The 72089-nt window shown below is 38.1% G+C and overlaps 2 protein-coding genes across 4 annotated transcripts; both read left to right on the top strand.

Moving 5' to 3' along the window:
* Positions 1-18487: 18487 nt before the first annotated feature.
* etf1a (eukaryotic translation termination factor 1a) lies at positions 18488-39969 on the top strand. The gene is made up of 11 exons (XM_067456963.1): positions 18488-18611; positions 18954-19047; positions 27005-27180; positions 27983-28122; positions 28202-28340; positions 29146-29336; positions 29608-29737; positions 33791-33964; positions 35035-35099; positions 39141-39288; positions 39386-39969. The coding sequence occupies exons 2-11, from the start codon at positions 18962-18964 to the stop codon at positions 39466-39468; spliced, it is 1332 nt and encodes a 443-aa protein (XP_067313064.1). The 5' UTR covers positions 18488-18611; positions 18954-18961; the 3' UTR covers positions 39469-39969.
* Positions 39970-42088: 2119 nt separating this feature from the next.
* fbxw11a (F-box and WD repeat domain containing 11a) lies at positions 42089-65379 on the top strand. Of its 3 annotated transcripts, XM_067456959.1 has the most exons (14): positions 42099-42234; positions 47458-47562; positions 48904-48972; positions 52046-52259; positions 52920-53106; positions 55963-56053; positions 56180-56317; positions 57794-57912; positions 60575-60824; positions 61509-61627; positions 61911-62021; positions 62138-62216; positions 63331-63495; positions 64445-65379. In XM_067456959.1, the coding sequence occupies exons 1-13, from the start codon at positions 42196-42198 to the stop codon at positions 63490-63492; spliced, it is 1683 nt and encodes a 560-aa protein (XP_067313060.1). In that variant the 5' UTR covers positions 42099-42195; the 3' UTR covers positions 63493-63495; positions 64445-65379. The 3 variants fall into 3 exon arrangements, with proteins under 3 accessions (XP_067313061.1, XP_067313060.1, XP_067313063.1); XM_067456960.1 differs by lacking the exon at positions 47458-47562 and having other exon boundaries at positions 42089-42234; XM_067456962.1 differs by lacking the exon at positions 47458-47562 and having other exon boundaries at positions 42207-42268.
* Positions 65380-72089: the final 6710 nt, after the last annotated feature.

Raw genomic sequence — 72089 nt, 5'->3', positions numbered from 1 at the left:
CAGACAAAAAGCATTTACTTACCCTTATGTTGTTCCAAACCTGTATTATGTGTTTTGTCTTCTGTAAAAAAGCAAAAGGAGCTTTTTAAAGCAGTTTTTTTTTTCATTGCAATGAAAGCAGACAGAACAATTGCGTTAAAGCATCTTAAAAATTGAATCTTTTCATTCCACAAAAGACTTCATAGTGGAAAACGGTTCTAGAGAGTGTTCTTTAAACTAACTGGAGCGGCACGGCGAAAAGTAAAAGCAAATAAATCCCATTATAATCAGTGATGCTGTCTACACTGGAGTGACATGACAGATTCCTGACAGTAAACTGATGCCCCGTTCTATTTCTGACATATTTCAAGCACTCATGCGTCTTCTGACATGAAGAACAAATGGATTTACAACGGTTGCTTTGTCAAATCCTGGGTAGGTTAGACAACCTCAAGCTGTCCAGTGTAGAAACGGTGCAAGAAAAATGAATGAAAGGTTTTTCGCCCCATTGCATTTCAATGGCGTTGCTGTGAAAACTCTCTTTAGGAACTTTATTTTGAAGTTTAACAGCAGTCCATGTGACTCGTGCACTAGATTGCATGTGCTCTTAAGATGCTTTATGTGAGGAACAGACCCACATTTAAGAAAGGGAGCTCTCAAGTCTAATTACAATTTATTGAATATATTAAATAAATGAAATAACATTAAATATGACACCAAACACCACAGGTTTTCATGTGATTTGAGACATGTGAGCACTGCGAGAAGACATGCATGTGTGGAACAACATGATGGTTTTTCATGAGCTGCATGATTTGGGGGAAAAAAATCGAATTGCTAGATAAAAACTGTGATTTAAAATCCAGGTTTGCTGTGCTTGTTTGTAGGGCTGTACAATAATTAGACCAAAATTGTCATTTTATATTGATATGTCTATAAATAATATTAATAATAACATTATTTATTATTATTAAAAGCTTAAAGCCCCTAAAACTTCTCTTTTGTGAACAACATCCTGTTTATAAGCGCTTCTCATTACAATTTTTAGAAGATGTCCGGCACGTGTTGCATTTTCAAATAAATGCATGTTATAAGTGACCTAAAGTCATATATTTATTTAATTAAATTACAGCCTTTGTGATTTAATAATCGTACTAACCCATACCACTATTGCAGTTTTATTTCAATCAGTCGTGCAGCCCTATCCTAAAATATGAGAACCAGGCTACAATAAGTCCATCTTTCTTCCATTCTGTATCTGTCTCTCTCGCTGTCTATCAATCACATTCTCATGATGAACTGAGAGCATCACACACACACACACACGCACGCACACGCACCGTATCTGATCTCTGCAGAACTGCATCATGGACTTCTGATGATAACAGTGACCTTTGACCCTTTGAGGTGACCTCTCCCCTCCTCTAGTGCTGCTGTGTGTCTGATGCCTGGCCTGCAACTGTAAACTTCCCCCAGTCCGTCCCGCCCACTTCCTGTCCCGCCTCTGCCTGCTTCGCTCCTGTACAAAGGTGCAATAAAAGCTTTGTTTTCACTTATTTTACCACACACACACACACACCCACACAGACACACACATTGATGACCCGAGCGCTCAAACCTGCAGCTACAGATGAAGCAGTTGATGGCCATATTTGCAAGAGTTTCCTTTGTTAATTCTCTATATTTTTTACTCTGTAAAGACAATAATTAATGTGTAAAAAAAGAAAGAAAAATGCTGAATGTTCAACTGGAAATGTAATTAATGACGTCATGTGGCTTCGTCCATTTGCCTTGCCTGAGTCTGGATGTGTAAAATCCCTCCTGTGGTCCTGAGTTCAGTGTACAGACCCTCCTCTCGCTATCTGTCCGTCTCTATCCGTCTGTCTGGCTTTCCACAGAAACAGTGCCGGTGTTCCCACCAAATCAAATTTTAACAGTCAAAATTGATAGGTGGCTGATCAAATGTAATGACAGTCACACACAATTACTGAAATGAATGCCTACACTATTAAAAATAAAGTTCTTAAAAACATCCATGTAATCTTTTCACTCCACAAAATGTTCTTTATAGCAGGGCCGTAACCGTCATCTGCACTGAAGGGGACAAGTCCAGCCCAATAATTGAAAATGGCCAATCAGATCAAAGAAGGCGGGGCTTAATGTTCGCTGAAGATGAGTGTGAATTCCAATGTGCTGCTTTTAGTTTTTACTGTCAATGTGGTGACATGGTGTGGTGCGTGGTAAGATATAAGTAGCTAAACGTTTAATATTTGACTGTTTGACGATGGAAACGTTTAATGACCCACAGTACCATACAGTGAAGCAAACTACTCGACTTTTTTATGTAATTCCACCATTTTCAAATGAAAATATGCAATGATTTAAATGATGTCACCCGTAACCGAATGTGACTAGACAAGAACGTTTTTTTGTTTAGTTTTTGACATATTAAATAGACTAACAAGAGTAAATGTGTGCATGTGTTTAAATATAACATTATTTACAAAGAGTATAAATGGATTGCTTCACAACTATAGTGGCTATGATTAGATCTAGAACGTCTTTTACCGTTCTCTTTTCTTCTTTACTCTTTAAAATCAATTTTAATCCTTTAAATATGACATTTCTTTAAATAAAAACACCTCCCAATCCTATAATTGTCATTTCTATAAAAATAAACAAAAATTTGATTTTGATGCTGATGTTGAAGACATGGTTAAGGCCTTGCTTTATAGTGGGACGCTGTTCTTTAGATTTTTAAATGTTTATTTAAGAAAAAAAAAATGGTGTAAGAGCTGTTCACTAAAAGGTTCTTTGGGGAACCAACGTTTTTTTTCTAATGCTTCGCTGCAAAAACCCAGTTTTGGAAACTTAGTATTTTACTAAATCATTTAAATTAATTTTCAAAACAGCACAGTTTCCAAAGAGTTTACAGCCCGAGTAGACATTGTTATTGGTCCGTGATCTCAAACGCCCACATCTCAGCTCATTAGTTATTCACTAGTTGTGGATCAGAACTAAAAATGTGCTGCTTCCTCTTCAACCTGCTGCTTTTGCGTGAGTAACATCAGATGTTCTGCAGATTCTCAAGCTGAACACCGGCACCGCTTCAGTGCTTTCTCTCTGTTTTCGTGTTTTCCCGTCATTTTCCCCTCCTGACCGAGAGTCCCAGTGGAATGTTGTTTTTCTGGGCTGATTTGTTTGCTCTGTTTGGTTTCGTTTGTTTGACTTTCTTTCTTTCTCTCTCTCTCTCTCTCTCTCTCTCTCTCTCTCTCTCTCTCTCTCTCTCTCTCTCTCTCTCTCTCTCTCTCTTTTATTTTTATTTTTAACTGTAAAATGGTTCCTTGAGAAAATGTTTGTCTGAATAAAACTGGAGTTTGTCCTCGTCCAGGTCTTCTCCATATGTAAGAGTCTTTTCTTGTGACTTGTGTTGGAAGCAGGTGCTGTGAATCCACTTATGGTTTGAGAACTGGTTCTTATTTAAAAAATAATAGAATTGAACAGTAGGCCTATGTTTCATCAGCTGCTCTAGAACATCTTTAAATCCATCAGCATGAAAGTTATACGGAAGCAGCGTCACATCATTTCTTCCATATTTTCACACACATCAAAGTGTAATGGATTATTGATAAAAAGAAGGGGGAAATATAAGGCGGGACTTGGTTCTGTACATCTGTTTATGCGAACTAAATGATTGGAGAATGTCGTTTTAAACAAAAGTCCAATATTTTTTAGATAAAATATCACATTCATGGCTCATAATTAGATCTTTAAAGGTCCCATTCTTCGCGTGTTTTCGAAGCTTTGATTATGTTTACAGTATTTTTCACACAATTTACTTATCTGTACAGCGCTGTTTCCTCTGTCCTAAAAACAGCCTGATGATTTCCTTGTTCTATGAAGTCCCTCCTTCAGAAATACGTAAAGAGTTCTGATTAGGCCAGCACTTCCCGCGCTGTGATTGGACAGCAGCTTAGTGCACGTTGCACGGAAAGGTCCCGCCTCTTAGGGTAGATACGCGCGCTCAATGTTATTGCAAAAATGTCTATTTTGCCTTATCAACTTGAGCCGGAGAATATCGAAGAGGATCGATTACAACCTGCTCAGGAAAGACTGCGTCATCTTTTAAGAATAATCTTTCTGCGAATCCGGCATTAAACTGATTGAGATTGAGGAAGCAGTCCTCAGCAAAATGTGCTGCACATAGTTTTAAATTGTGATTATAATTTTCCGGAACCGAGTTAACCATAAACTGTAGCCATTGATCTCGTACATCGTCCGTGGGAAGGCCAAACAAAGGTGATTTGACTCCGGGATGAAAATAACAGCGTTTCAATGGCATGGCGACAAACACACTCTACAAAAACAACGCTTCCTATTCTCGACCTGCGAGAGCAAGGACACCACCCCCGAATTTGCGTGTTCTTGTGGGCGGAGGGTTCGTCCACAAACGGTTTTAGTTGCGTCATTAAAGCAGGAAGTGCAGAGGTGTAGTCCAAACCGGCCGTTTCGCTGTAGGCTTTGAAAGGGAACTTCTGTTAAAGGGGGGGTGAAATGCTGTTTCATGCATACTGAGCTTTTTACACTGTTAAAGACTTGGATTCCCATCCTAAACATAGGCAAAGTTTCAAAAAATAATGTTGGACGTTTGATGGAGTATTTCTGTGTCAAAAATACTCCTTTTTTCGAGTATGGGTCTACTTGATGTTAATAGAGCGGAAGGTCCTTGTATGGGCCGTACGGGCTCTTCTCCCGGTAGGGTGCGCGTGCGTGTGACTAGAGCGAGAGAGGAAATGCACGCTGTAAACAGTAAACTGCTCTCAGCTGCAGATCCAGTCGTCCGTGAACACTAATGTCGGTTATAGTCCGCGCCACGCTCCACTTCATTCCTCCACTTTGACATTAAGGCGACTTCAACGCTTCAGCACAGCATTCCGGGAAGGCAGCGCTGCATTTGAACCGATTTGAACGCAGAAATGCTTCAGTCGCATCGCAAAGTGGATCTCCAAACTCCAAGAAGTGTGTTTTTGACGGAGCCGTCCCAGCGATAAAGGTTCGGTCCTGCTTTGGAAGCAGCCGGTGAGTAAAACTGCTTCAAATGTCTGTGCTGTTGGCTATCGTCGCGTGAGTAAACATCAGTAAACGACACGATCGCGTGCTTCATCATTCAAATGCACTAACGGACTTCATTGCTGTTCTCTGTAACTTATAACGTTACACTACTCTGACATGCAAAACCGTTTTGCTTGCTACTAAGGTTTGGTCGCATACAATAGTCCATAAACCGAATCATGTCATGTTGACAGGCCTCTAAATACAGTACTTACCACAGAGACGGACGTCCTGCTGTTGCTGTTTCTATTTCAGCCTCCGAATTAGATTCTGGATCATATCTATTAGCTGAGATAGCTGAGATGGGTTTCTCCACGCATGAGGACGTCACCGCTTTGCGCATATGTCATTCTTTAGCTCCGCCCACACGATACGCCTCCAGGCTCTCGGTTTTTTCCGGAAAGACTCGGTACAGCCCATATTTCTTTTACAAATATAATAAAACGAAAGACTTTTCGGAGATATGAAGGATGCAATACTACTCTAGGTACTCAAGATTGACATGAGATTGACTGAAACTGAGTGTTTCACCCCCCCTTTAAATAAAATATCTCGCTTGGCATTGAACTTTGAGCTTTATAATTTTACAGGTATTATTTATGCTCTAACAGCAACATTACACACTAACTAAAGTTTGAAAGATGGAATCGCAAAGAATGGGACCTTTAACATAGAACGGTTGAATTTTAATTTCCTGCCGAATTCTACTGTAGGCCTGGGTGTTTTCTCCAATGCGGACACTTTTTGACATTTTCTGCAGAGCAGATTGAAATATGACTTTCATTTAGGAAAATATAATCCGTCCACCGCAACGGCGCAACCTTAATATCATCAATGATCTCCATGTAGTGATGTATCGATTGTTGTCTGAGACACTATTTCCCATGGATACGCCCTCGGAACGGCACGCTCACGAGCCACACACATCCGTCAAAGCTAATGATCTCCAGCCGACACGGCCGACTTTGTTCCTTTGTCTTCATTTGATAAGCTTTATTCACCCATTGATTTCATAAGACCCGATTTATACGCTTTAATTCATTAGGCCGGCAGGAAAATCCATTATTTTGTCAGTCACTCTTCCTTTGCGTCTCTGTGTCGCCCACTCGTTCTCTTTTCTCTCTCTCTCGCTCGCTCGTCTCACTCCATTTAGGACGTGCTAACTGATATGGTTTCAGTGGGATTCTAGAAGATTCCTCTTCTTCCAGAAATCTTTATTGAAGTGGGATCTCCTCACTCTCGGCTCCTCACCTCTGATAAAAGCAATTTCGAGCTGACAGCGGCCATGGAGTTTATTTACTGATGGTACCGCGGGAATTAGCACCATCTGGACTCTTAAAATACCTGTATTCAACATGTCAATTTGTCCTCTTTCAGACTCCGTCAGAAAACAAGAGAGATGTCTCAGAGGTCTCCAGAGGGATTGTGGGTAGTCACAGCATATGCCAGAGCGTGTGTTCCCTCCAGTGAGACAGCGATCAGCATTATTTCCCCGCATTATGGGTCAGTATGACAGACAGGGATTCAGATTGGCTGAATTGAATTAAAAAGTAAAATTAGATTGATATGTCTCGTGTGTAGGAATCCCATATCTGCCACATGAAGAAAAAAAAATGCTAAATCATATTTTTAATATAAAGTCATATCTATGACAAAAAAAAAAAACTAAACAAAAAACATTTAGTCTATATAAATCAAATAGTTTTAATATTCTGATTTAGTATTTCATATTTTCAACTTTTTATCAGAATTGTAATTTAATAGGCCTATTTCGGATTTTTAAGTTATCATAATTTTGTCATAATTATGACTTGGTATTTCATAATTTCAACATTTAATTTCATGAATTTTATAAAGACTTTTTATATCATTTTTTTTCCTCATCATTTAAATTTTTATGTAAATTTAGGACTTTTTATTTTATATTTTGTTTATAATTTTAATGTTTCATGTTATAATTATGACTTTTTTCAGTTTAAACTTTTTATCTCAGTTTTCCTTTAGTATTTCATCCTTTCAACTTTTATAATAATTTTTGCTTTAGCATTTCATAATTTCAAGTTCTCATTATTTCAATTCAAATTTCATGACTTTTGTATATCTTTTATGTCATAATTCTAAATTGTATCCCATCATTTCTCATGCATTTTTTATCTAAATATTAATTTAGTACTTTATATTTTATTTGAAATTTGTTTTATTAAACATAAATGTATGTTTTATTAATGTTTTATCTAATTAAACATTTTCTAATCTCTTTTCACAATATATTTTTCACAATTTTGACGTATTTATCTTATAATTATGAATTTGCATGTCATCATTTGCACTTTTTATATGTAATTCTCATATTTTGCGTCAAAGATATGATTTACCAAAGCATGCTTTTCTGCTTCCCTGCATATGAGAGGAGCCCTGAACTCCAGAGTCTCCATGATCACCTGGTCTCTAGATATAGCAGGACGACACACACACACACACACACACACACACACACACACACACACACACACACACTGAACTTGAATACTCATTGTTTGTCTGAGTTTATAAGAATCCCTAGTCATAAACATGTGCTAATGTTTGCCTTGGCGAATATCACTAACTAGCACAAGCTCATTTATATTGAACGGTGGATTGTGAGGAGATAAAGCTCACTGGTCGCAGAGGTGTTTCAGCACTAATGATGAAGTCGGCAGGTCTGCTCGTTTAGATCGGATTCACTAGCCACTAGAGGACGTGCTGCTCTTCCGTCCTACCACATTAAAGCAGAATAACAGCCTCATTCAGGTCAGTCAAGCCAAAAAAGGCACTGAACTCCTGCTTTCCCTTGCGTTTGACCTTCGCTACTTGATAACACACACACACACACACACACACACACACACACACACGGCTGGATTAGCAGCGTGCTCCGCCTGCAGCAGTGTCAGGGAAAATCCAGCCTGCATGTACTGGCCTGGATCTCAACTGTCTGTAAAACTCCTATTTATATTTATGGCACTGGCGCTCTTAAATTCTTCATTAATCCACTTAATATTTTAGCGCTGAAGCATAAAGCAGCTCTCGTCAGATGTGACAGGAATGATCTCATGGAGATTATAAAAAGAAAGGACTGGGAAAAAACTCATGTAAGATCAATGACAAGGATGTCTGAGACTCTAAACGTTAAAAATGTACATCCGTCCCTTTTTTCATGTTGGTTTCGTTTGGTTTTGGAATGATTTTATACTACTTTCAAAATGCTACATTTCATTTAATGACTCAAATTACTTTAATTTAATGTAACACTTTAGAATAAGGGTCCATTTGTTAAGATTAGTTGTAACTAATAATTAAAACATGACTTTAATGTGATCCTCTTAATGTTAGCTATAGCATGCAAATTCAGATTTTATATAGACAAACTTTTTATATATTATTAAATATGCATTATAATAAATATTTTTTAAAGAAGTGCTTTATTGCTCATCTTTATGATAAAAAATAATAATAATAAAATATTTACAATCTCAGAGATAAGTATTAAAATAATTGAAATAATAAATTGGGCTTATATCATTGACTAACTAGTTTTAAAGGTGCAGTAAGTGATTTCTGAGAAACACTGTTGATATTTGAAATCCACCCAAACAAACACCCCCCTTACTTCATTGCTCCGCCCCCAAACACAAACACACCCCTTCCTTCATTGCTCCGCCCCCAAACACAAACACGCCCCTTCCTCGATTGCTCCACCCCCAAACACAAACATGCCCCTTCCTTCATTGCTCCGCCCCCAAACACAAACACGCCCCTTCCTTCATTGCTCCGCCCCCAAACACAAACACGCCCCTTCCTTCATTGCTCCGCCCCCAAACACAAACACGCCCCTTCCTTCATTGCTCCACGCCCAAACACAAACACGCCCCTTCCTTCATTGCTCCGCCCCCAAACACAAACACGCCCCTTCCTTCATTGCTCCGCCCCCAAACACAAACACGCCCCTTCCTTCATTGCTCCACGCCCAAACACAAACACGCCCCTTCCTTCATTGCTCCGCCCCCAAACACAAACACGCCCCTTCCTTCATTGCTCCGCCCCCAAACACAAACACGCTCCTTCCTTCATTGCTCCACGCCCAAACACAAACACGCCCCTTCCTTCATTGCTCCGCCCCCAAACACAAACACGCCCCTTCCTTCATTGCTCCGCCCCCAAACACAAACACGCCCCTTCCTTCATTGCTCCGCCCCCAAACACAAACACGCCCTTCCTTCATTGCTCTGCCCCCAAACACAAACACGCCCCTTCCTTCATTGCTCCGCCCCCAAACACAAACACGCAATGCAAGAGTGACGTATCTTTATCGTAGCAGAGCAAAATATTAGCCTGGCTCCTATGGGGTTACTATTCTGCCACAATTCTGCGTGCGCAAGATCATATTTTGAACGTGCAAAAGGGCAAAAGTCGCAAATAAGAAAGTATTTCGAGCGAACGAAAATCAATTTTGGATTTAAAATAAGCTTATTTGGATGTTCGCCGACGTTATATATCAAATCGTATCAAGTAGATAATAGTTCTTACTGATCTTCAAGTTATTTTTAAGTTATTTAGGGTCTCTAATGTTACACATTTTCAGAAATAAAAATGGACAGACTTTTCGCCTATATTAATTATAGGTGTGTAACAGTGTATTTTTTCTGCACAACAATAATTAAATCTTTGATGACTGAATAAGTGCAGTTCACCTTTATTCCACAATGTGGCAATGTCTGACACAATGATGAAGTGACGTTTCACTCATAGCCCAGCTAACAATTTTAGGTTATAAGAACGTTTCCCTAACGTTCCCATTAAGTTCTAAAAACGTTTTTGAATGTTCTAGGAACGTTGAAATGTCCAGTTTGTGGAACGTTGTATTAACGTTCTCATTAGGTTCTAAGAACGTTAAATAACGTTCTTATAAGGGTGTGGAGTATGATCAAATAAAATATTCCTGTTTTCTCCTTTAATGTACTTGCTTTTGTTTATTGACATCCTATTCTTTCTTAAAAAAAGCTAACTCCACTTTTATAATTGACTTTTATATTTATATTACATTTATATTTAATACATAATTAGTTTACTAGATTTTTCTTCTGATTGTAAAAAAAATAAATATAAACGAAAATAGCATTTAAGTGTCATTAAGTTGTCTCTGGATATACAAATGATGTATCTGAAGTTTGAGAAAAAAGCTGTATGACTAATTTGTAATGACTGATACTTTTTTAATGTAGTAACGTTTTTAAAACGTTCCACTAACAATGTAAGAATAACGTTTTATAGCTAACGTTTTTAGAACGTTTCTCAATAGCAAATAACGTTGGCACAACGTTCTAATAACGTTACTGCAAGAACGTTTTTTGATAACTTTGAGAGAACGTTCCCTGTTAGCTGGGAGGGTGCTTTCACACTTGCACTTTTGGTGCGCACCCGTGTTCGATTGACGTCAGAGTTCGGTTCGTTTGGATGATGTTAACGCGGTCTTCCGAACTCGGGTGTGCACCCGCGAACCGTACCCGAGCCCACTTAAAGAGGTGGCCTGGGGTTCGTTTCATGTGAACTCCGGTAGGGTTTGCTGCTGATGTGAACGCAATCGCAATAAATCACGGAAGTGAACCGCTATTAATGACATGTGAGTTGATAAAAATGTGTCTTTTGTGTGTGTTACACTCATTTACCTGACGAGCGTCACTGACATACTGGAAGCAGAGAGCTGTAGATCTCATTTCTGCTCGTCTTTGGCATTCTTTAGAGCATCTGCAGCGCATTCGCGGCCGATATACGCAAGTGCCATAATGTACTGAAGCTTTGGTAACAAAACCAACGATTAAAAAATAAAAATATAAAAGTGACGGGAGGAACGCTATGCATTTCGCCGCCTTCGCGCGCACTGTCGTTACTAAGCAACCGGGTTAACATCTGCTGCTTTGAGGACGCAAACGAACCCCGGTTCGGACCCAAAAAATATAATATGAACACAGTCCAAGGGGGCGGGGGAGGGGGGAGCAATCAAACTCGGGTTCGGTCCAGGCAATCGAACCAAGTGTGAAAGGACCCATAATCACCGCAGGCAGAAAACAGAAGAATAAGAAGAATCATCAGCAAAACTTGAAATGGCTCAGAGATTTACTGCAGATCAAGAACTGAACACAATCAAATATTACTGTCACTGTCACTCGATGGTGGATCAGCTGTCAGCGTTCAAAATATTGATTTTGAAAATGATAGTTTTGAGAACATTTTTGAGATGGTAAATATGAGTCAGATGCTGAATGTACTGGGAAATGAGCTCTGAGGAGGACAATGATGATGGGATAAAACATCTCAAACTGAACCCATCCAAGCTCCAAAAGGCCACAAAATATGCTTTATTTGATTATTCTGTAATTGTTATCAAAGATTTTATATTACTGCGACAGGTAGAGATCCCTCTGTGATAGAAATCCGGGTCGCTAAAGATAATATAATATGTAATAATGATTGACAAACATTTATTTAATGGTTAGATTAAGCTCCATGTATTAAAGTGTTTTTACATTTCTCAACACAATTGCCTTGGAATTTGCTCAAAAGTTACCTCAATGAGCCATATATTTTTATGCTCCTGAATTTAAGCATTACATCGTTGACCCTTAAACACAATCAGTGTGTCCGTGTCATATGATATCGGGCTGCTTGCTGCGCCTCTGATTCAGGTCTGATTGCAAACACGCTTCAATCCGGATCCTGTCTGAAGTTAATGCACCGCAAACAAGTGTTAAATGACAGACATATTCAGCAGCTCTTCCTGTGGAGGCCTAACCTTTCATACCGGTCTGCTGGTGTGTCTGAGTTAAGGAAGAGTTTTCATCAAGTTTCCTCTGAGAAGTAATTCACTGAGTGTAAGAAACGTGTTGGAGTCCCCGGAGGGATTATATCATTCTGAAGGCATCGTGAACTCAAGCCTGAAAGCCGAGTGGATGTCGTCTCTCACCCCTGAAATAACCCAGACACACATCCGCATCCACCTGAGCGACAGATAACATCCTCTGAGCGCAAATCAACCGCTACAGATTGTGTGGAAATGCTCAGCCTGTCTGTCACTCACAATTAATGACGCTTGATCAGTAAAGAAAAGAGTTAAACATTTAACCCAATGGAGAAATGCAGCAGCTGAAACGCTTTGCTGTTGTACACTTATTGTTATAAATACTATTTATGAAAACACTAGGCAGTATACTAATATTTATTGCCTACATTTAAGATTTATTTATTTGAGTTGCATATGAAAGTTCTTCCATTTGGATTAGAAACACTTGTTCATAATTAATCATAATTATGACACAAAAAATCATAAAATCGAATCCATGACTTATCAAATCATAATTTGGTAGTTTTTTTCATTATTAATGTGATATAAAGTCAAAATTATAACAACAACGTCATAAATGTGGCATACTAAGTCATAATTATGTGGTTAAAAAAAACGAAATGTACACACTAAGGCATAATTTTGACTTAATGTAATTAATTATGACGTTGAAATTTAGATAAAAGATTAAATTATGACTTGGTATGCAGTTAATTTGACTTTAATGTCACGATTATGTCTTAATGCATAACTTTGACTCATCATAATTTTGACTTTGTAATGTCATAATTTAGAAGAGCATACATTTTTTTAATGTGGCAGAAATTGGCTTCCAGATTTTTAACATAAACTAATGATGCATATTTGTCATACGCAACTGTAAATACTTGTAATTGTTTTTTCAATCAACAGATCTATGCTGAATCCAAGACATTTGAGTAAATGCATTTTAAAAATATGGTAATTTATATAAACATTATTTGCAATATATCAAATATATGTGAATAATAAACTGTGCCATGAGAAGAGTGCTGAAATCTTGACTGTTTGTTTATGTGATTGGTAAATATGCATCACAAGTTTCTTTTATATTTTTTTTAATGTTAAAAGTGTATAATCCAAATTAATTAAAATACATAAATCTTACATTTTGGCCTACATAATTTTTTAGTGTGTGCTATAATAGCAGATGGCTGCAGATGGGGACTAGAGCAGTCTGGATCAGTGACAGCCGTGTGTGTGTGTGTGTGTGTGTGTGTGTGTGTGTGTGTGTGTGTGTGTGTGTGTGTGTGTGTGTGAGAGCCTGTTTATGTGGTTTATGAGGACACAAATTTGTATAACTACATGGGTATTACACTGGTATTACACTATAAATGTGGTTTATGAGGACATATCAAATGTCCCCATAATTCAAATGGCCTTAAAAACATACTTAATGATGTTTTTTTGAGAAAGTAAAAATGCAGAATGTTTCCTGTGATGGGTAGGTTTAGGGGCAGGGGCAGTGTAAGGGGATAGAAAATACGGTTTGTACAGTATAAAACCATTACGCCTATGGAGAGTCCCTGTAAACCACATAGACCAAAGTGTGTGTGTGTGTGTGTGTGTGTGTGTGTGTGTGTGTGTGTGTGTGTGTGTGTGTGTGTGTGTGTGTGTGTGTGTGTGTGTGTGTGTGTGTGTGTGTGTGTGTGTGTGTGTGTACACGCATACGCGCGCCTGGTAAACCCTAAATTTTGAGGACAAGATATCCCCACAAAGATGGCCATATCTGAAATCCTTCTCCATGTTTGGACATTTTGTTGCTTCCTTTTAAGAAGGAAAACTTATAAATAAAGCTAATGAATCAAAATTTCTTTGAAACAATCAGTATTGTATAAAGCGCTACAGGAATAAAGGTGATTCGACTTGACCTTTGACCTTAACCCTGAACCACTGAGTAGGCGTGGGCCAAAATTTGGAGCGTTTTCCTCCAGGAATGATGGGAAATCACGTCTGATCAATTAGTCCCGGAGTAGAGACGCGTCTCTGTTGACACATTACCGCATCAGTTCCTCTGCAGACAGCAGCTATTAGTCTCCATTTGATCTCGTCCTGTTGCCGTTCAGACTGATGTCTTCTGAGGGACTGAAGCAGCGTTAGCACCAGCGGATGCTGCTATAGAGGCCAGATGTCAATCAAAGACCGACATGTCACCCACACTGCTGCATCATGGGATTTTTTTTGCATACTAACATGAGTATAGGAGGTCATGTGTGTTTAGGACACATTTGCATACTTGAATTCTGCCCATTACCCAGCGTCCTCTCTGCCAGGAGATCCTGGCAGGGCCTGAAAGCATTCCCATCTCCCCCACAACGATCTATCATTGCTCTCAGAGTCATCTGGTACCAAGCTTTTCCATTTGGAACAAATCTGTTGGCCGGAGTTTCTGCCTTGGCCGAGTGTTGGCCCAAAAGGCCTCTAAAACCACCCCATAGCATCTAATGAAATGATGGAGGAAGAGCAGACCAGATTAGACCTGCTCCTGCTTGAATAATTTGGGGAGAGATATGGAATAATTGCATTGATGATTGTGCTGGTCTCATATACTTCCTGACTACAAGTCATCGATTTTTTATTTTATTTATTTTTTAAGACTGTTCAGTTACATAAAAACATAGATTGGTCTAATTTCATTATGCAAGGCAAGTTTATTTATATAGCACATTTTATACCCATTGGCAATTTAAAGTGCTTTACATAGAAATGAATTTAAATAGTGATAACATGCATGAGAAATAAGGATTATTAAAGGATAATTAAAACAGTTGTAAAGAGAATTAAACATTTTTTTTTAAATAAAATGGTGATAAAAAGATCCTTATCTGCCTGATTCTCTGAATTCGGGGTACCCCTATCTGAGATGGAGCAGGTTCGCAATGTCTTCTGGACCTTACAAGTCAGTCCAAGTATCCCCTAACTAATTGCTAGTTGGTCATACTAGGTCTTAAGACACAATCTTAATATAATGGCTGGGTAATGGGCAGACTCTAGAGCAGTGGGGACTTGTTCTCTGGATTGACCAATTATGCTTTTCTGTCTGGCTATCCGATGGACGAGTCTGGGTTTGGCATTTGCCAGGAGAACGGTACTTTCCTGACTGCATTGTGCCAAGTGTAAAGTTTGGTGGGGGAGGGAGAGGGAGATTATGATGTGATGTTGTTTTAATTTCATGCTCCCATCATTGTGGGAACAGTTTGGGGATGGCCCCTTCTTGCTCCAACATGACTGTGCACCAGTGCACAAAGCAAGGTCCATAAAGACATAGATGAGCGAGTTTGGTGTGGAGGAACTTGACTGGCCTGCACAGAGTCCTGACCTCAACCCGACTGAACACTTTTGGGATGAATTAGAGCGGAGACTGCAAGCAAGGCTTATTTGTCCAACATCAGTGCCTTACCTCACAAATGCACTTCAAGAAAAATGGTCAAAAATTCACGTAAATCAGCCTTTTCTGTAGGCTATTAAAAATAAGATGGATACTTTCATTTATAGATATGACTAGAAATTGCACAATCAGCAAAACACAGGCGCCCCTGTGACCCCTTGTCCTTCTGTTTGCTAATCAGTTTCAGTCTCTTTGCAGAATAAAAGCATTGACATTTAGTTCGTCATGACATTAAAACATGATTCAGGTTTTTATAGTCTAGTAATTCTTGTGCTGATGTCCCAGTCTCGCAGACACACACACATGCGAGAGCTGCAGCGGTAATGACCATCTGCCTCCTCTGATAACTGCAGCAGTCTCTGCGCTCGTAAATGCTGACCTGACTATCACCGGGCGGGAGCAAACGTCCTCACACCCTCCAACTTTCCCAAAATAACCCCGAGCATCAGCGGGTGCCTCGGTCTCAGTGTGTGATGAGTATCTCTGAGATTATCGTCCTTAAATCACTATCATCACTGTTTTGGCTGGGGAAACAGGTCTAGACACCTGAGAGTGTGTGTGAACCAACACAAACACTATATATAAATATGCAAAACGTTCAAAGTATTTTACATTGGAATGTGGATTGTTGTTACTGTACATAATGCTTTGCAGTTTGGTGTAGGCCTATGTGGTTTACTACCAGTTGAAAAAACATTCTGTTTTTTTGGGAGGCAAGCACAATATGCAATATAGTGGATGACAATCAAAAGGGCAAACCAATAAACACTACTTTAATCCAAGACATTTACAATACATGACTATCAATCCATTTGAGCTTGCCTTGTTTTTCCAGTAACAGCCAAGACTAAACCTATTTCACAATAGAAAACACAGAAATATACAAACAATAAAGTAATTTAATTGGCTAGGTTATATAAAAACATCTTTAAAAAATTGAACAGTCGAGATGCAGCACGTGAGAGACAATGTCGCCTTCTGGTGGTCACACTTAAACTTACGGCCTTCACGTGTCCAGTGAGACACATTACAATACATGATTACAACAAACATAATCAGAGGAGGGACATTATTATACCCACTTCAACCTCCAACGAGTAGAATAAGCAAACTGAAAAAATTTTGTATATTATATGCGCTTATTTCACTACCCTTCTCAGTATGTTGCTTTTTATATAAATCTATAACTAAAATGACTAGAAAGAAAAAAAAAACTGCTACTACTTTTACATTTTAATTTTAAAGTACCATATTGGCACGATTATGTTAACATGGAATATTGCCAAACACAAAACAAACGATAAAAAAAAAAAAAAATTGAGTAGGGATCTAATAATTATATTATTATAATATATGATTATCGTTATTATTATTATTATCATATATTATGTTTTAAGTAAGATCAAATAAAACATATCGTGATGTACATAGTAAAATAACATATCGTATCATGCTATGTAATCCTATATTTTATAGCATAAATAGCATAAAAAATAACCAACTTCATTTCCCAGTAACACCTTCGCTGTTCAAATCTGTGCATTTCCGGTTTCCGGCACAACTCTTAGCCAATCAAAACGAAGTGCTGACGCTGTTTCCACCGTAGAAATAGAATAAGCGGCTAGAATGGAATGGATTGAAAGTGGGCGGAGTTTAAAGCGCCCCGGATATTATCTCTACCTTCTTCCTCGTGTAAGAATTGTTTTTATTTCAGTTTAAACAAACATAAGATACAATAACGCAGGGGTTTCAAACTTTATGATGCCAAGGACCCCCAAATATGACCCCCTTCCTAAAATCCATCTATATAGTTTTATGTATGAATAATTTTTTTATTTAAACTGATAGATAAATAGCAAGTGTGACATTATAAAACCTGAAGTAGAACATCTTTAATGAAAACGTATTTTTATTAGCAACTTTCACAATAAATGTAAGCAGTTTACGTAAGAGTGAGATAAAGAGGACTACAGTGAGAAAAACACAAAGACACAAAGGCTACAATTAAATGGAAAGTATGTGTAGGCTACAATATGAAAGGAGAGAAACATTTGGAAATGAAAGAGTTACACTCTAAAAAATTATGGGTTAATAACAACAAAAGTTGGGTTGAAAATGGACAAATCCAGCAGTTGGGTTGTTTTAACCCAGCGGTTTGGTTAAATGTTTGCATAAAATAACCCATTTGCCATGTTTATCCCTTTCAACCCAACTTGGATTGTTTTAACCCAGCATTTTTTTAGAGAGTATTTTTGTTTGACTGTGTCCATTTTTGCTTTGTCTTCTCTGGGGACCCCTTATAGACCTTCTGGAGGACCCTTAGGGGTCCCTGGACACCAGTTTGAAAACCCCTGCAATAACACACCACCAATCTTTCAGATAGTAATCAACAAATTATGGCTCATAGTCAATAAGGAAAATTATATAAAGAAGTCTAATCTGAAAAGAAAAAAATAAGATAAAATGGGGGAGGGCCCAACAATGGGCCTAAATAAAGCATATTAAAAGAGCATTAAACATAGTACAAATTCTTGATGTTTTTATAACGTTCATATTTACAGACATTGAACTTGTATTTAAGTACAAATTCAAATCATCTTGTTTAACAATGTTGAGTGGGGTTTACTTTTTGTATATTTACATTTATGAGTAGGATATATAGCCTAGGCTAAAACTATCCAATTAATAAAAAGAGATTTATACTAAATTGTGCATTGATTTAATTATTATCATTAATATATAGCCTACACACACACACACACACGTGTCTATAAGATAAAGAAAAATCACAGTATACATTTTGGACTATTGGTGCATTGCCACTAGCCTACTCCAAAAGACAGAGCAAAAGGACACTCCCAAAACAAACGGCCTACAGTTTCATTAGAACTTCACCAAAAGAAGTTGCTTTTGCTGTTGCTTTTAAATATCTTCAAAAAATGATTGATCAAAATGCATGTTCACACAAAACAATCCTGAGATTTGAACGTGTCCGAGTGGAGGACTGGCTCTCTCTGGGCCACCGAGCGCCCCCTGGAGGAGCACAGCTGCATGTCTCATAGATCCATTTGGCGCCCAATGGTTTCTATGCAGGTAACTAGGAAATGAAACGAAGAAGCTCCTCCTCCCACGTGTATCCGCAGGAACCGGCGGCGGCGTGACGCGTGTGGAACAGACAGACAGACAGACCGATCGAAACCGGAGGGAGAGAGTCAGGTATTTTTAACGAGCATATATGTATCATAGATGTGTATATGGGGTTTTAAAGATGATATGAAGTACTTTTGATGCTGTACTTCGACATTTGTCATGTTTACATGGTACTCCAGTGTACTTCAAACAATTGAATAACCGCTCCGGCCGGGGCACGCGTTCGAAAATCAGGGTAATACCACGGTACTTTGTTGTAGTTTTTTTGTTGGTGCGTCCTTGGAGGGTGGCGAAATCACCGATCATCGGGCACTAGTGTGGACACGCTCATCCGGGCAGGACACACGCATGCGCGCGCACACACGGGTCAGTCCCGATTTTAACGGCAGTTTCTTTCCGCTGTTGTAGGACTGAAGATGGCAGATGATCCGAACACGGCGGACAGAAATGTTGAGATCTGGAAGATCAAGAAACTCATCAAGAGTCTGGAGGCGGCGAGAGGGTGAGAGAGTTTGTGTAGAAGTGTGTGTTTGACCGTATTTTTGGAGATAAACAAGACGAATAATTGTCTTGGAAGTTTTTTGAACGTGTGTTAGTTCAGTGGTTTACACCTGGACGGGTAACTGAAAGGTTGTAGTTTCAACCCACCACAAGGGCTCATTCATTACTGCCACCGAATTATAGTGCTGTCAAATCGATGTAACGTTATTGTACACAAAACTTTGTGTTTACAATACCTGTGTGTATTGTGTAATATGTTTGTACACACACACACACACACACACACACACACACACACACACACACACACACACACACACGGAGATAGTTCGATTGTGTTTTCTTCCCAATCCCTAACATAAGCAATAGTAATGGTGGTTCCTGCCTTAAAAAACACTAATGCCTGATGACTCCAGATGCAGGTCCCGTCAGCTCTCATAACACTGTTTGATACTTCAGTCTGGATGTTGTCTTTAAGTTTTGAATCTCAATAAGTTTTAAACAGGTGTGTTTAGTGCCTCCTAATAACAATAATTACTTATCAAACAGTGCCACTCATTATAAATTCCAAGACTTGTTCAAGGGCCCAATTGTTCACTGGATTTGATCCTACAAGCTACCTTTAGGCTGCTGCCACAGTTGGAGAGGAGAGGAAGGAAATTCTTGTTTTCTTCACTTCACTCACCTGTCATATTAGGATGGAGGTTGTATATCTGTGGGCTTTATATCTAGGGTAAAGCTTGTGTACATTGGCCTGTTTGAAGAACCACAGCATGTGTTATGAAGCGTGTAAATGCGTCGACGGCATGACCGTTTGGCACTCATGCTTTCATTGTGACGGGTACTTGTGTTGAGCTTCACAACAACAGACCTTCATTCAAGGGTAAATTCTGTGTGTGTGTGCAAGATGGCAATAATTCATACTCATGCACAAATGAAATATGCCGAATCCCACATCAGAAACGGAAACTCTTTGTTTTCAATGCGTGAGTGCCACTGACCTTCATGCCACGTGTGTGTGTGTGTGTGTGTGTGTGTGTGTGTAAATAAACTGCTCTGCCTTCTGCTCTGTGTTTTGACCCTGATTCCACCTCAGATCTTAGTGTGGATTGTGTAAACCCAATGTTTGAAGTCAGTCTCTGTTTAAGCAGCAGTTTATGTGTGTGTTTGTGTAAGAGAACTCTAGAAATGCCACTTTTGTCTGCTTGCAATATTGAGGCCTTTGACCTCTTTGTGTCTCTTTGACACTCTTTCCTCCGGTTTCCCAGACAAGGCTTAAGCTAGTCCCAGACTAAAATGCATGTTTGAGCTGGTTTAACTGAAAACAACTTGCACTGGCAGATCTTAAATTACGTCAGTGCCATTGTTTAGTCCCAAGATAAACACCAGAAATGGTATGTTTAAAAAAGCTACTTAAATGTTCAAATTGAACGAAGGTGTAATCCTGGCTTAATCTAAGACCTGTCTGTGAAACAGGGCCTGACATTATCTTCATGAGAACAGAGTGAATAATAAACTTGACAAAAAAACTACACTGCCCGGTTTGTATTTAAATAGGCAAATGCCTAAAGGGATAGTTCAGCCAAAATGAAAGTTTCTGTCGTCATTTACACACCCTCAGTCAATCATGTTGTTCCAAACCTGTAAGAGTTTCTTCTGTTGAACAAAAAAGATATTTTGAAGAATGTATCTAACAGGACAGACGGCACCCATTGATTTACATAGTATTTTTTTTTTTTAAATCTCCATATTATGGAAGTCAACGGGTGCCGTCAACTGTCACGTACTGACATTCTTCAAAATATCTTATTTTGTCTTCTACAGAAGAACTTCCTACAGGTTTGGAACAACATGAGGGCGAGTAAGTAATAGAGCTGCACGATTAATTGTTAAAAATCGTGATCTCGATTCATTTCAAACAAACGCGATCTTATACCTAAATGACAACGGTTTTGCTATGTATTATGTCTGTTTCACATCGCCTAAATCAGTGGAGTGTGTGAACCGCTCGTATTTTGTGGCTGCCAGTGTCAATGGCCCTCATTTATCAAAAGTGCGTACACCAAGTTTCCAGCGTACACCTTGCGTGCACCCAAACCCACGGTGACTTAGAGATTTATCAATATGGACGTTGGCGTACGGCACGCTCAAATCCTATGCCAGCTCAGGAAGTGGTGTACGCAGGGCCGCGTTATCCTAATGGGCAACATGGGCTGCAGCCCATGGCCCCGAACACCAGGGGGGCCCCGAGACAATTCTCCTTTGCGTTATCCTTTTTTTTTTTTTTTTGGATCGAGGTAATTATGCGTACGTTGAGCATCGTTGTCACACACCCAAATCAAGTCACAGCGGGCACCCAGTACATCGTCACCTCAACATGTCGAACGACAATGTAAGAAAATATGACAGTGGCAGGGGCAGATCTACTGGGGTTTCAACTGCTACCCCAAAATAAAGACCATTGCCACCCCAGCAGGCAACTAGTGTATCCCAAATTCCCAATGCATAAAATATAAATTGTTCCTCTACCGATTTACATTAGCGGCGCTTCAAATGTGATGAGAAAATAGCAATAAAACACGTCTTTCTATTATTGTGTAGTAGTCCAACAAATGACTCCTATGAACTGCTTAGATTTGCAACGCAAATAGTTTGATCACGAATAGATCCGCTGTTATTCGTCCCAATGTTAACGGATTACAGCTTTCTCACTGCACACGGATGCGGTCCGGCAGTGCTTTCCAGGAGCGGTGCATCTGCAGCAGCGCATCGATCGTTTCTGCACCGAGTCTATTTTGTACTGGGCACGCTGAATTAAAGTGATAGAACATTGCTCTCATTAAAATAAACACGCATTGAAGTGAAAAACTGGTTATTTCACCGCAGATTCGTGTAATTTAAAGTCTAATCTGCATGGGCCCGGCAAAAGCTTAACACGACCCTGGGTGTACGCACGTTTGGAGTTAGTGCCAAAATGCGCAGAAAAACAATTCCTAACACCACAAAACGCACCGACAAAGTTATGCTATATTGAGACCAAGTGTAAAAATACAGCAACAACAATAGAGTAACTATAAACTTCAGTGTATATTTTTGTGCAACACAGACTTTAATGTTTAATTTGTGTGACTTTACCAAAGCATTTGTTTTCTAGGCATATGTATTCCTGCAGTTGTGAGCCTGTGCGCTTTACCTGACGTTTCAGGGTTAGGCCCGGCAGCTGCGCACGGACTGGGACTGAAAATAATTCAGACTGACAAAATAATAAAAATGACATTCTTCTTCTTTTAAATAATAAAAAATAATAACGACATTCTTCTTCTAAATAACAATAATTTGTTATTTATTAATAAAAATCATAATAATAATAAAAATAATCTTACAAATTGTCATGCAATTATTAATGTGAATGAATGGTAGGCTACGCCACATCACATCATCATATCGTACACCCCAATACATGTGCCATGATACGAAATTAAATGCTAATTGTTTCAAAACGTGCTGTAAAATAATGCATCGTGATAGGTAATTTATGATCCAAACATCTTTATACTGCTGGAGTGCGCTTCTCAACCCCCACACTATTAACACTACTCGTAATTTGGGTCATTATATATATATATAATTTTTTTTTTTTTTTGGGGGGGTGCCTTTAATCCCACTCTTTAAACTCCCAAATAAAACAATTTAGTTTTTTTCCACTTCCCTGGTGATGGTCTCGATGGGCCTCAATCATTAGTCTACTAGTCAGGGCACTGATCAGGGAGTCAGCCCATTGACTTATGTCCTAATCAGTGCCCTGACTAGTGGACTAGTAAGATGTTTAAGGCGCGCCCGATCTTCACGTCGGAGAAGTTTTGCTTCTTTGCCGTCTTCCGTGTGTCCATGGCGTAAAATGAGGGCGTGGGGGAGGCGGAGACTTGAATATATAGGGGCGTGTTATTCTAATGACGATCGCTTTCAGCCGCGGCATTTATCACGGGCAGGTATTGTGTACACCTGGATTGCAGAGGTGCGCACAGTTTAGAGATTTATTTTTATAACTTGTCCGTTTTAATTATATTAAGCCTTAATGTTCTGCATAATTAAGGGCATGGCCACTTGAGTGACAGGTGGGTTGCCAGTATGGTTGAGCTAGGTGGGTGTGTTTTCAGTAAATTGGCCCCTCAGCTCCACCCACATCCTGCCACTTTGCCCATTTTCAGTTATCTGGGAGTGACGCGCTGCCAAGATGGCAACAGCCGGCTCTGCCCACTTTAGTCTTCAAAAATGCTCTTCAGAATCCTTCGGGTGACGTCACGGACACTACGTCTGTATTATTTTTTATACATTCCACGAACTAGTGTTGTTATTGCAATAATGATCCAATCATAGACTCTTCAAGGGATAGTTCAACCAAAAATGTTGTCATTACTTACTAGAGCTACACGATTCTGGATAAATTGAGAATCAAAATTTGTGTCCATGAACTGGGAAAAAAATATGTAGACGTAGTGTCAGTACCGTACAGTAATATTTCAGTACTGAATTGGTATCACAGTCAGTACTTTTGACGACACTACTATGGACAAAGGGCACAAAGCTCCTGCTCTGCTGACGCTTGCGATGTGAAACCGTTTAAACCAAAGACTTTAGTGACTTTGGTTAACCTTTGAAAGTACGATCATCACACTGAAAGTTCTGTAACATTCAAATCTTTGTTCGCCCTGCCACTGATCCAGAGAGAGCAGCTGCCATGTAAATGTACAGTATGAAGCAGCCTCACAAAGTCATTTCAACCCCACTTTATCATTATTATTTATGCGGTACTAACATCATAACAAAGAGGTAATCATCTTTTGGAAGTACTTGTATTGCTTATCGTTACACCAGGAGTTTGTGACAAGTCGTCTTTGTGAATAATACAATCATTCCAATCAAATAGCTTTTTTAATTATATCGTTCAACTTAAAGCTACACTGTGTAAATTTTTTTAGTCTATTCTTAGCTAAAAACTAGGGATGCACCGAATCCAGGGTTCGGATTCGGCCGAATATTGGGCTTTTTGACTGGGTTCGGTTTCTGCCGAACCGTAGAATTTTTTCCCATCATTTCACATGTTAATTGGCACCTCTAAGTCCAGACCATAAATTCATTGAAAGTCTTTGGGGTGTGCTGGAGGAGACTTTATAAAGTGCTGGACTCTTGCATTGTCAATACAAGATCTTGATCAAAAATTGCTGCACCTCTTAATGTTAACACCATCACAACATTTATTTCCATCGAGAGGTGCATACATTTTTTGGGTCAAGATCACTGCAATAATGATCCTATCATAGACTTTTAAGCTTTTGCCTATTTAGATCCAAACGGTGACTTTTTTTTGCCGTGCAGTGTATATTAGACTTTTAAGATTAATTGAAGATACAATTCTTCCTGTTGGGCTTTAGGGATGCACCGATATGAAAATTTTGGCCAATACTGATCATTTGTTTATATTTGAAAGCCGATAACAAAAAATTGACAGATAAATCCAAATCCACATTTTTATATAATTTGTGAGAGCCTGATTACAAAATCAAAAGTCTCATCATTAAAAGCCATGTCCCAAGTACACCATTGAGATGTTCTCATTAAATTCTAATGAGAACATCTCCATTGTGTACTTGGGACATGGCTTTTAATGATGAGACTTTTGATTTTGTATTCAGGCTCTCACAAAAATGTGGATTGTGAAGCCTTTATGACTGCATGTTGCTCTCAACTGTATTTTCCTGTTGTAAAGGGATTTCAATTATATTTCAAGCAATTCAAACTAGGGATGCACGATATTATCGGCACGACATCGGAATCGGCCGATAAACACTTAAAATATAAAAATCGGCATCGGTCGATATGAAAACATTATGCCGATATGCCTTGCCGATATGATAACGTGTTGATATGCGCCTGCAATAACTCACGTGTGCAAGGAGTGCTACAGATGAGACCATGTCAGCACTGCAGTCATTCTTCAAGTGAAAACAAGAAAATGCATTGCATGTACAGTGATTTATATTGACTGTTTTTAAATGCTGCCTTGAATTTCTGAATGCACGTACAGAAGGACGTGACCGTCAGCAGCAGATTTGCCAGTTTTCACAACAAAACGAACCCAAAACAAGCCCAATCGCGTCTCCCCACTCTCTAGCGCGTGCGGCAGCCTCCACAGCAGCAGAAGCTCCTCCAGGTCCTAGTGCCCTCCAGCTAGACCGCTATATATTTATACATGTAGTGGGTGCGCTGTTGTTACACTAATACAATGAAAAGTAGAATACACAAATAAATTGAAGTTACTTCTTGTTCAGAATAAACAAATCAGTAATGATGTCATAAATCACAAGCATGACACTTGTAAATTAAATACTTTTATATACAGTGTATTAATCTGTAATAAAATTTTATGAAATGGATGATGAAAAATAATCCAAGGAGCTCTACAATAATTATAGAATTAAAAGACAGCATCAATGGATGTCATGCCACCCCCACTTCATGTGCACAAACGTTAAATCCAAAAATACAATATTTAGGTTACAGCTGCATCTGGGGTGAAAAATTACTGACTTTATTATTGTTATTTTCAGAGCTTTTAATATACTCTTATCATAAAAAGAACTTTATTAAAATTTATTTATCTTCAACAAGAATCCTTTTCCAGTGTAATCCAGTAAAATATTTTAGACGAGGAAGGCATTATGGCAGTTCTCCGCCTTAACGGCACCCAGGACATGATTTTTTCTCAGTGTAGTCATTGATATAGTTGTGGTGTGCACTATATTCTTTTACATTTAAAATGTTTTGCTTCTTACAATTCGATCTTTATCATTGGCCTGAATGGGTGTTTGTACTAGGATTTATTTCATATAACATATTTATGTAACATTCATCCAATTAAATCTCTCTCTTATAATTAATATAAGAGTTTATTACTGGTCTCAGGTCAGAGTGTGGAAATATTCAAGATGAGAGCCTCATTTGCGAAGTATTGCTCACTATGATCCAAATCAGACACTAATGAGGTTCATTTTCAGTTTGGATGCTACCATAGCCTGTTAACTGTGTCCTGCTTGCAGGCTTATGCATTGCCTTTTTACCCTATAACACATTTTAGAAATCATAAAAAATTGTCATCATTTAAAAGCTTAAACACTAAAATTCTAGCTAAATTGGACATTGCGTTACCATTGAAACTGTGCTTTAAACCACTTAGCTTTTAAGTTTTACTTCTGCAATAATCTGCTGAGTGTCTTTTGTTGAAGGGGTGGTTGCATGCAATTTCACTTTTTTACTTTAGTTAGTGTGTAATGTTGCTGCTTGAGCATAAACAGTATCTGCAAAGTTACAGCGCTGAAACTTCAATGCAAACGGAGATATAGTCTTTTAAAGTTATGGCAGTTTATTGCCTAAAACGGCCGGTTTGGACTACAACGAGCTTCTTCCCGGGTAGGTGACATTATAAACCCTCTCTAGTCACCGCAGATGGGACTTCTGCCTGTAACGGTAAGGGGCTTAGCACTTCAGCCAATAAAGATACCGGAAACTACATTTGGCCATCTAACCAGCGGTGTGGAATAAAGGTAAAATATAAGAAAAATATGCCGTAAAAAAGAAAAAAAAATTATTAAGACATGTTATACTGTGCCCCATAAACACAACCAAGCTTAGAAAAAAAACACGGAACCACCCCTTTAAAAGAGGTCCGTATTTTAAGTCTGTACTTTAGGTCTGTATTTTGAAGCATTGATGAACCTCAACTATATAGGCTCGAAAAGGGGCATTAGATGGGTTAAAAGGCTGCTTCACCTTAAGACTACTCGCTAGATTTTGGAGTTAAGACATTGTTCTCTTTATAAATGATTTAAATGACAGTGATTTGTCAGTTTGATATTTTGTAGAGCTGAATAACATGGCCGTTTGCTTTTTTTCTCTGTCAGTAATGGGACCAGCATGATCTCGCTCATCATTCCTCCTAAAGATCAGATCTCCAGGGTGTCTAAGATGTTGGCGGATGAGTTCGGTACGGCGTCAAACATCAAGAGTCGAGTGAACCGACTGTCGGTGTTGGGAGCCATTACCTCAGTCCAGCAGAGACTCAAACTCTATAACAAAGGTGTGTGTGTGTGTGTGTGTGTGTGTGTGTGTGTGTGTGTGTGTGTGTGTGTGTGTGTGTGTGTGTGTCCTTTTTAATCACAGTCAAACACACCTGCATTTCTAAAGAGGACATGTGAGACAAAAGCCTGTTATTCTTATCACTCATATCTCTGTGATTTTATTGAGTTGGTCGTTTGAGAACAGGTTTGAACAAGTTGTGTATGAACCCCGAACATTGTGCTTTCTGAAGAAAATAGTGCTAAGTGCTTACTTGACATATTTATGGTGGAAAACTGGGTGAGTTTTGTTAGAGGCTTTGCTAGCTGGAAGTTGGTTAAATGGTTAAAAGGATTGTTTTAATCATAAGATGGGATATAAAGTCAACATGACCCTACAAATTGACAGTTTTTGACAACTTGCTGAATGCAAATACATGATCTTATTGTGCACAGTTCATCTGCACATGCTATTCCAAAGCAACAATATTTATAATATAGCTTGTTTTATGGCACATAGATGGGAAAATGACTTTAATCGATAGGCCATTATCTAGTATTTGGTCTTTATTTTCTGTTACCATAAAAGTAGCCTTTATGAAATCTTGCCATATAGTGATGCACTGAAATTTTGGCGACCAAAAAAGTTTGGCCGGAAAAATCTCTGTTTTGTCCAAAACAGGCTGAAACACTAACTTGAGAGTGGAGCATTTTGCTTAATATATGCGTTATAATGCATAATAATGTCCAACAGTTAATGCATCAAAGTCTATGACAGCAATGACAAGCAATGATAGATTAGAGAAAATCTCTTGTCTCCTACAGTGCCCCATAATGGTCTGGTGGTTTACTGCGGCACCATAGTGACAGACGAAGGCAAAGAGAAGAAAGTGAACATCGACTTTGAGCCGTTCAAACCCATCAACACCTCCCTGTACCTCTGTGACAACAAGTTCCATACGGAGGTAAAATCCCAATCCAAATGAAGTGTTTCATAAAGCTCATTGTATTTGAGATGCTGTATAACCTTCTGTCTTTCTCAAGGCCCTGACGGCATTATTGTCAGATGACAGTAAGTTTGGATTCATAGTCATTGATGGTAGTGGAGCGCTGTTTGGGACTCTGCAGGGAAACACCCGAGACGTGCTGCACAAATTTACTGTGGACCTTCCTAAAAAACACGGTAATCATGCCTAGACATTTTACCTTGATGCTTTCTCGGACACACATCATACATTCACAATATATGTAATAATCAAGCGGATTTAAATGCACTTTGTATTTCGCCATTAAGTTTCCTAAAGATTGTCATAAAATGTAAACGACTAGGATATACATGATCAGTTCTCACATGTGAGTAACTGAAGGAAATGTTTCACTAGTTTGTTAAACTTACATTTTTGGGTGAACTTTGCCTTTTAAATTCTCTTCATTTACTCCCTCTCATGTCATTTTCAAAGACTTTCGTTTAAATTCAAAACACAAATGAAGATATTTTAATTAAATCTGAGAGTCTTTGAAAGTCTATTTACCCAAAAGACACTTCAGACATCCATCGAGTTTTGTAAAATAAATGAATATCAGTTGATCGATTCATATAAAGAACAAATTAAATATAGTCTTTTATTCACATATAAACATTTATCAGTGAATAAAAACAGACGCTGAACTGCTCCACATGAGAATGAACCTCATTGGTTCTTGTGGAAGCTCAAAGGTGATGCGTAACATGAGAATGAACCTCATTGGTTCTTGTGGAAGCTCAAAGGTGATGCGTAACATGAGAATGAACCTCATTGGTTCTTCTGGAAGCTCAAATGTGATGCGTAACATGAGAATGAATGTGTTCTCAATATATGAAAAAAGTCCTACAGAGCTGGAATAACATGAGGGTGAATAAATAATGACAGAATTTTCATTTTTGAGTGGACTATCCCTTTAAATGTTACGTATATAAATGTGTCTATATACGTCATGTTATCTCTCAGGAAGAGGAGGTCAGTCTGCGCTGCGTTTTGCTCGGTTAAGAATGGAGAAGAGACACAATTACGTGAGGAAGGTGGCAGAGACGGCTGTGCAGCTCTTCGTGTCCAACGATAAAGTCAATGTTGCCGGACTGGTGCTGGCTGGGTCTGCAGATTTTAAAACAGAGCTCAGCCAATCAGACATGTTCGACCCGGTAAGAAGAAAGTCTATTTGGTTACCCGTTGTTCACTGTGATTAGTTGAATTAAATGCACTATGAAATGCCCCATGTGTAGTGCATACGTAAAACATAGTATGTGAATCGAAATGACATTAAATTGCAGAAAAAGTAAGTAGTATGCTATGTATATGAGTAGTATGCTTTTCTGAACATAGTTTATCATTTTATGTGAACAAATTGTAGGTTCTTTGTGATAGGCTGAAGTCTGTCTCTAACATCAGTTCATTGTCTATGATTTTTTGCAGAGGTTACAAGCGAAAGTGTTGAAGCTGGTTGACATCTCTTACGGAGGAGAAAACGGCTTCAATCAGGCCATTGAGCTCTCCGCTGAAGTCCTGTCCAACGTCAAATTCATACAGGAGAAAAAGTTGATAGGTAAATATTGATTCTCACAAAAATGCAGTCTCGTATCAGATGCATACAATCTGATTGAAGACCACAGTCTAGTTCTGCTTTCAGATACACTAGTTTTGCAATGTTCAAACACCCACAGGTTTTAAACAATTATTACATTTAGTTTTGTACAATTTAAGGCCATCAAAAGTCATAAATGTTAAAATATGAAAAAAATTTTTTTTTAATTATAATAAAAAAAAAATCTTTAAGGTGCACTATGCAACTTTCCGTCCACTGGAGGGCGCCTATTCAACACAAAGGTGTAGTTTGATGACACCAAGTGTCAGCGCTGTATCTTGGGACATGTGGTCTTCACCTCACAGCCGGTGGAAAATAGGACTCTGGCAGAAATCATGTTCATGGATGCGGTTATTAACGTTACTGTAGTGTGAAGCAGAGCAGGACCGAGTGTTGTGGAGCTGAGCACGGCCGCTGGACTGATTGTTATACAAACACACGACTCGCGAGTACCGGGACTTTTATTATGACGGGACACAGTCGCCAAGCGCGCGCACTTCCGCGTTTCTGGTAATGATTATAAGGTAAACGCAGCTCTGTTTATCATATTAGATACATTTAAGTGTGTTTAAAATTGTTATAACGTTACTCTGTGTGTTCGCTTAGCGCTGCTGTGACATGTTCACACTGCTAAGAGAAAAGCGCTTCTGCTGAATAAAACCGAGGGTTACGCAGAAATGACGCGATTGACAGGCGACTCACTCAAACGCTATGCTGAAACGTCCCGGCTCCTTGGTTAAAATAGCAGTTCTCTCACAATTTACAAATAGTTGGAAACATTTGTGATATTGGAAGTACTCAACTGAACAAAATATATAACACCGGCCTAGTGGTTTTTGGATATTTTACTGCAAAAATACTACATAGCGCACCTTTAAATGTAGGTCAGAAAATCAATGTGTATATTAAACTTCAAAAGGCTTCAATTAAATTAATTAAATGTAAGCGCTGAATATTTCAAAGTCAAAATGAGACATTTAAAAAATGTCAAACAGTCCCGAGGAATTTCAGGCTTGTTTATAATTAAAAGATTTGCATTATGCAGTTTTTTTTTTCTTTCTGGTTCTTATTCGTACGTTTTAGTACAATAAACTGTAATTGGCAATTCATTTAATTTAAACTAGTTTGTTTCTGAGCTGCCCATCACAGGAAGGAAAGACTAAGAAGATTATTTAACACATTCAGTATACAGATTTTACTAGTATCAACGCAATAATCTTTAAACACATTATCATATTATCATATTGCGGGCGGCAGTGGCTCAGTGGTTCATGTAGGTTGTCTACAAACCAGAAGGTTGGTGGTTCAATCCCCGGTTCCACCTGACCAAGTGTCGAAGTGTCCATGAGCAAGACACCTAACCCCAACTGCTCCCGACGAGCTGGATGGCGCCTTACATTTACAAAAATGTAAAGCGCTTTGGATAAAAGCGCTATATAAATGCAGTCCATTTACCATTTACCATATTATCAAAACCTAATATTGACCAATATTCCTAATTTGTGTGTATTGATATATTAGTACATAAGCCATTTCCAAAAAATACATCTTCAATACATCTTCATTATTTTAAACCTGCGGTTGAATGTGTGCCGGATTAATTAAAATATGAATGGCTGTGGTACGGTTCAGTACAGAACGATTTGGGACAGTAAACTCCACCACCAACAGTACCCTTACTTGATAGGTGTGGTGGTGTCATACTCCATTTTCCGATCAACTTCATTTTTGCACTAAGAAGAAAGCGACACAGGACATGCAGCAGATCTTGTTCTTTCTTCTCGACATGTGGCTGTTTGTCACAAGAAGACAAGCGCAGACATTAGTTGTTACTCAATGCCATGTCTGACTCAGGAGAATGCACTCCCGAGGACACGAGTCCAGCAATTCTGCAAATGTACAGCCACGTTTTCAATAGCGTCCCTCTGCTCATTCTGCTACTCTGGTTATGTCTGTAGCTAACGACCCGAGGTATGCATTTAAGGGTTAATAGCTACACAAGTGTGGTTAAGGCAACTCGTATTGATTATCTTCACTGCATGTAGGTCTAGGATTTATACTAAGACCAAATATAAAACACAACCCTGCCTCTATTCATTACATTTATGTAAAATTAAACAATAAAATATGGTCCAGGCAATATGTGCATATGTACTCTGATTATCTTCACTGTAATAAATCCTGCCTCTTTTTGTTAAATGTCAGTTTTTATGATAAATGATAGCCATCATACAGTATAAGTAAAAAGTACAATAAGAAATAAAGCAAATAATTCAGGCAGACATAGAAAGTCAGTGCTCTAGTCTACAATGATGAAGTTAACAAGCCTAAATTATAAATAAAAGTTATGCCACTTCACTTTGCCCTTAGCCAAAACGATTTGCTAGGGAACAAATTATAGTTTCATGAGACTAAAGATTGGCTGTTAGATCTACAGGAGAAACATGTCTCATGTTTTAACCACTACAGAGACATTAGTCATCAGAAGGACTAGCCGAGGAATGGCTGCTCTCGGTGGGGTTAAGGAGCGCTGAGCGCCCGCCCAGTGATCGACTGGATCTCACACCTCCGAAAGCGCCAGATGAAATGTTCAAATAGGTGCTGTCTTTATAAATTAGCAACAGATATGAGATTTAAACGGCTACATTCTCGCCTGATAAACAGTGGTATTGTATGGTATATTAAAGAATGGCACAAGTGATGATTCTCTGTCAACCAATCAGTGCTCTACAGTGAGTCTAGCTCCACCCTTTAGTACCGGACTGCTGTGCAAGGTACCCCAACGGAAGGGTCCCAAAAAAAGTGATGGAGTACGGATTAAAAATTAGGGTACCGTTCACAACTTCTGACAATGGAAACAGAAAATAATTGCGTACTGAACCGTACCACTCACTGACAACCAGCCCTAAGATGCAGGATGATTGATTTTATATGTGTCAGTTTAAAGGGGTACTTCAGCGCTGGGAAGATGAATCTGTATTTAAACTGGGTCATCAATGTGGTAGAAATGTGAAATTATTTTTGAATTTGGTCCTTTCTAGACTGAGAAAAGACAGAAAATGTATTTTTGTCTCATGGGGATGAAAGACTACAATTCCCAGAATGCTTCGCTGCCCTGCTGTGAGGCCATTCCCAAAGCTACCAACTTCATTACTGTGACTGAGTTGTTGAAGACACTACAATTAAAAACGTGTCTGTTCAATATAATGAGTGAGTCACCGCGCGAGTCTCACAGCACTGATCACTAACTGCACGAGTGAGATAAATGAACTGATGAGCTCGTGATGAGAGCTGAAGTAATCGCGACTACACTCGCGGCATACATTCACAACGCGAGTTCAGTCTGGCGCGTTTCAATTCATGCCTTTGCAAGCTTAACTTTCATAGAAATTAATTTGAGAAGTTAAAAGACTTACATTGCTCACCATAGCTCCGTTTAAATGAGTGCCTGTAGCTGCGAGCTGAGCTCTGAGTGTGATCTCCATCCCCCATGCGCGGGTTCAGAACATGCGGAAATGGCTCCCTCTGCTGGCTGTAGTCTTTAGCCTTTGGCCAAACATTCCTCCTATGATGCAAATATCGTCAATTTGCATCATAGGAGGAGTTTTTCCAGAAATAAAATGCATAAATCTCTTGTCTCAGGGGGATTTGAGGGGGTAAAGCACAATCATTTGAATATACTCCAGGTTTTCTACTGATACAAAGCCATATGCTAATCGCTGAAGTAACCCTTTAAGCTGTCATTAACAAAAATTTTATGTTAAAAATAATAATAGCCCTTGTTCTTCATATGATGTACACCAGATCTTCGAATTTCTCTCGGGCAAATTTGGCTCTTCTACTTTCCTGGGTTCTTTAGACATTGTGATAGACAATGTAGGATGAACCTTATTGAAAAACTAAAGAAAATGTTTCACAAGTTTGTTACCCTAAGTGGAAAAAAAGTGGACTTAAAAAAAAAACTAAAAAAAAACCTATATATAATATAATTGATCGCTGTGTTCTCTGTCTCAGGGCGATACTTTGATGAGATCAGTCAGGACACAGGGAAGTATTGTTTCGGTGTGGAGGACACACTGAAGGCGCTGGAAATGGGAGCCGTTGAAATTCTCATTGTCTATGAAAACTTGGAGACGATGAGATACGTCCTGAGATTGCATGGTGCAGAGGTCACCGACCCGGAGAACGGTACATGAACACACACGGGATGGGTTGAGAATCTTACACGTGTTCCTTACAAAACCACACAGTTTCTGATTCAAGATCATTTCATGTTCCTGTAGTCAGCACATGGAGAGCATCTCACAAAAGGTCTAATTAAATCACTTCAGGAATTATAATATGAACACATTCATTCCTGTCTTCTGATTGGTCAGTTCAGTGTTCCAATGATGATGCAATGGTTATATGGGAATATATTAGTGTTATTTTAATATTTAATAGTATGTTATAGTTTAATAAAACAAAAAAGCTTTTTTTTATTTTAAAAATAAATATTTATAATTTTTTTTAAATAAATTTTCCTTTTTAATATAAAAAGATTTTTATGTCTGTCTATAGTTTTCATTTTTAGTTTTCATTTCATTTTTAGTTTTTTTGTAATGCATTTAATAAAAGTTAAACTAAGTAAAAATGTGAAATTTAGCATATAAATGTTTAAATATAAATACAGCTCAAACGTGATAAATCTCTTACCTGAAAATATATTAATCAGTTTAGGTTAAAGTTAATGTACTTTGAAGTAAACTTTTGTTTTGTTTTTTATTTGTAGTTAACTATAATGGAAGCACTTTACAGTAAGGTTTAATTTGTTAATATTAGTTAACATTATATATATGTCATTAACTAATAATGCAAAATACTTATAAAGTATGAATTAATGTTAATTTCAACATTTACTAATGCATTATTAAAATCTAAAGTTGTATCTGTTAATATTATTTAATGGACATTAACTAACAATGAAGTATATTATGTTGACAATAATAAATAAATAAATACTGTAACAAATGTATTGTTCATTGTTAGTTAATGCATTAACGAATGATAACTAATCAGACCTAATTGTAAAGGACTATATTGACCATTTCCTCCTGTCCCGTATAACTCTGTGTTGAAGTGTGATCGGTGTAAACAGGAGTGTAACGCTTGCGTTCACTGTTTGTTTTTACAACAGGTTGTTGCTTCAACAGATTGTAATAAATTACGTTGTCGAGCGGAAGTGTTTTTTGTAATGTCTCCTCCATGTTGTGTTTCAGATGAGAAAGTCATTTATTTGACCCCAGAACAAGAGAAGGACAAGTCTCACTTCATAGACAAAGAGGTGCGTGTATAACCGTCTTTACTAGGGTTGGGTACTGAAACCCGGTGCCAATGTAGCACAGGTACCTATACAACCGGTATGCACCGGACCGAATCATAAGGTTTCGGTTCCTCATTTCGGTGCCATCAAACGTGCTTTTGTGCTTTGGTTGGCGCTGAGCCAGAGACAGACGCGCTCAGTACTCGTCACATATCACAACGATTCAGTGTTTTCAACCACATTATGTTTATTTTAGGTTTCAGACATTTAAATGCACATAAGTAGCAGCAAAAACACACTGATGTCTATGGAAGTGGCAATAACTCCTTTCTGAAAGTTATAATTTTACTTTTTTATTCATATCAGACACACATATAAATTACTATATAGTTTACTCTATTCTTCTCTGAGTTCACTGGTCACTTACTTTCATGCATTTCGTGAGACGAAGATGAATTTACATTATGTAAATCCGACAGATCTGATTTTCTGAGGCGCAAAAACTAACATGGTGGCGCCCATCGCACATTATAGATTAACTAACATGATCATTATGACAAAATGCATTCACTTACACATATTTGAAAATCATATAATCAGATAGCTCTTGACAAAGGTAACCAGTGTGTGAATATTCTGGATAAAAAAAATTAAATAAACCAATATAGCTGAGCTGTGATACAGCGCTACTGTGGCCGCTGTGTGTCATGGGAAAAGCATGATGCGTTGCCATGGAAACAATAAGACGCGACGCGTTCTAAAATATTTAGCCTGAGAATATGGTCATATTATGCCTGGTTCAGACTACACGATATTTGCCCGAATTTGGCACGATCTGTGTGAAGTAAGGTGTCGTAGGGATTCGTAAACGATAATGGACGTCAGGACGCAAAAATCAATTGTTTCATCTCGTATAGTGTGTCATAGTATACGACAACCGAATCCGCGTCTGCGATAGTTCACGGCGCCATGACAGAAAGACTAGCATGTTTAATTTTTTTTTGCGGTCCTTCACGACGGGTTCTGTCACGCGTGACACTGACCAACCGGATCACAGACAGTTTTCGTACACAGCTTTCAAACACGGCGAAACGCATGAGAGATGACGGAGCGGCTAACTTTAGGTGGAATTATAAAATGGAGGAAAGGTTCGTGGAGCTGTGGCAATAGTACTCCTGCCTGTACAATGTGTCATCGACAGACTACCACAACCAAATAAGAAAAAGGCTGGCGAACGATAGCGGGAGCCCTTCAGGAACCCGGTAACGTTACTGGAATGTAAGCTTCAAAGATGTTTTACAAATACGTTGTGGTGGCAAGCTTTTACTTCTGGCTAATAACTAAATATTTAATATAAAAAGAACAATATTTTACCTCAAGTTCTCTTTGGAGGATTGACAGCCCATAATGTCCTCTTCCAGCAAGCCAGGAACATGTTTTTTGTTGGGTTTTCTTTCTATTTTTGCGCTTTTCTAAACATAAAACAGCCAAAACATGCTGCTTCAAACATTGTTTGTTTATGCTCTCGTTTCTTAAAGTCAATGACATCACGCAGGTCGTGACATCACGCACGTCGTGACAACAAGCGTTGATTGGTCGAGTGACAACGTGTAGTCTGACATGTTTCTAGTCCAGGACACGACAAGATTTTAGGCGTAAAAATCGCATAATCTGACACAGTAACTATCATAACAGACAAAAATATCTTGTAGTCTGAACCAGGCATTAGAGGTGCACTATGCAACTTTCCGTCCACTGGAGGGCGCCTATTCAAAACAAAGGCGTAGTTTGATGACACCAAGTGTGAGCGCTGTATCTTGGGACATGTGGTCTTCACCTCACAGCCGGTGGAAAACAGGACTCGGGCAGAAATCATGTTCATGGATGCGGTTATTAACGTTACTGTAGTGTGAAGCAGAGCAGGGCCGAGTGTTGTGGAGCTGAGCACGGCCGCTGGAGTGATTGTTATACAAACACACGACTCGCGAACACCGGGACTTTTATTATGACGGGACACAGTCGCCGGGAGCCCGCACTTCCGCTTTTTCCAGTCATGATTATAAGGTAACGCAGCTCTGTTTATCATATTAGATACATTTAAGTGTGTTTAAAATGATGTTATGACGTTACTCTGTGCATTTGCTCGGCGCTGCTGTGACATGTTCACACTGCTGAAAGAAAAGCGCTTCTGCCGAATAAAACCGAGGGTTACGCAGAAATGACGCAATTGACAGGCGACTCGTTCAAACGCTATGCTGAAACGTCCCGGCTCCTTGGTTAAAATAGCAATTCTCTCACAATTTACAAATAGTTGGAAACATTTGGGATATTGTAATTACTCAGTTGAACAAAATATATAACACTGGCCTAGTGGTTTTTGGTTATTTTACTGCAAAAATACTACATAGTGCACATTTAATGCAAAATAATGCTGAACTGAAGCTGGTTTGTAGCAGACCAGGACTACAGACTAATTTGCTGTTATCAGTGCTGTAATATCACTAGTATTAGTGCTGTTGTTTAGTGTTAAATTAGGCCTATTGTAGTTGGGTTAGGTGGCTTAGCTTTTACTGTGAATTTAAGTAAATTATGTTTTGTATCTATTTATATATTTAAGTATATTTTAAACTTTTAATAAATTGTTAAAGTGGGGGTGAAACACTCAGTTTCAGTCAATCTCATGTCAATCTTGAGTACCTATAGAGTAGTATTGCATCCTTCATATCTCCGAAAAGTCTTTAGTTTTATTATATTTATAAAAGAAATATAGGCTGTACCGAGTCTTTCCGGAAAAAAACGAGCGCCTGGAGGCGTATCGTGTGGTCGGAGCTAAAGAATGACGATCGCGAACAAAGCGGTGACGTCCTCAAGCGTGGAGAAACCCATCTATCTCAGCTAATACAGATAATGATCCACAATCAAATTTGAGGCAAACAGGAGAAACAGCAACATCAGGACGTCCGTCTCTGTGGTATGTACTGTATTAAGGGGCCTGTCAACATTTGTGTGTGTTTACTCGCAGTTTATGAGGACATGGTTCGGTTTATGGACTATTGTATGCGGCGACTAGACCTTAGCAGTAGCAAGCAAAACGGTTTTGCACGTCAGACTAGTGTAACGTTATACATAGAAAAACAATGGAGTAAGTTAACTGTTAGTGCATTTGAATGACGAAGCACGCGATCGTGTCGTTTACTGATGTTTACTCACGCGACGATAGTCAACAGCAGAGACATTTGAAGCAGTTTTACTCACCGGCTGCTTCCAAAGCAGGACCGAACCTTTATCGCTGGGACCGCTCTGTCAAAAACACATTTCTTTGGTATGATTTGGTGAAGTCCTGTGACAGCAGTGGCGTGGAAATCCACTTTGTGACGCGACTGAAGCGATGTTGTGAAGCTTCCCGTCATTTCTGCGTTCAAATCGGTTCAAATGCAGCGCTGCCTTCCCGGAATGCTGTGCTGAAGCGTTGAAGTCGCTCGACGTCACCCATAGGAATAAAGTGGAGCGCGGCGCGGACTATAACGACGACTGGATCTGCATCTGAGAGAGTGTTTATAGGCGTGCGTTTCCTCTCTCGCTCTAGTCACGCGTGCGCGCACCCTACCGGGAGAAGAGCCCGTACGGCCCATACAAGGACCTTCCGCTCTATTAACGTCAAGTCGACCCATACTCGAAAAAACACTCTCAAAAACTTGTGAGAAACCGGAAGGAGTATTTTTAACACAGAAATACTCCATCAAACGTCCAACATTAGTTTTTGAAAAATTTGTCTATGTTTAGTATGGGAATCCAAGTCTTTTAACAGTGTAAAAATCTATAAAAAGCCATTCTTTAAAATCATCCACCGTCGTTTTGTGCCTTTTTTTTTAAAGTATCAGTTCAAGTTTAGGCACCGGTATCGTTTTAAAAGTACCGGTTTGCCACCGGAATCATAAAATACCCAAATGATGCCCAACCCTAGTCTTTACATAGTTGTCTTTACCTAGTCATTTCAGATGGAAAGGAATAATGTTAACCGTGTCACTGTTCATTTGTTTGTTTTGTGTTTTTCTGGGACAGACGGGTCAGGAACACGAGCTCATCGAGGTCATGCCGCTGCTGGAGTGGTTCGCCAATAGCTATAAGAAGTTTGGAGCCACTCTGGAGATCGTGACTGACAAAAGTCAGGAGGGATCGCAGTTCGTCAAGGGCTTCGGAGGAATCGGAGGTGACACTTCATCTGGATTTGAGTTTTTCATCATGGTGTTGATGTAGAATCATATCATTGTTCACCTTTTTTTAACCAAAATGTGTTGCTCTCTCAGGTATTTTGCGGTACCGCGTGGATTTCCAGGGCTTGGAATACCAGGGAGAAGATGATGAGTTTTTTGACTTGGATGACTACTAGGTAGTCGAGACCGAGCTAAAGAAAAATAAGTGAAGATTTGAGGAATAAATGAAAGAAAAATGGCTCTTTCTAACAGAGAACCTGTGCACTCAATACTCAAAAACACACAGACAGTTTCAGGAGAGAAGTGTGTCGTCTGTCAATCCAGCGAAGGACAGAGACGTTCATGAATAATTCATGAAGCCCCGCCTTAGAGCATTCTGATTGGACTAGGCTCACTTTTGTTTATTCTCTTCCTGTTTGAATTAAAGTCGCAAGAAGATCTTTCAGACTGTTTGGACTCATTTTGAAATGTTTCTTTTTCTTTTTATCCTCCGTTTTCTGTTTTTCTCCCCCACCCCCAGCTTTTTCCACCCTAAATCCACCACTAGTTCTCTTACTTTGAGTTTTTTTTATTGGCAATTGCTGCTGCTGTATTTTATGACAGTGTGGTATTTTTTACATGGGTTTATGTTAGGAATGGGGGAGAAACAAAAATAAATTTGAAAATGCTGAAACTTCTCTGTGTGTCCTGTTGTACTTTTTTAAGTGTGCTTTGTATATTCTCCCCAAAAATCGGCATTGCATTTAATAAATTAATTAAATTGATTAAATTTTGTTTTTGAATTTATTAATAAATAAGATTATATTTAAAGAATATTTGATTAAATAGTGCATCTAATATTACCATACTACAGTGTTTAGGAAAAAACACAATATAAGTTAAATATTGTCCAAATAATCTTACACATATTATACATTTACAATGGATATATTTTTTTAAATAAATGTTATAGATATAGAGAATGTTTCTATTTAAATTCTAGATTCTTTTAAAATCTGTAAATCCGGTGACCAGGTGCTGTGAGTTTTTTAGAAAGGAAAAAGAAGGGAGAATCAGTGAATTAAGAATAATATACTGCCTTTTTGGGAATATGTAATCAATTAAAAAACGTAACTGTCCTCTGAGTGTTATAAAATATAATCTAATTATAAGTACTTGTTGGAATCTGATTCTGTAATCCAAAATAAGAAATGACTTGCAGTAAATGTATCCTGGGATGATTTATTTCACACTTGTACAGCTGAATTTGTGAGAGATAATTAATGTTACTAGTATAAATTAACTTGACAAGACAGAGATCGATCCAAAGAGGTCTGTAGGTTGACTTGTTTGTTTTTCTCACTCTATTGATGAGGAAAGAAAGACCCAACAACAGAAGGAGCCAATCACCTGAAAGCATGGCTCTGCCACAAACGCTCACTCATCTCCGTTTGACCAATTAGAGTCTGCATTTTAAAGTAGACGCAGCTGGTCCCGCCCTCTCAAACACGCCCTGCAGAGCCACGTGACCACCGGGCAACTCAGACCCCGAAACCTGCTACAACTATCAACACTTCACCAGAAATAAATTTACTGTTTTTGCAAAGCAAAAGTCTTAATTCGGTTGTGACCAAAATTTGAAAATGTATGTGTATGAAGAATGCAAATTCTCAATTTGTCTTCCTAATTAGTTATATATTACATTTTACATTTGAAATATAGTTAATGATATATTATATTAATACTTATATTATTATTATTATTACAACCAAAGAGCAAATTACATTTTAGTTAGAGCATTCTTCATAAAGCATATTATGTTACTTTCAATTTAAATCAATATAGGCCTACTTAAATATATATATATATATATATTATATTTTATGTTTACAGTTGTTATATTATATTACAGTTGATATATTATATTAATACTTATATTATTATTATTATTACAACCAAAGAGCAAATTACATTTTAGTTAGAGCATTCTTCATAAAGCATATTATGTTACTTTCAATTTAAATCAATATAGGCCTACTTAAATATATATATATATATATATATATATATATATATATATATATATATATATATATATTTTATGTTTACAGTTGTTATTTATGGTTCCTTGTTTTGGATATAACTGCCTCTTTTCTAGCTGTTTTCTTACAGTACTGTTTAGAATGTCAATATTTTTGTATGGGTATCTTTTTTTTTTTTTTTACATAATTTGTAGTACATTTATAGTCTTACATATATTCTGAAGCAAATATATGTCTCAAATATTTGTTTCTATATCTGTCTTTACAATTAAGTGTAACTGACCAGTTTTAATCATTATTATTTTTATGTAATTATTGTGTGTGTGTATATATATATATATATATATATATATATATATATATATATATATATATATATATGTATATATATATATATATATATATGTATATATATATATATATATATATATATATATATATATATATATATATATATATATATATGTATATATATATATATATATATATATATGTATATATATATATATATATATATATATATATATATATATATATATATGTATATATATATATATATATATATATATATATATATATATATATATATATATATATATATATATATATATTATGTGTGTGCGTGTGTGTGTGTGTGTGTCTGCGTGCGAATTATATTAAATTAATTAGAGAGGAGTAAATAAATAATGTTATACATCTAAGGATGAATTAGCTTTGCAATGAATTTAAATCGAATGCGCTTTGGATCATTATAAGGGACTCTTATTCTGCTCTAGTGTCATTGATTCTCCATGTTTGTATGTGTATGTTGTTCCTCTGTTCACTCGGGTTCACGGACGGGTTTCCATTTTCACGGTTGGATTCAACCAGAACAACAATAATATGGATCCGGACATGGAGGACAAAACCCTGGAGCTGATGGTACGTGAGGACCGACATATAAGACACTGTCTGAGTATGTGATGCTCGTGCTGGTGTGGGTGTTTGTTTGTATTATAATGCAGTATCACGCGGGCTAGAGAGGGAGGAGGACAAAAACACAGCATCGGCCCAAATCGATATAAAACTTATCATATTGTTATCATATTGCGATATAATGGTTTAGTCACTAAACCGACTTTCCGCTCACGATTTGACGAGTATATCGCGTGTGAATGTCGAGGAAGCGTTTGCGTTTCGCCGGAGGATCGGAGCGTCATTGCGGCACCGCTGCGTCATATATCACAGTTTATGCGCTTCATATATCATATACATATTCCCTTGAAGTGTTGTGTATAACGTTACTCTGATCGTGGTCCATATATTACACAATCAATCTTTATATATTAAACAATCTATAGGCGTTTCGTCTGTAGAAGCTCTGCATTATTGAATCATTTTCCTGTTATCATTGTTTCCTGCTTTGTTTCCTGATTTGAAACAATCTGCATTGTAAAAAGCTCTTTATAAATAAAGGTGACATGAGTTGAGCTTCTTATAATGAGCAAGCTATATGCGCTTCTTATATCACAGTCCAAATGGGCTTTATTTAGTAAACAATTTAAATGGACTTCATATATCACAATCTATATGTGCTTCATTTATTAAACAATCTATATGAGCTTCATAAGTCATGTATAGTTTATATGAGCTTCATATACTGTACCACAGTTTATATACACTTTCTATATTAAACAATCTATGCAACTTATATAAAAATATGTGCTTTATTTATATACATTATATGCTCTTAATAACACAGTCTATATGAGCTTTATCTACATGAGCCTCATATATTAACAATCTATATGTGGTTCATATATCATGTATAGTTTATATACTGTACCACAGTCTATGCACTTTATATATTAAACATTCAATATATTCTACCTATATTTTTAAAACATGTATTTGCTTCATATCTATATTCTCTTAATACCACTGTCTATATGAGCTGCTTTATATAGCAATCTATATGAGCCTCATATATTAACAAATGTATATGTGCTTCATATATCATGTAATCTATAGGAGCTTCATATATTAAACAATATATGTGCTTCATATATCACGTGTAGTCTATACAAGCTTCATGTATTAAACAATCTATATGTGCTTCTGACAGTAATATATTAAACAATATGTATGTGCTTTTTATATCATAATCTATAGGAAATTCCTATATTAAACAATATATGTGCTTCACAAACTTCATGTATTAAACAATATATGTGCTTCATACATTAAATCATATATTAAACAATCTACATGTGCTTCATGTCACATCATCTATATGATCTTCATACAATAAACAGTATAATGTTTCATATATCACAGTCTACGCACGCTTCATGTATTAAACAATCTATATGTGCTTCATTAAATTATCTATATGATCTTAATGTATTAAACAATCTATACGTGCTTTATTTATCACATATAGTTTATAAAGCTTCATGTATTAAACAATCTATATGTGCTACATGCATTAATTGATCTATACATTTAACAGTCGTGTTTCATATATTAAATTATCTATATGTGTTTCATATATCACATAGTCTATATGATCTTTATATATAACAATGAGTGTTTATGAGTTTCATATATCATAAAATATGTCTCAATACGCAGTATACAGTCTACACACGTACAGTGCTTGAAGACAGTGTTGTGAAAATTGTTTTATCATATTATATACGCTGAATCCAAATATTTTGTGCTTCATATATCCTACACAACTTTTCATTAACTATGTAAACATTCTAATATATTTTAATAGCACTTATATGTGTCCCATGTCGTCATATACAGTTTTTTGTGGAATATTTATTCTATAGACATTTACTTCATATATATAATACAATGTATATCGTGTTACACAGTGTATACATGCTAATGTGATTATGACATTGACTAAATGACTAATTAGCAATGCTTATATTATTTAGTTTCTAAACTATTTCTACATGTATCATATGTCCCCTAATAAATTAACAGCAGAGTGGAATCTATAAACGATGCACACGTGTGTGTAACCAGCTCAGCCTCTCTAGATCTGTCATGACTATGCTGATGTTCATCTTGGGTCATGTTAGGTTAGGTTTAACAACACCCTCTCTGTTAGGCCAGCTGCCTGGACAAACAGTGCCTGGTTTGTTTTGAATTGGATCTGGAGTTTCTTCTTTTATTACAGGTTTTGGATACAGATTTCTGAATGGTTATTATTAGTCTGTGAACTAATAAGATCTGGGATGGTAAGACGTGAAATGCCCAAATTGACTCACTTCAATTTAAGGATTAAATAACCAATTTGATCTAATTAGCTCAATGTTTCATCATTTTAAATAATATGAATTAATATATGGGTCATATAATGTCAACTCAACCAGAGGTCCCGCCTCGCTGGCTAAACATTGACAGGGAGGCATGTTGTTTTGGTAAAAGGAAACATTTCTAGTTTCAGTATTGTTTGTTCTTCAGACGTTCTTCTTTAAGCACAATAACTATCTGCTGTTTGAAAGTGACCCACGTTTAGTTTTTGAACATTGAAAATGATAAAAATTAAACAATTTGCACATGGAGTCGCATTAGGATCTCCATATCTCTGGGATTGAACCATGTAGAGCCTTTAAAATGAAGATACTTAAAGGTGCACTATGTAGTATTTTGCAGTAAAATATCCAAAAATCACTTGGCCGGTGTTATATATTTTGGCCAGTAGGCCAGTGTTTATATACAGTTGAATACTTACAATATCCCAAATGTTTCCAACTATTTGTATATTATGAGAAAATTGCCATATTAACCAGGGACCCGGGACGTGTCAGCATAGCGTTTGAGCGAGTCTCCTGTCAATCGCGTCATATCTGCGCTACCCTCAAGGTGCAGATCCACTTGTCCGTGCAACACTTCTGTCGTGCTGCGCTCCACTTTATTCCTATGGGTGACGTCAAGCGACTTTAACGCGCCCGCACTGCATTCCGGGAAGGCAGCGCTGCATTTGAAAAAATGCTGCGCATCAAAAAAGCTGACCGATTCCCATCTTTATGCAAATGAATCTGTTGAACGCGACGCAACTATCCAATAGAAGTAGAGCACATGGAGACTGGGGGAAGTCTCTCACGGGTTGTTTGTTTTTCATTCCCCGCTGGCTCAAAAGCACGCCCATAGCAGTAAACTTGAGGAACGCCCATCAACGCAAAAATGAGGGGAAGCGTCACAACATCGCGCTTCAGTTGTGTCGCAAAAGTGAATCTCCACGGTCAGTTTTATTCTGCAGAAGCGCTTTTCTCTTAGCAGTGTGAACATGTCACAGCAAAGCCGAGTGAACGTACAGAGTAACGTCATAATATCATTTTAAACACACTTAAATGATAAACAGAGCTGCTTTACCTTATAATCATGGCCGGAAAAAGCTGAAGTGCGCGCGCTCGGCGACTGTGTCCCGTCATAATAAAAGTCCCGGTGTTCGCGAGTCGTGTGTTTGTATAACAATCCCTCCAGCGGCCGTGCTCAGCTCCACAACACTCGCTCCTGCTCTGCTTTACACTACAGTAACGTTAATAACCGCATCCATGAACATGATTTCTGCCAGAGTCCTATTTTCCACCGGCTGAAGTGAAGACCACATGTCCCAACATACAGCGCTCACACTTGGTGTCATCAAACTACGCCTTTGTTTAGAATAGGCGCCCTCCAGTGGACGGAAAGTTGCATAGTGCACCTTAAAGAAAAGTTTGTTATAACCATAATCTATTAAGAGATCTTTAATACTCTTTGAATTATAGGCATGCAAACTTAGGGCAAAATGCTTTTCCCGTTTTTGAACTGTCTCAATTGGCATAATACAACAAATATTGCTAAAGTCAACAGATTTTACTAATAGACCAACAAATCTCTCTGTAAAAAATAAAATGATGCTGCCATCTATCTAAAGTAATTTTTACCTCCCTGTATCACCCTCCCCCGTTACAAAATAGCAGATTACTCTGCAAATATACTGTACATCCATGAGATTTAATATTATATTAATATTCTCTTTGGCAGTTGTTATCTGGGAATAACATACCGCTGGAATGCGCAATTGACCAATCGCTATCAAGTATTCCACAGAGTCGTGTAATATATTATATTATATTAATAATTATTAAGAAATAAATCATTCTAAATGTCAAAATCAGCATATTCGAATGATTTGTGAAGGATCATGACTGGTAAAAAATACATTATAAATATATTCAAATAGAAAAGTTATTAAATTAAATGATACTATTTTTGATCAAATAAATGCTGAGAGGCTTCTTTCGATTTTTTTTTAATGATTCCAGACTTTGAAAATATATTAATAATTAATAAATACATTTAAATAAAAAACATAATAAAAATGGATTTTTACATTTGACTTCAGATTCCATTGACTGTCATGCACGAATACACACGCTAGTGCATGAATGTCTTGAGTGTGTAAAGTTTGTGTTCACTCTCTTAAGCCGGTTCATATTTCTGAGCACAGAAGGGGAGGGGCTTATGAGGCCACGCCCTCTTCTCAGCTCCGCTCACTCATGATGGTGTGTGTTGCTCTGTGTACAAGTGTGTGTGGGTGTGGGTGTGTGTTGCTCACTGTTGCTCTAATACTATTTTTTTCCCCTCACTCTCCTCACTGACTCTCCTCTTTTCTCTTTTTCACGCTGTTTCACTTGTTCGACCCTCACACTTTTGTTATTTGCATGCGCTTTCTTTTTTTCTGTCTTCTACTTACGTTCATTCTTTTATTTGGTCTTTTTTCCCCTTCCTTGGTTTGCTGTTTCTTTTGTTCTGACTTTTTGTTGGTTTTTATTTGTTTGTTCTTTCTTTTCTTTTTTTACTCTGTTTTGCCTTTCTCTCTCTTTCTCTCTCCCTCTCTTATGGCATATTCCCATTCCGTTTTTACCTTCTACTGTATCGTCTTCTTCTCCTCTCTCGCTCGCTCGCTCGCTCTCTCTCGCTCTCTCTCTCTCGCTCTCTCGCTCTCTCTCTTGCTCTCTCTCTCTCTCTCGCTCTCTCTCTCGCTCTCTCTCTCGCTCTTTCTCTCGCTCTTTCTCTCTCTCGCTCTCTCTCGCTCTCTCTCGCTCTCTCTCGCTCTCTCTCGCTCTCTCTCGCTCTCTCTCTCTCTCTCTCACGCAGTGTTCTTTGCCTCGTTCTGTCTGGCTGGGTTGTTCGTCGGTGGCAGAGAGTCTGTGTGCTCTCAGATGCCTGCAGAGCCTCCCCTCCTCCCGCGCACACAACCAGGTTCTGCTCTTCTCTTCAGTAGCTCCTCTCCTCTCCTCTCCTCTCCTCTCCTCTCCTCTCCTCTCCTCTCCTCTCCTCTCCTCTCCTCTCCTCTCCTCTCCTCTCCTCTCCTCTCCTCTCCTCTCCTCTCCTCTCCTCTCCTCTCCTCTCCTCTCCTCTCCTCTCCTCTCCTCTCCTCTCCTCTCCTCTCCTCTCCTCTCCTCTCCTCTCCTCTCCTCTCCTCTCCTCTCCTCTCCTCTCCTCTCCTCTCCTCTCCTCTCCTCTCCTCTCCTCTCCTCTCCTCTCCTCTCCTCTCCTCTCCTCTCCTCTCCTCTCCTCTGCACTGATCATGTGTCTGTCTGTCTTTGCTTCTTGTCTTCAGATGTGATGAGTGGTTGTGTAATTGGCCTGAATCTTGTGAGGAAATTGAAAAGGAAGTGCAGTTTACCTGCGCAGGAAAGACAGAGTCTGTCTGTCTGCTTTTACCTGTCTCTCTCTCTCTGTCCTCGTGTGTCTTTCTGCTTGCCCGTCTGTGTTATCTTCTGTCTCACTATCTTATATCTGAGAAATCAGATTGAGAAAAACACAAAAGTTTATTAAAATTAAATTGGCTTCGTGTTGAAATAGACAGTAAGTGTTCCACTTGAAGCGGCGCTGCGCAGACCAATCGGGGTGTGTGTTTGATAACGCAAGAACAATTCGAAAGTCTACGGTGCCGTCTGCTCTAATCTCTCTCGTTGTACTTTAAATATTAAATACCTTTCGGGCTGCCCAGCGCCGCTTTAAGTCAAACACACATACTGAACCTGAGGGGAACTGACCGAAACACCAACTGATTCAAACACATTTGATACTTCAAACATAAAGAAATGTGAATATTAGTGAAGAGACTAATATATGTGTGATATTAGTGTCCACGGTGCATGTTTAAGCATGTCTGTTAGTGAGACGTGTGTATTTACGTCAGATTTCATCATTCTTTATCTGTGTTTACTTTTTTAAGGGTGCACATGCATGTACTTGTTTGTTTTCTAACCCGTTTTGTGTGACTAGGACTCACTGTGTGTTTAAACACAGAACTAAGCACGCAATGAGCCGATCGATCCAATTAAAGCAATAGTTCAGCCTTAAATTAAGCTCCTCCCACTCGTGCTCAAGCTCCTCCTCTTCCTCATATTCTGTTCTTTATAAGAATGTTTTTGGAATGTTTTACCCAGAATGCAGCATTCTGAATGGTCTTTAACACCTCTCTCTCTCTCTCTCTCTCTCTCTCTCTCTCTCTCGCTCTCTCTCTCGCTCTCTCTCTCTCTCTCTCTCGCTCTCTCTCTCTCTCTCTCTCTCTCTCTCTCTCTCTCTCTCTAGAACATGACAGTGATGGAGTCACAGAATAACACGGATGACATCTCGCCAAAGAAGACAACAGTGTTCAAGGTTATTTGATTAAAAAAATGAATCAGTGATCCAAGATTTCAGATATCATACCATGATTGACATAATCTTTTATCACCTCAATAGCCCTATTCAGACAGAAATTTCTAGAAAAAAATAGTTTCTCATGAGCATGTATTTGTATTTTGATGTAAGATATTTTCAACATTTACAGGGCGTAATCTGATTTTATTGCAATTTAAATCCAGAATTTCTGAATTTCTTTTTCAGCATAGATAAAAATCAGGGTAATCATTATTAACCAAAACTAAATTACTAAAACTAAATAATTAAACCTTATAAAAATAAAATAAAACTTAACTAAAAAAAGAAAAGAAAATATGATAGCATATCAATGATACTAAAATATCACTGATAAAAATTCCTGATTGAATTACTTGCTGTTTTTTTGTGACAGACACCAAGGTCATGTGGTAATTTAATTGCAGACTGAGGGATCAATTGAAAAGCAAAGTGCAGTAACAGTTGTGCTTAACGGTAATGTGCATGCATTTTAAAAATAGACTTTTACTTCTGTAATGCTGGAAATATTTATGAGAATAATATTACATCACTATGCCACAGCAGTTAGAGCGTGCTGTTAAGAACAAAAAGGAAAAATCACACATTTTTAAAATAAGCCATTGTTATGGCAGCAACAGGTCTGCAATACATTTATAAAACATGTATTATATAGATTTATATAAATTAGGGTTTGCACGACTAATAATTGTATTGGGTCAAAAGTGTTTATCTTATTTAAATAAGAGGTTGAATTAACTTATTTCTGCTCATTTCCAGATTTCAAAATGACATTTATTATTTGGTGAGATACAAAGCAAGACAGAACACTAGTGATCGACCGATATTGATTTTGTTATTACCGATTATTTGCATGTTTTTGTGCCGATAACCGATATCGAACCGATATATACTTATTGTCTTATTTCTGTCTTTTACAATTACAGCAACAGCACTGAACTGAGCTTTTTAAACACTGTAATTTTTGCAGTTTCACTCACTTACATACAGAACAAAAGACATTTACATCAATAAATAATTTTTTTTTTAAATACAGTCCAAAGTCTTATTAACGTTAATGCTGTTTTACCTTTTTATTTATAAATACAGCCATATTAACAACAGGCAAAATGCATTTATAAAGTTTAATGTTTTCAAATGGAGAATATAAATGAGAGTTGAGTCTATCAACTCCCCATAACTATGAGCATAAATATAAGCATTCATTTTAAACTACAGTTTTAAAAGGTTTATGTGTTTAATAGACTAAAGAGTGAATATTCTCTGGATTATGCAAACATTGTAAAAGCTGTTGTATTCGCCGGTTTGTTTATGTCAATCTCATCTAGTAAGGTATCAAAATGAATGTTTGTGTCAGTCTCTGAATTATGCTGGTGACAGGGTGCTGTTTTCATCTCTGCGTTTAATATGATAATAACTCATTTAATAACTCGTATAATAACTCGTCTCGCGGAGATAGGCTTAATAATTCATTTTCACGGAGCTGTAATTAATTCGATGTTTATTATAAAACAACGAATTGTTATATAATGTTAAATGTCATATAGCAGACGTTAATATAATTTAAGGAGTTTTAAACGAGTCGGTCTTGTTTACATGTACAGTGACTAGCCTATGCTGTAACAACAACTCGGTGAGAGTACGGCTGAACGCGACTGAGCATAAACAGAGAGAGAGAAAGAGTTTGGTGCTTTTATTTCTAACATGCTCTCATTCGTGGCGTAATAATTAATTTTCACGGAGCTGTAATTAATTAGATGTTTATTATATAAATGTTATATAGCAGACGTTAATATAATTTAAGGAGTTTTAAACGAGTCGGTCTTGTTTACATGGTGATCTAGCCTATATGCTGGAGCAACAACTCGGTGAGAGAACGGCTGAATGCGACTGAGAATAAACACAGAGAGAAATAAGTTTGGCGCTTTTATTTCCAACATGCTCTCATTCATGACTGTTTTATTTCATTCATGTGAAGTTGCATCTTTATTGTGACATGATGACGGATTACCTGACTGACTCCGTCAGTGAGTTCGTCTTTAGCGCCAAGTTTAAACTACCTATACATATCAACATCTTTTTTGAGGTTATCTCAATTTTGTATAACTGTTATGTTAAACAAAGTTGATTAATTAAGGGATGCAGGTTATTTTACCTCTGAACACAGCTGTTGATAATCTCCCTTCAGACGCAGTCCTTTAATGGTGCGCTTGTATGCAATTCTCAAAACGTCCACAAGATGCCGCCATTTATCGGAAAATCCGATATTACAAAACCGATACCCGATCATGGGAAAATGCTAAAATATCGGGAAAAATTTTGGGAATCCGATATATCGGTCGATCACTACAGAACACCATTTAAAACCATAGCGTATCAATTTTCTTATTACAAAATAGGATATGAATAAATGATGAACATGTGACTGACCACCAGGGTTATTATCATTAACTAAAATGAAAACCTGTAAAACTTTTTGGTTGATTGAATTAAAGCTGAAATAAAGTAAAATATAAATATTAGATGAGAGAAACTATTTTAGTTGCTAAATTTCTCATTTTCATTCAGTTTCATCTCTAAAATTACTAATTGGAAATACAAATTATATGATAAGATAAAATACATTTATTTTATTTTAAAATGTAAACAGAATAAAAAAAACTGAAATTAAAATAAATTAAACCCACATAGCAGAAAAACTATTAAATATTTCCAAAGAACATTAAAGAATTACTTAAAAATATAACTTGAATTAAAATGAAAATATAAAAATAAAACATAACTAAAAATATTAAGAACTATATTACACTGGGTCACCAAACACACTCCTCCATTGTGAATAATCCTCATCTGAGTGCATGATCATCGTTTTATCACTGAGCCATGCAAAATTATTTTTGAGTTCCCCATAAAAATATATAAAAAACATTTGCTGTCCAAATTGGGCCGAAGCCACATACGAAAATAAAGAGAAGAAGTGAGTTTTGGCATGTTTGTGTTCTCCCTTTCACTCAGTCGCTCTCTTGTTGTCCAGAACGGTTCAGTGACGGGTTCGAGGAAGAGGCCGTCTCAAGGGAACTACGAGAAGGAGAAAGATCTGTGCATCCAGCTGTTTGATCAGTGGTCAGAATCTGATCAGGTGGAGTTTGTGGAGCATCTGATCTCACGCATGTGTCATTACCAGCACGGCCATATAAACTCGTACCTTAAACCCATGTTACAGAGAGACTTCATCACCGCGTTGCCAGGTAACTAAACGCATGCACGCGTGCCTCAAACATTGGCTATAACAAATCCTCCAACTCCAACACATGCATTAGCAGAGTCAGAAATGTGATGGTCGGCGTGCAGCCAGAACCGCCCACTTAGATCACTTACACAGACATCTGATAACATGTACTGCAGCTCGTTTGTTTGCTTGTTTTTTATGTGATGTTTAGGTTTTATAGATTTATAATAATAAAGTACATGCAATAACCAAAAACTGACAATAAAGGGGTTCTACAGACATTGACTTTGTGCCCAGTAATAAAGTAATAAGAATATAAATAAGGATTATTTTACAGTCATAATATAAAGTTGAGGTGTTCAGTTTACATGCACCTTGCAGAATCTGCTAAATGAATATGAATCTCAACAACAACAAATTGCTTTTTGCCCATTACTGCCCCGAATAAGCACATTACTGGCTTATTCGGGGCAGTAATAAATAAAAACAAAACATTTTTTATTTATTTTCAACATTTCTCCAAGGTGTATATAAACCTGTGATCTATGCAACTGTATCATTCCATGAATCAGAATATCATGTTGACTTATGACGTCAGTTTGAAACTTGCAGTTTTGAGGAAGGCCTTCCTCCGTGTAGGATCCCTGCGCTGCATTACCGTGACTCTCTCTGTTTCTAGCTCAGGGTCTGGATCACATAGCGGAGAACATCCTGTCGTTTCTAGACGCTCGTTCTCTGTGCTCAGCTGAGCTGGTCTGTCGAGAATGGCAGCGGGTCATATCGGACGGGATGCTCTGGAAGAAGCTTATCGAGAGGATGGTGCGCACAGACCCGCTGTGGAAAGGCCTGTCAGAGCGGCATCAGTGGTAAAATCACACATGGAGAATGTCATTCACACTGTTAAGCTTGAACGCATATGTGTAAAACTGCATTCTTTGCTTGAACTCTTTGTTGTCATTGTACAAGACAAGTACAATGAATTATTAATCAATTTTATATTTTTATATTTTTAAGTGTTGGGTTCAGCAACACAAATATTTGACATATTATATATACTAATACTACCAATATACTAAGTGCCTTTAAAAGCAGCTTCTCAAAGCACTGTACACAAAATAAGCAATACATAGCTCAAAGTAACATCAACAAACAAATGCTAGTTTAAAAAAATGTCATATGAGAGAGTTCACCCAAAAAGAGAGCTATCGGATTTCATCAAAAATATCTTAATTTGTGTTGTGAAGATGACAAAGGTCTTACAGGTTTGGAGTGACATGAGGGTGAGCAATTAAAAACCACTCTTTTATTTTGGGTTGAGCTAACCCATTAAGTCAAGCTTTAAAAATGTCATAGGTCTAAGCTCAGGGAATTCTATTTAATAGTTCAAGAGGCAGAGAATTCCTCTTGAAGATAAGATATGAAGACAAAGCCCTGTCACACATAGATCTTAAGTGTGTTTGAGCAACAACCAACAAGTTGGATCGTGAAGAGCGCAATCTACAGTTTGGGGTATAAGACAATTCAGATAATATCCTGGACCCAGTCAAGATCCTGACGGCCGAGTTTTATACATATTACACTTTGTTTAGTGTGGATTTAAAAATGCCAGTTAAAAGGGCATTACATAAATCTATCCGAGAGATAGGGAAATGATCAGCTTTTCAGCTACAGAAAAATTATTGCATATGATGCAATCTTGCTTCATTTCTGAGGTGTTTTAACTGTACTCTGAACAAAAGAATCAAATGAAAGATTAGCATCAAAACTAACTCCAAAGTTCCTCACTTAACTTGAGTCGCAAAACAGATCCATCAACAGTCAGTGATATAGCTTTGGAAATTTGATGACGGGAAGGAACCAATGAGCATAACTTCTGTTTTTTACCACTGTTCAGACACAATAAATTATTACTCATCCATATTTTTATCTCAGAAATACATCCCGAGAGAAAACCAACATTAGGGTTTTCACCAGATTTTGAGTGTAAATAAATCTGTGTAAAAATGTAACAAAAGTAGTGACAGAGAATTATTAAAGTGTAAAGGGCCCAAGACTGATCCCTGGGAACAACAAAGAGGGCTAATCTCAGACCTGGAGTCTGTTCTTCGTACCTCACTTAATGCATCTGAGATGGTTTGTCAGATCCTAGATCTTCTAATCGTGATAACTGATCTCTGGCTAATTTGGCTCTTCAAATAAATTTGCGGATTGGATTAAAAATATCTGGATTAAGTTATCTAAGGTTCCTGCGCTTTCTTGTGTTCACCGAAGAGGGTAGATGCATCGATACTCAAAACCACGGTCAGCGATGCAGTGATTGGCTGGAGTCAAGACAACGTAATGACATACAATTTAAAAAAGCCACTTGACAAAAAACTGGAAAAATAAAAAATAAAAAACCCACAAATTTCTACGACCAAGACACTCCAGAAAAAACGACCAAACCAACATAAACGTTATATACGATTACTAGATTTTATATATATATATATATATATATATATATATATATATATATATATATATATATATATATATATATATATATATATATATGTATGTTAAAAACATCATTCCCATTTATTTAGATTCACAATTTTATAGTATTTGTACACCCTTTACATTTTTATTTCAATGTTGTAATTAGCAATTAATTACATTTTTAAGTCAATGTGAAACATATTTGTTATGTGAAAGCATTAATTAAAGTTTCTTAAGGGTCAGGATCAAGTTATCTGCATCTCTTGTGCTGCATCAAGCCATCCCATAATACCCATCATCACTCAAATTAATGCACGGCTCAGAGTAACATTACAGCATGTGCGTAAGACGCCTATAAAATTATAAAATAATTATTCCATCATCTCTTAATCAAGTGGCTGTGTGTATAGTATTATACACCTTTTACACAACATTAAAAAAGCGTCTGCCAAATGTATAAATGTAAATGTAAACAATCCGAGATCAAGCCAAATCGTCAACAATCAAATCCAGCTAACTGAGTTAGCGACGTACGAAAAACGGACCCCTGTACTAGTCACCCATAGAAACGAACTGTGAATGGTATAGTACATTTTATTTTTTTATTTTTTTACTTTAGTACTTCAACTTAAACTAAACCAACTTGGCAACTAGCTGAAATAAAGTAAGTTTAAGTTTTTATATTTAATTTTGTTTCATTTAATGTTTTTTATTTATTATTATTTTATTTCAAGTTAGAAAAATGTGTTTATTGCTTTATTTTTACCCTATGTGGTAAATGTGGTATAGATTATATATATTTATATATATATATATATATATATATATATTAGTAATTCATTGAATTATTGAAAATGAATGCACACCCACCGTCAATAATTGAACAGTTTGTTGTTATCGGCTTTAAAAACAATTTTTGTTGACTGTAGTAGTACAAATTTGATCACTTCCTGTAGAAATATGACATCCGTGCATCGATATAAATCATAATTAGTGCTGACAAAACAAGAAATGCATGTGAAGATTGTCAACCCTGTGAAATTATTAATAGAAACTTTTAGTATTTAATGTTTGTGTGTAAAATATGAGTTGAGAATATTAAGCTTCAAATGAATGTGGAATTTCACATTCAATTTCACAATGTCTTGATGAATTTCAGTTTCATTTGGGTCGTTTAAATGGGTTTCTGCTCTGCTTGTGTCTGATTGGTGTTTTCTTTTGTTTGTTTTTTTTGTCTCCAGGGAGAAATATTTATTTAAGAACCGAACAAACGAGGTCCCACCCAATTCATACTACCATTCACTCTATCCCAAAATTATACAGGACATTGAGGTGAGCATCCATCCTGACACTTGTTCATTTTTTCAGTGGTTAGTTTATCCATTTGTTAATCCAAATTACAATCTCATCCATCCACTCATTATCATTCATTCAACCGGTCTCCCATTTTGTCTCTAGACTATTGAGGCGAACTGGCGTTGTGGGCGACACAATCTTCAGCGGATTCAGTGCCGGTCAGAGAACAGTAAAGGTGTTTACTGCCTCCAGTACGACGACGACAAGATCATCAGCGGCCTACGAGACAACTCCATTAAAGTACTTGTCTTGACATGTCTTTCTATCTGTATGTCTGTTGTTGTCTGTTGTTGCAACAGTTAGTTTCTGGAAGTGGAAAAACTCTATTCATATAAAAGTTGATTTTAATAATAAATATTGCACGTATTTGCTTCTGTTGAAGTGGTTAGCCCACATTGTTATTGTGTTTAAAAGCAGAATTGGTGGTGAAAAGCTAGAAAATTCCAACAATCAGAGTCGAAACAAGCGAAACGCATCAAAAGATCTCATTAGCGCCACCCACTCACATGAAGCACGGCAAATTAATGTAATTTAGTCAGTCTCCCTTTGCTCTCAAAATACTTTAATATTTGAATATGTATGCATATTTTGCAATAAACTTAAAATATATATATTTATTTTTATATATATATATATATATATATATATATATATATATATATATATATATATATATATATATATATATATATATATATATATGTATGTATGTATGTGTGTATATATATATAATATAATATTATATATATATAATTATACATTTTAAATTTTAAATGAGTAGTTTCATACTTCATTTTATTTTTTATTTGATTATTCTGTTTGCAGTGCTTTATGGTTCTTCCCCTCACTGACAGAACGATGAATCGAAAAAAAGTAGAAATTCAGTTGTACCATCAGATGTGTATCATTATGTTGAGCTACTTCGCTGATGCATTGTGACACATGAACACTCATACAGACAGTAGCTCGCACATCATGAAGATCGCGTGTGCAGAGAGGGGCACAGAAACTCATTGTCTTCTCTGTCCTGTGATTTATCACTAAAGTAGCTTATAGCATATATTTTTCTACTTTTGAAGTAACTACATAGAATGCATAGCTTCACAATTAATAAAGAGATGGTATGACTAATTCACACGCAATCTCCCGTTCATTAATGCATTCAAATAACTACTCTTATGGTGCTAATAAAAAAAAAAAAAGAAATAAGAAATATCCCACCTTTAATAGTCAAGCATATTTACAGTACATACCCTTGCTAGTGAACTATGAGGGTAAAAAAAAAAACATGTGAAGCAAAAAACAAATTTCATTAATCGTAATCGAGGTAGAGTGTTCAATTCATTAAGGTTTTGATTTTAGGTCATATCGTCCAGCTATATTTGTGCCTTTGTATTTTTGTCTGAATTTCAAATACTTTTTTGCTTCAAATCAAAGTTTGTAATAATGTGATGATTCACCTTGTAGCTGTTTGGTTTGGTTCATGGCTTATAATGCTTTAACAAAGACTTTTCTTTAAGACCCCTATTAAAAAAAATATTATGAAAAAAAAACATTCTGGAACCAACGACGCTAAAAAAAGTGGGCCGGCACTGTTGCATTCTATTACATAGTCGAGGGGGAGGGGCTATTAGACTCCAATGTTGAATGACAAAATAACAATATTTCTAGACTACACACGTAGTTGAGTTAATTTGTGACTTCTGTCTCTCTCAGATCTGGGACAAACAGTCTCTGGAGTGTCTGAAGGTTCTGACGGGTCACACTGGCTCAGTTCTGTGTCTGCAGTATGATGAAAGAGTCATAGTGACGGGCTCGTCTGATTCTACTGTCAGGTACGCACACACACATATTACAGTTAGATTTTGAAGGCATTCTGTCAATATACAACACCGTTCAATTGTTTTGGGGTCAATAAGATCTTTTTTTTTTTTATCAGAATCAAAAAAAGCTTTGTTGCCAAGTGGGCTTGCACACTCAAGGAATTGTTATTGGTACTGAAGCTTCTAGTGTAAGCATACACTTACAAAAAGAAACCGCAATACAAATTTAAGAAAAAAGTATAAAAACTATAAAAGTATAAAGACACTACAGGTGCTGGTCATAAAATTAGAATATCATCAAAAAGTTGATTTATTTCACTAATTCCTTTCAAAAAGTGAAACTTGTATATTATATTCATTCATTACACACAGACTATTAATTTAAATGTTTTATTTCTTTTAAATTTGATGATTATAACTGAAAACTAAGGGAAATCCCAAATTCAGTATCTCAGAAAATTAGAATATTGTGAAAAGGTTCAATATTGAAGACACCTGGCGCCACACTTTAATCAGCTAACTAACTTAAAACACCTGCAAAGGCCTTTAAATGGTCTCTCAGTCTATTTCTGTAGGCTACACAATCATGGGGAAGACTGATGACTTGACAGTTATCCAAAAGACAACCATTGACACCTTACACAAGGAGGGCAAGACACAAAAGGTCATTGCAAAAGAGGCTGGCTGTTCACAGAGCTCTGTGTCCAAGCGCAATAGAGAGGCGAAGGGAAGGAAAAGATGTGGTAGAAAAAAAGTGTATAAGCAATAGGGATAACCGCACCCTGGAGAAGATTGTGAAAAAAAAACATTCAAAAATGTGGGGGAGATTCATAAAGAGTGGACTGCAGCTGGAGTCAGTGCTTCAAGAACCACTACGCACAGACGTATGCAAGACATGGGTTTCAGCTGTGGCATTCCTTGTGTCAAGCCACTCTTGAACAACAGAAACCGTCAGAAGCGTGTCGTCTGGGCTAAAGACAAAAAGGATTCCTGAGTGGTCCAATGTTATGTTCTCTGATGAAAGTAAATTTTGCATTTCCTTTGGAAATCAGGGACCCAGAGTCTGGAGGAAGAGAGGAGAGGCACAGAGTCCACGTTGCTTGAGGTCCGGTGTAAAGTTTCGACAGTCAGTGATGGTTTGGGGTGCCATGCCATCTGCTGGTGTTGGTCCACTGTGTTTTCTGAGGTCCAAGGGCAATGCAGCTGTATACCAGGAAGTTTTAGAGCACTTCATGCTTTCTGCTGCTGACCAACTTTATGGAGATGCAGATTTAATTTTCCAACAGGACTTGGCACCTCAACGCTACACAGTGCCAAAGCAACCAGTACCTGGTTTAAGGAACATAGTATCCCTGTTCTTAATTGGCCAGCAAACTCGCCTGACCTTCTATGGAGTATTGTGAAGAGGAAGATGCGATATGCCAGACCCAACAATGCTGAAGAGCTGAAGGCCACTATCAGAGCAACCTGGGCTCTCATAACACCTGAGCAGAGCCACAGACTGATCGACTCCATGCCACACCGCATTGCTGCAGTAATTCAGGCAAAAGGAGCCCCGACTAAGTATTGAGTGCTGTACATGCTCATAGTTTTCAGTTGGCCAACATTTCAAAAAATCCTTTCTTTGTATTGGTCTAAGTAATATTCAAATTTTCTGAGATACTGAATTTGGGATTTTCCTTAATTCAGTTATAATCATCAAAATGAAAAGAAATAAACATTTTATCATTTCAGTCTGTGTGGATAATATATATCATTGTATCGTGTAATGAATGAATATAATATGTAAGTTTCACTTTTTGAATGGAATTAGTGAAATAAATTTTTTTTGATGATATTTTAATTATATGACCAGCACCTATATATATATATATATATATATATATATATATATATATATATATATATATATATATATATATATATATATATATATATATATATATATATATAGATTAGAAAATGAGTTTAAAATGTTTCACACACACTGCTTCCCTCCAGCTGAATAATGACCTCACTTCCCTAGCAACTGTTTAAAGCTCCATCCGGAGTTCTGTCATCTTTTCCAGCGCAAGTATGTGTGTGCTTCTCTCTCACCTGTGAGAGTTTCGGGTAGCAAGCTCCACAGCTGCATAAATCAGGTTTACCTCACTCCGAGTGGAAGCGCAAACGGCCGGACGTTTAACACCTGGAAAAAGGAAACGGCTTTGTAATGTGATCGTGTTTAAAGAGCATTAACACATCAGTTGGCAGTGTTCAGCTCGAGCAGGATGTTTCAGCTGCTGGTGAGGTCGTTCGCATGTCATTTATGGTCCAGTTTGTTTTAACAACAGCTATGCCGAAAGAGCGCAGCAGTTATTACAGGAGATATTTACTACTCCCAAACATGCTGAAAAATTGTGAGGAAATCTGTTATTCCTTCAGCTTGTTTTGTTTTAAGCTCATTTTGAGCAAATTTAATTTGACTATATATTTGATATAATAAATACAGCCTTGGTGAGCAGCAGAGACTTCTTTTCAAAAAACAAAATAAATCCTGAACAGAAGTGTAGATCAGTGGAAATGGCTATGTTATTTTGTAGCTTAGTTATAATAACCAGTAGTCTCAGTGGTGCACAAGCTCACGTTCTCTTCATAACGTGTACTAATCTGTAATATTTTCTGTCTCTGTCAGGGTGTGGGACGTTGGTTCTGGTGAGGTTCTCAACACTCTGATCCATCATAACGAGGCGGTATTGCACCTTCGCTTCTGTAATGGCCTCATGGTGACGTGTTCGAAAGATCGCTCCATCGCCGTGTGGGACATGGCGTCCGCCACCGACATCAGTCTGCGGCGCGTGCTCGTGGGTCACCGCGCTGCCGTCAACGTGGTGGACTTTGACGACAAATACATCGTCTCTGCATCTGGAGACAGAACCATAAAAGTAAGCGAGTGGTAGTGGTCAGTGGGTGGGCGGGGCTTTGCTGGTGGGTGAGTGGCAGATTTAGATAAGAGACATTTTTTACATTTTACATAAAACATTTTTTATGTAAAGGAACAATCTACCCACATAGCAAATGTTTTCTGGTTCAGCTCCGGGCCACATAACCACTTTTCCCTTTGCCCAAATACAGCAAATAATGACGGCCCTGAAGTGGCCCAGAACTGAATTACAGACAAGGGTCACACATGGACCATAACTGGCCCGAATCTCAGCCAGTTAATCACCCTTAAATGGCCCTGAGCTGGGCCAAAACAGGTTTTATTATCGGTACCAATTCTCAGCCTCAAGTTAACCATATCTACACCACCCTCTGACCAGAAACCCCAAAACTGAGCCAGCCTAATCTTACTCAAGCCATGATGTGAACAAGTCACAAGAAAAATCAATTTTCAAAATTTGTTTATTTAACAATCATGCAAAAAAAAAAAAGACAGCCAGAGTTGTGTACCATGAACAACATTTTTCACAAACTTGTTTACACGTGAGAACACACTAACTCTCAACACTGCGAGAATACACCACAAAGAACCATAAAAGTGAGTGGGTGGAAGTGGTCAGTGGGTGGGCGGGGCTTTAGCGGTGGGTGATTGACAGATGGAGATAAAAGAGACTGTGTGTCTGCAGGTATGGAGCACAAGCACATGTGAGTTTGTACGGACACTTAACGGTCACAAGCGTGGCATCGCCTGCCTTCAGTACAGAGACAGACTTGTGGTCAGCGGCTCCTCGGACAACACCATCAGGTGAGAGAGTGTGAATGTGTCTCTCTGTAAACTTACTGTATGCTATACAGTTGAACTGTGTTTTGTCTTTATTGTGTTTTTGAAATAATTTCAATAAATTCAATTTTTTTTTAAGTTCAAAAGAACAGTATTTGACCTAGATCTCTTGTAACATAATATATATCTTTACTGTTACTTTTGACCAATTTAATGCATCCTAATGACCCTAAACGTATCATTGTTTTCAAATACATCAGTCCCCACTACAAAACAAGTGTGTGTGTGTGTGTGTGTGTGTTTTCAGACTATGGGACATCGAGTGTGGTGCTTGTCTGCGTGTGCTGGAGGGTCACGAGGAGCTTGTGCGCTGCATCAGATTCGACAACAAGAGGATCGTGAGCGGAGCGTATGATGGGTGAATACACACACTCAGTCACAGCACCATCTGTTTCTGACAGGCCGTTCTTCTGTCAGCCTGGTTAATATCGAGCACCCATAACTCACCCGCACATTCTCTCTGTTCCTCTGCAGGAAAATTAAAGTTTGGGATTTACAGGCAGCTCTGGATCCTCGGGCCCCTGCCAGCACATTATGTCTGCGCACACTCGTGGTGTGTGTGTGTGAATAAAATAATTCCATTATTATATTTATACAGTAAATAGTTGAATTTATGTTTTGTAAAATGTCTCTCTACCTGGTTTGTATGGAAGCTTGTTTCCACCACGGAAACAATTTAAAAGACGATTCTGACTTTATATCTCAAAATTCAGACTTTTTCCCTCACAGTAGCTAGTTTATAACTGACAAATCTGACTTTTAAATCTCACAGTTCTGACTTTTTTCTCTCACAATAGCTATGTTATTTCTGGCTTTTTTTCTCACAGTTCTGACTTTTCTCGCAGTTGTGAAAAAATTTCAGAATTGTGAGAGAAGTCTCAGGTACCTTTTTTATTTTTTTTCAGTGGTGGAAACAAGCTTCCATAGGTTTGCCATATTCCTATTGATACATTTTTTGTTGATATGCAAGTCAGTTTCATAAATGATAAACAGCCACAAGAGGTCACTGCAGGTTTATTTATACTGCTAATTACCTCAAACTGTTTGAAATGATCATTTAGTTAATCTTTATGGACATTAATGTAAAACAGAATTTGTTATTCTCAAATTAACTGTCACCCAGTGCTACTTTGAAGCTAATTTGTGAAACAACAGGCTACTAGAAATACTAGTAGTCAAGCCAGAAACTTGTGGGAACATGATGATGTCTGAATTGGCGAATCAATTATTTTTCAAACATTCAAACTAAGGATTCCTTGATATACGAGTTAAGAAACTTTGAAACAAACTGATTCACTGAAGGTATAGGATTCCTGTATACACCATTAAATAGTATAGCTAGAAATCTGATCATTTTAGTGAATCAAGTTGTTTCAAATAACTAGTCCCTGTGCTTTTAAAACTAGTACTTCAAGTAGCTGATAGCTTGGCAAACTAGCATCAAAGTAACTTCCCCAAACCAAAGTGACACCTCATTTAAAAATTGTGAATTCTGTTTTCCATATATTTTCATATAGGTTAACTAAGTGATTATTTCAACAGCGCTGCTGCGTTTACTCCCCAACACCGGACTCACCGTTTCTGACAAACCTCTGGAGTGTATTTGCGTGTGCGTACTGTGTTTTTGTGTTCTTTTAAGTGTGTGTTTTCATGGCAACCTCTCGCAGGAGCATTCTGGGCGTGTGTTCCGACTGCAGTTTGATGAGTTCCAGATTATTAGCAGTTCCCATGATGACACAATCCTTATTTGGGACTTCCTGAATGTCTCCACCAATGGACAGTCAGATGGGCGATCGCCCTCACGGACATATACGTACGTCTCCAGATAGCAGGTACACGCGCTGCCCAGAGTTTTCAACAATTCACCAGCTTTTTATAACATTATGTATTCTGGTACTTCTGTGGAGATAATCAGACCACCAAATGTATTTATTTTTTCTGTCCATGATTCTGTTTAGTTTTCATTTATATTATATTGTTTATTATAGGTATTATATTATATTATATTTAAACTATACCATTTTATGATGTAAAATAAATGTTGTTTTTTTCAACACTTTTCCTCTATAATTCTGTTTCATTTTGTTTATATTGTAGTGGTTATTATAGTCACAATTTATTTTTCATTCCTTTGAAATTTTAGTTATTTCAAAAGAATTCAAAATATTTAAATATGTATTAATAAAAAACTTTTTTCGTCTATAATTCTTTGCAGTTAGACAAAAAAGACCACATGACTTAGTTTTTGTTTATTATAATAATTGTATTATGATTTTAAAATGATTACATTAAATGCTAAAAAATGGTATCTGTACATATTGTGATGTTATAGCTGCAGTTACATTTTTTGTCTTTTTGCCAATTAATTTCTTATTCTTTTGTAAGTTTATTTATTTAAAGTCTCTTTGTCTATGATACTATTTAGTTCTAGTTTTGTGAATGATTGAGGTAACATTACAGTTTGTAAAAAATATTCTTGCTCCATCCTTTATCTTTACTCAAAGTAGTTAGAATGACATACAATTTACATTAATAGACACAGTTTTATGTAATACTGCAGCCCACAGCTGATTTACAGCAGTATTTCAGTAAGACGGTAGTAACATGAGTTAGGCATTAGATACCTACAAAGTATGAAACACAAACACATTGTATATAGCACAGCGTCTTAGAACTGGCTACACTCTACATCCATAAAAGGGGCACTTTAAATGTATTTTTCATACTTTTAGACATGTATTTGTTTTTTGTTTTCATGGTCTATCTGTCTCTCCCTTCCAGGTGCCTCTTCTATGTGCCAGTGTGTCCTGGTAGAGCTGAGAGCTGATTGGTTGTTGGCCGTGTCCGTCACAGAATGATGCTTGGCGATCCGGCTCCTCTTCTCTGTCTGGCTGTAAACTTTAACACACACAAACAAATACAAACCTACACAGATCCATGCTTTGCCAAACACACAGATACACGTTGCACTAAAGATTCAAAACACTTGCACCATTGGGTTTCAGAACTGTTCTGCTTTATCTAGTGAGGAAAGGAAGCACAATCTCACACACACACACACCGCTTCAAAATGTATCTGTACTATCATTGCTGCTCAAATAACCTGAAAATCAATGATCTCATAAACAAAAGCTCTACACTACTAACAGCTCATGTCCACATAAGGATCACTCTGTTATGGAGAAGCTGGGATTCTAGGAATGACATATGGATGATGGACGGGTAAATGGACACGGATGAATGAACCAGGAAAGACTTTACGATCTGCTATGCGCGAGAGAAAGAGACTCAGAAAGTAGCAAACTCTCGCAGAAGTAAAAGAAATGAGGCTGGTGATGGTTAAGGACGTCTGCCGCCTTTTCCGCCCACTCGTTCTTCAGGACCAGGGACACACTTGTTTTTCAGGACGGCGGTGTGGAGCGCAGGTCCGTCAGACTCCGCATGCATGACTGTCTGCTCTGAGGCCTCTTTCCCTTTTGTCTTGAGTTTTTTTTTTTTATGATTTAGTTTTTCTATTTAATTTGCCTCCTCATCTCTTCAGTCTGGTTCTGCTAGGCATTGTATGTCACTCAATGTCTGGTTTCTTTTTCTCTCTGCCTGCTTGCTCATCGAGGGCTGAATCTAGTTGTAAACAGAATTGTCTTGCCAGATTGTGTTGTATATTAAAAAAAGAGTTTTTTAAGAAAAAAATATTGTGAATAAAGTACTTGACCATGGTTGATGTATCGGTCGTGTGTATGTCTAAGGTCTGAAACTCTACACAAGAGGACAAATGTTTATGAACTGGATTTCACTTGATTGTGGTCCAAAATTGCATTCGAATGCAATTGCATATTCGTCTATAGTCAGATATTCTCTTTCAGATCAACTACTGTCATGGCCGAGCAGCGGTGTGTAGAGAAGCAGGTTAGTTCAAGTTAATTAAGCTGTTAACCCTACCTGAATAAGAAGTCAGATAAGGAAACGATCACCTTGAATACTCCGGTTTGTTACTTTCAATGTAACTCAACTTGTGTATGACCTTGGATGAATTTGTACAACTTTTTGGCCAAGCTTTTCTGTAGAGTATGTTTTAGTGTTAAATTTAGTATCAATGATGTACTATTATAGTTGTTAATGGCAGGGTTGCCAACTTTTAAGTTTAGGTTGGAGTGAGATTTTTTGAGGGCCGGGGGGGGGGGGGGGGGGGGGTAATGCTTTTGATCTTGATTCAGTATCAGTTTATATCTAGTATATATACTGTACATAATAATATGTAGCGTCTGTGGTCTCTTACAATGAGGATCAAAGAGGAACCCAATGTTGATTGTAAAAAGGGGGGGATAGCTTGTAGCCGCATGTAAATTAAGAGCCACGCCACAGAGTCTGGGGGAAGTGACAACTTCGGCAGTTTTACGACCCCGTCAAAATAACACAGGCCCTGATCGGGTCACACGACTCGAACCCTGTTTCCCCCCCCCTTTTCATTCCCCAGACCGAAAGGCGCCAAGGCTCCTGTCAATACACAAGGACTCACGAGCACACACACACATTCCTTATGAAGCTTTAATTAAGACTATTCTAGACTGTATACGAGGTAGCTTGGTGTGTATATGCATGCTCCTTGACTCAGGCCTACTCAGTCATGGCATAGAAACAATGTAAGCTCATTTTAAATGCTTGTATTCCTGTGTAAAATTGTATCTCTGTTTTAATATCTCCCAGCCATAAGGTGTTTGATATCTAAATATTCCTATTTCTTTGACTTACTCAACGATGCACAAAATGGGATTGTGAAATGTATCATTAATATGTTTAGCCGACTTGGGAGTAAAACCATACAAAATCAACACCCCTTTACGACACCTCAGGAACATGCAAAATAGGCCATAAAATGAGACAAAGAGAACTTTTCCCGCTACCGAATTCACCCTCTGGATTGGGTGAATTAGCCAGAAGGGGGCGTGGATTAATTCTCTTAAAAGACCAGTGGAGACCACAAACTCCCTCTTGACTCCCCTCTTCGCTTCTGAAACTTCTTCCCGGCTTGACTTCTGAAACTCTCCTCTGAACTCTTCTCTTCTGGAAACTCCTCTTCAAGAAACTCCGTTTCTACAATCCGGTCTTCAACAATCCTTTGTTCCTCGTTCCATCAACTTACTAGCCACGGGCTACTTCAGGAGGTAGACCCGAAACGCCGCTAAAGGAAAACTACGTCACCTCCCGACCTCGGAGAGAACTACCTAAGACGCAGACATATACACACACACACAAGCGAGAAGCCAAAACGAAACCAAAAGAAATGCAAGTATTCTTCTTCTTATAAAATTTAAACTGCTGTAAAGAAGGTGTGTATTGTCCCGTTGGGACAAGCTCCGTGAAGGTCGTAGTGGTTGAACTGAAGGAAAGTTGTGTTTTTACCTCTAAATGCTTTGTCCCATCTCTCTCTTTTATCTCTCTCTAATTTCATTCTATTCATTATTCTCTTTTATGTATTCTTTCGTTAATACCTACATGTCTACTTTCTTGATGCATATTTAGTGTGTACTCTCTGTGTGAATCGTAGTGTTATTTTTAGTCTGTGTTTATTAAACCTCCGAAAAGACATTTAATGAGTTGGGTCTGTTGTTCTCCCACATACACAAAGTCAATGAAACTTGCGATCTAAGTTACCTAACTGCTTATGCTACTATGTTAGTAAAGTAAACTGTATGACCATTTGAAATATTGAACTTATCCTGATCAGTAAAGTTAATGTTTCTTATGCGCTCGTAAAGCAGTGATCCCTTATGGAGAATTGAGTTGAAAAGTCTATAACTAATTTGGTGGACGAACTTAGTAGGATAATTTCAAGCAATTTCATAAAGGGTTACTTGTATTTAATTAAACAATTTTCCCTATCGGGAAATTTTTAATACGTAATGAATGACGGGCAAATTATATTCATAAATTCATGAATATTGAATATTGAACCCCTTTTGAGTTAATTATTCCCCGAGACATTAAACTCATTAGTCGTTGTTGTTACATGTATTTGGTGGAGGATGCGGGCAAGTTTCAAACGTTTGTGTATGTGTGAATGATATTCATATTCTATTCATTGTGTATTTTTGAGGTATTAATAACCTGCACGCGCGTTTTTGTTTCGTTTTGTTTTGGTGTTGTTTGGTGAATTATGAACGGTACGCGCAAGGCGAACCCAAGCATAAACAGATGCTGAGAAATGTTGAAGTAGCCGGATTATATTAATAAAAATCCGCGTGATCTCCGAAACCCCCTGCAGCCGTAGGCGCAATAGGTTTTATCCGCGTGATTTCCAAACAAATGTATTGTAGGAAACCCATACATTTGACTCGAGCAATATATTATGTGTTCCATCAAAATAATGAGATTTTGATGATGTCTGTAGACACGTACGTTGCGTTATCCCGCTTGATCTGAACTACAAAAAGTTTCTATCTGTGCGGAAGATTGGGACAGGACGAGACTCTCCTGTACAATATAAGGGGCCTCAGAATAATTATTATATCGTTAAGATAAATGATAACTCCTGGTTTAAGTCTGGCTTAGCTAACCAAAGACTTGAGACCTAAAACATTTGAATCAGAGATGCTGAAAACCGTCAGCCATATTGATAAATGTCTATTGGAGTCCATGTAAAATGCGTGAATAGGCAGACGGAAAATTCCTGCGTTCACCCGTTTTGTTAGTCGTGCATCTAGAGCACCAGTCATTTGTAAGTGATCTGCAAAAGCCAGTAAAGTGCAGAACGCGAGGGCGACTCAGAAATTGCAACGCCGCTTGCAAACCGCCAGAGGGCGACTCAGAAATTGCAACGCCGCTTGCAAACCGCCAGAGGGCGACTCAAGAATTGCAACGCCGCTTGCAACCCGCCAGAGGGCGACTCTAGAACCAGACAAAGCCATCTGGTGAGCATTTCCGCCTAACTAACTCTAGTCTAGGGCGGGCGCAATAGCGCCATCGTGTGGATAAATTCGGATAGTTTCACTCTCCGTCATTTGATTCTGCCTTAACAAAATAAGTTTGAGCCTATAAATTGTTTATTGCTTACTGTTGTACACAGTTTCATTTATACAATTTTTCTAACAACAACCAAGTCTCCTTTCTCGCTGATTAAACACCCTTATTCGAATTTGAAGTTTAAAAAGAAACATAACTTCCTCTAACTCAAAGTGAAATTAGGTTTAAGTCACACAGTCCAATTGGAAGGAAGGACGCCACCGTGTGGTTATACCCTGTTAAGTCAGCGCAACACTAAATCACTACTCCCTTTCTGATTAATTCTTTTATTTGGATAACTCCCACTTAGAGATTAATCGTTATAGGATAAGATTTTTGATTGGCTTTCTTTTATTTGATTTTCCTTACAGGCTTATTTAAATTTCATTTAAACTTGCTTTGAATTTAATTTGGATTAAGTTGAGCTTCTAATTCTTTTATTTTATTTTATTTTATTTATAATTTTATTTTAATTTTTAATTTTAATTTTTAATTTTAATTAATTTTTTTTTTATTAAATTTTTATTTTTATTTTTATTTTTCTCTGCAAAAGTTTTTCTGTTCCCCTCCCATTGGGAATAAAGCTCAGTCTGGTAATTACAAACGGTATCAAAAGTGCTTTTTGTTTTATCATTACTTGACAGAAACTTTTGCCTTTTTCTAAATTGCTCTTGATATTTAATCTTCCACGTAAGCGACCTCAATTCACCCCGGATGAGCTAAATGGGATAACCCATAGTACAAGCCGAATTTTAGTATATCTTGAGCATTAAGCCTATTAATTTTCCCTAACACTCCCGGCGCGCACGCTGACATTCCTTTCATTACAGACCAATTCATCTTGTGTTTGTTTCCACTGTGCTCTTTCCTATCCTCACTGTTGGACTATCACGATTGTGTTTCTTTCAGTTCACCAAGAGACCCCAAGGAGAATTAGATAGTCCCGGGACAACCGAACAGCAGTTCACCAAGTGACAACCAGGGCTACCGCCCACCTAATTGTCTGAATTGTCTAATTATCTAACTGTCTAGATCAGTTAGCCAAAATTCCCAGCTATCCGTACGATAGCTCGTTAGCTTAGAACAAGCTTGCATTGGCTCTCTCTCTGTGTGTGTGTGTGTGCTGTGTTTCTTTCGTCCGCAGTAATGTTCCGTGCACCCAGTTCCGCCGTCCCGTGGGACCGCCTAACGACATGGCTGGAAGCGCTAACGGCCACCAGTCAAGGAAGTCTGGAGCAGCCGAGCCAGGAGCAACTGGACACCGAGCTAGACCAGCTGATGACACACGACCCCACGCACAGCTACTCCAACAAGGAAGTGGCCAAGATCCTCGGAAGCCTCGCCCACGTCCTCATCGCACAGGCACGTCTAAGCGAAGGGAGCTACGACAACCTGGAACAGGAGGCAGCAACGCTAAAGCTTCAAGCCGAGGAGGCCCGGAGAGACCAAGCCCTCACCCAGCTTCGTCTAGATCAGCTTCTGGACACAGAGAAAGATGACGAAACAGACAAAGAACAAAGAAAAGAAATAGAAAGACTTCAAGAGACCCTGGAGGAGCTCCGTCGTGACACCGACCGACGAATGCAGTCAGAGAAAGACGCCAGGAAAAACCTCGACGAAAAGCTTCGGCGTGGCGAAGCCCTCCTGGAAAGAGCCCATGATGAACTTAAAGACAGAGACATTAACGCTAAAGTCTGTGCAAAACATTTGCAGTCGGCACAAGCCGAGATCGACGAGCTCATCCAGCAAAGACACGAGCTCAAAGATGAACTTGACATGGTGCACAGAGAACTGAGACAATCATATAAAGTGCAACGTGACCGGAAAGGGGAAACACACAACACAGAGTTTCCCCTGACCGATTACTCCGCACCTTTGCACCAAGAAGCAAGAACTACGAAGGGGGATGACAGCCCCCTGTGTAAAAGATCACCTGCCAGTCTCCAAGAATCCCCGTCAGCAGCAGAGGAAAGGACGCCCTTCCAGGAAGTCAAGGTCGACAGCCACAAAGCCTCAAAGAACCTTGACAAGCTGGCCAGAAATATTCCTACCTTCAGCCCAGACCCGGCAGGAGGACACGACATCCACGCATACTTAAAAGACATAGACTTTTACTTGCAAACTGTCGCTCACGCGAACAACTGGGACAGACTGTACCTGCTCAGGGCCACGTCTAATCGGGACGTACGCAGCTTTCTGGATCGACAACCAGAGGCCATCAAAGCGGACTACTGGCATCTACGACAAGCTCTAATTCGTGAGTACTCCGATCCCGAGTCAGACCAGGGGCTCATCACTGCCATGGAACTCAAGCAAGCCCGACTCGAGACCTCACAGAACTTTTATAACAGACTGCGACGTGCTTACTTCGGGGCACGTAACGACCCAGGCATGGAGGAGGACATCAACTTCAAAACTCTTTTCCTCCGAAACCTGCACCCCACCATCAGTCACCACCTGGGGGTGCTGGCGTGCCCGCGCAGCATGGACATGCAACAGTTAAGAGACTTGGCTCACAAAGCTTATGTCAAACAGAAAACCATTTCTGAAAAGACTGTAAAACAGCCCACCATCTGCCCTGTCTCTGAGCACCACCCAGAGCTAACCCTAGAGGGCGCCCAACAGAGCCACAGTTACCGACCCGTCAACAGAGAGTCCAAACCACTCCACGCCAGCAGAGGGCAGCGTGGTCATAATGGCGACCGGCCACGGTACCAGAGCGATCGCTCTGAAAGATCCTGGGAACCGCCTCGCCCCTTTCACAACCAAAAGGGGGTGGGCACCTGGGAAGCTGGCCGACAACCCAGACGGAGCCGAAACGAACCTCCGGGTCCACCCAGCCCAGAAAGCCAGCGACGAGGCCACCCTCGACGGGACAATGGCAGGCCCAGACCTGAACCCACGTCTGGCAAAGAAAGTGCAGCTGCTTCTGAGGTTACAGAGCTCTTAAAAACCCTGAAAGAGTTCCTCCGACAGAAACCTCACAAGGAAGACAAAAAGGACGGACCAGGCACAGCATGACTAGACATGATACCTGAAATCAACCTGCCTGACCCTCCTGCAACTGAATCATCCACCCTGAACACTGTTCCCCAACCACAGACTAATGAACTAACTTTTGCACCCCCACACGTCAGCAGCACACCCACACAACAGCTGACAGCAACCGCCTCTGATCAAGACAGCATCATGGGGCAGGCCAGCGTACCAGAAAGCGCTGTTTTGATTATTTGCACGCATAATGAGACACTTGACACATACCCAGACGGCTTATTAAGCAACACACAGGTCCCCACACCAAGACTCCTGGGAAACCTAATCGAGAAGGGGATGGCTCGAAAACTCTATCTGACTATCACTATGGAAAGGGAATTTAAGCTCGAAGCCCTAGTTGACACTGGCTCCGACCTCACGCTTATATCCGCCC

The sequence above is a fragment of the Pseudorasbora parva genome, chromosome 11, assembly GCF_024679245.1.
Source record: "Pseudorasbora parva isolate DD20220531a chromosome 11, ASM2467924v1, whole genome shotgun sequence".
Classification (NCBI taxonomy): Eukaryota; Metazoa; Chordata; class Actinopteri; order Cypriniformes; family Gobionidae; genus Pseudorasbora; species Pseudorasbora parva.
Note: the sequence above shows the minus strand (reverse complement) of the source record. Positions and strands in the feature narration are given on the sequence as shown.

What these genes read in the sequence shown, in the direction of transcription:
- etf1a (XM_067456963.1), top strand. Translation starts at nt 18,962, where the DNA reads ATGGCAGATGATCCGAACACGGCGGACAGAAATGTTGAGATCTGGAAG. An exon ending in ACTCAAACTCTATAACAAAG is followed by an intron (nt 27,181 to 27,982) that starts GTGTGTGTGTGT and finishes TGTCTCCTACAG; the next exon opens with TGCCCCATAATGGTCTGGTG. An exon ending in ACAGGAGAAAAAGTTGATAG is followed by an intron (nt 29,738 to 33,790) that starts GTAAATATTGAT and finishes TCTCTGTCTCAG; the next exon opens with GGCGATACTTTGATGAGATC.
- fbxw11a (XM_067456959.1), top strand. Translation starts at nt 42,196, where the DNA reads ATGGATCCGGACATGGAGGACAAAACCCTGGAGCTGATG. An exon ending in AGAAGACAACAGTGTTCAAG is followed by an intron (nt 48,973 to 52,045) that starts GTTATTTGATTA and finishes CTTGTTGTCCAG; the next exon opens with AACGGTTCAGTGACGGGTTC. An exon ending in CTGGAGACAGAACCATAAAA is followed by an intron (nt 60,825 to 61,508) that starts GTAAGCGAGTGG and finishes GTGTGTCTGCAG; the next exon opens with GTATGGAGCACAAGCACATG.